Genomic DNA, 71,262 nt, shown 5'->3' on the forward strand with positions numbered 1-71,262 from the left:
TGAAAGTGACATCCACCAATACAAATGACATGACAAAACTTTAAACATTTTCCCCAAATGATAGCAGGGCAGATTCTACGCACTATGTACATTTGTCTGATAAAAACAAGCTTTCAATTCCCCAATTTTCTGTTTTCTCAGAGGTCAGTGCTTTGGTATACACAGGAGTATGCTTTTAGAATGGATTCAGTGAAGAGTGTTTGATTGGTATGCACACTAACAGAGTGATGAAAGGAACTGTGTGTAGTCTTTCTTATTTCCAAAAAAGCCTTATTGTTATTGTAACATTATGAAACATTAATGTTGTATTATGATGACTATTGTTATTTTACTTTACATAGCTGACTTTTATTTTAGTTTTTGTTTAGTTTTTTAACAGAGATATTGTATTGCATTTTTTAAATTAGCAGCAAAAAACAAATGCTTATTTGTTCATATTATGTTAAAAGACATTCTATTTTTTCACTGTAGAAATGTTAAGTATAACATGTGTTTGTGTGTGTGTGTGTGTGTGTGTGTGTGTGTGTGTGTGTGTGTGTGTGTATATATATATATATACATATATATATACATATATATATATATATATATATATATATATATATATATATATATATATATATATATATATATATATATATATATACATATATACATATATATACATATACATATATATATATATATATATATATATATACAGTTAGGTCCGGAAATATTTGGATAGTGACACAATTTTTATAATTTTGCCTCTGTACGCCACTACAATGGATTTGAAATGAAACTATCGAGATGCAATTGAAGGGCAGACTTTCAGCTTTAATTCAAGGGGTTGAACAAAAATATCGTATGAAACGTTTAGGAATTGCAACCATTTTTATACACAGTCCCCCATTTTCAGCGGCTCAAAAGTAATTGGACAAATTAACATAATCATAAATAAAATGTTCATTTTTAATACTTTGTCGAGAATCCTTTGCAGGCAATGACTGCCTGAAGTCTGGAACCCAATGCTGGGTTTCCTCCTTTGTGATGCTTTGCCAGGCCTTTACTGCAGCTGTCTTCAGTTTGTTCGTGGGTCTTTCTGCCTTTAGTTTTGTCTTCAGCAAGTGAAATGCATGCTTGATCGGGTTGAGATCAGGTGATTGACTGTACTGTGAAGCGCCGTTCAATCAACTTTGCTGAATTTGGCTGAATCTGAGCGGACAGTATATCCCTAAACACTTCAGAATTCATCCGGCTGTTTCTGTCTTCTGTCACATAGTGACCCAGTGCCATTGGAAGCCATGCATGCCCATGCCATCACACTGCCTCCACCATGTTTTATAGATTATGTGGGATGCTTCGGATCATGAGCAGTTCCAAGCCTTCTCCATACTTTTTTCTTCCCTTCATTCTGGTACAGGTTGATCTTAGTTTCATCTGTCCAAAGAATGCTGTTCCAGAACTGGGCTGGCTTTTTTAGATGTTTTTTGGCAAAGTCTAATCTGGCCTTTCTATTCTTGAGGCTTATGAATGGTTTGCACCTTGTGGTGAACCCTCTGTATTTGCTCTTGTGAAGTCTTCTCTTTATGGTAGACTTGGATAATGATATGCCTACTTCCTGGAGAGTGTTCTTCACTTGGCTAGATGTTGTGATGGGGTTTTTCTTTACCATGTGAAGGATTCTGCGATCATCCACCACTGTTGTCTTCTGTGGACGTCCAGGCCTTTTTGTGTTGCAGAGCTCACCAGTGCGTTCTTTTTTTCTCAGAATGTACCAAACTGTTGATTTTGCCACTCCTAATGTTGCCGCTATGTCTCTGATGGATTTTTTTTTGTTTTTGCAGCCTAAGGATGGCCTGTTTCACTTGCATTGAGAGCTCCTTTGACCGCATGTGCGTTCACAGCAACAGCTTCCAAATGGCACACTTGGAATCAACTCAGACCTTTTACCTGCTTAATTGATCAAGAAATAACAAAGGAATAGCCCACACCTGTCCATGAAACAGCTTTTGAGTCAATTGTCCAATTACTTTTGGTCCCTTGAAAAAGAGGGGGCTACATATAAAAGAGCTGTAATTCCTAAACCCTTCCTCCAATTTGGATGTGAATACCCTCAAATTAAAGCTGAGAGTCTGCACTTTAAGCCCATATATTATATAACTGTAAGTTAAGTTATATATATTATATAACTGTAACTTGAATATGTTTTGGTAAACAGCTAAAATAACAAAAATTGTCCAAATATATATGGACCTAACTGTATATATATATATCATACATTCACACATACATATATATTTAAATGCAGAATATAAAGATATATCCAAACTAGTATGAATTTCTTTTTTTTTCCTTTTTTTCTTTTTTTGTACCACCAATAAACTTTGAAAAGCTCATGTAAAATTATTATGGATTTTTTTTCTTTATTGTTGTTTTTTGTAACCGTAACCTTAACCTTGGGAAATAATGTGTTTCTTTGGAAACAGTGAGGAAAGGTGTGTGGTCAAGTGCCACTCCTGCAGCCCTTTTTAATTCCTACCACTTGGTAGACCTGTGCCGATAAGGAGATGGTGTTTTTAATTGTTGTTGAAATTCTTATTATCATTAACAAGTAGTCATTAGTATTCGTTTGAGTATTATTTTTTTAAGTAGTAGATTAACTGGTCTACAAAGCATAACGTTTTAGGAAAATTGACATTATTACCCATTTTCTCTTAATTTGCTACGATCTCCCTCTGTCTGAAAAGTCCCTCTCATTTCGTTACTCCTTTTTATTTTATTTTTATTTTCAGAAATACTGTGATCATTCATTTGTTAGATATCAACTATGATCCAGAATATAATACCTGTAAATAAACAAATATATAGATTATATGTATTTGTGTAATTTGACCCTCAAGCTCTCTTACTTCAAATCAAGACTGAATTACAAAGATAGGGTTCTGCTAATTTCCTGGTGTTTATAAAACTTTTCTCCGTTTATAACATTCTTTCTCCAATCTGCTCCCTGCTCTGAAGTCCCATCTTATGTCCCATCTTTCTTTACCTAAACAAATATTCCACCCCCCACCTCCCAAAGAGTAGAAGTGCTAGTTTGTCAACTGCCTTCAAAGCCAAGATGTAGACTGTCCATTGGCAGGGAGACCAAAAGGAGCTTTGCTTCATAGCAACTGACCATAGTTAAATGGCACAGCCAATAAGGGTCACACTTCTTGGTTCCACTGCCCTAAAAATATTACATGATGTAATATGATTGTTGTTGGTTTTTTCCTAGCACATTTTAACCATTGTATAGATCCATACCATGTATTTTTCTTTTTCGCCATGTTTTGTTACGGGATGCAGAATGGATCAGGACTAAATGAAAAGGAGCGGTGCAACGCAAAGACCAATAGAAAGGAATACAAAACAATAAAGACTTGCTGTGAATTCACATTTCCAGCACATCCTTTTGAACAGTGGGAATCTTGACATGTTTCATATGAACAAAATCTTGAAATGTGGACATTTTTGGACAGAACTCAAAGACTAGTTAAGGGCCCATGCCAAAACCAAGACCATGGAAGTCTTTGGAAGCTTGTGCAACGTGTTACTCTTTGACTTCATGTAAAGATGCCAGACTTTTGACAACAGCAGCCAAATTACTGGAATATTCCACCAAGGGGGAAAATTAACAAAAGAGAAAATTACTACAAAAGAATAGAACGTATACATACAACAGCCAACAAAAATACAAAATAACCCAAACTCAAGCAAAATAGTTTTTCTTTGTATGAGGAGTGCTATCGCTTTCAAACTGTTACTTCTAACTGAAACAATAATTGGTTTAAAACCACTGTGTATGTAGATATGTTGACTTTGTATTAAAGAAATGTTGTCTGAAAACATGTTTTTTTGTGTTATTTTATTTGCCAGTATAATCTCTGCCTGTGTCTTTTTATCCAGATTACCCAGGCCAAAGTGAAGTAAGCCAGCGAGAATGGTAGAGGTACACACATTTAGTTCTGAATTTGAGAGTGGCCACATTTCCCTAGCCCCATCTCTCAACCTAATACCAAAACAAGTGGTGGGCTAGCCATTTGGCTGATTATTGTAAATATTGCATCTTTAATTACAGACTATCCAATGTTAAAATTAAAAATGACATACAATGTTACAAGGTCTGATCGTTAATCTGCTTCAACTACTTGTGTGCTTGCACAACTTCTGAGAAACCATATGGATTTTCAAACTTGTGCAGACGTTACACTTGAAAACCCCACTTGGAAAATCTAGAACACCTGATGAACACTAATCTATAAATCCTCCAGATCTTTGAAGTAAGTCTGCAGGGCATGAAAACACAAATTGCACTTGATTGTCATTAAATCTCTTGGTTTTGTGTTTCTCCAATATTTGTTCATTCATCTGATTCATAAACACAAACATTGTTTCCCTGAGCCCTGTCTAGGACTTGATAAATGTCACCAAGACAGCAGGCAGGTCGATCCAGAGGTGGGCATTAACCTTCACCTGTTGCTATTTGCTCTCCCGTATGTCCTTTGGTGTGCCTATCCCATTAATCTGTTCCATCATTGGCCTATCCACCGATCTGTTGTCCCCAAAGTATATAGGTCAGCTCATTGTGATGTGTCAATGCATTGACAAAATGTTAAATCTACATAGTGTTGTAATCTGTTATAAAATTGTTTATAAAAAAACAAGACAGCTTATGACAGCATTCATACAGAACCTAATGACATAACCTTCTGAAAACTTTAGTCAGTAAAGAAAACTGCTAGTCTAGACTGTCAAGGCTCAAATGTTTTACTTCTCCATGATTCATAACAGATTTAAATATGATGCCAACACCTGCTTGTCACCAGAAACGGCAATCTGTTCCAACATGTGGCCATTCTATGAGAGAAGTATCTTTCAGTTAGAGCATTATAACACACCACTGCATGTGTTATGTTCTTAATTGTGTGCTTCAACAGAAGTGTCTGGTGAGGTATGCCCTGTTTTTAATGACAAGCAGTCAGAGAGGCAGCGATTATGCAGTGATTCAAACAGCAGCTCGTTAGGACCCAGCTAAGCAAGCAATCAAAGAATCGATGTGACATTGGACCCAAAAGCCACAGAAATGTGTAATAAATGGCAAAGCGATAAATTGGATTATCCACAGCCCCGTGGCCAAACTCTCTGTTGCAAATGACAAATCAATCAAATCAAGCCTTTGAAAAACTAATAACCGGAAAAGGCCTTGTGTCGGGCCACTTTTGGGCCGCCCATCTATTTGCAATGTTGCCTTTTGTTCAATGGCTTTCTATAGAAGGTTTGATGTTCTGAGTTGTAAGATATCCATGACCTTTATTGTCAAGATATACAGATTTAGACAATGTATAAAGGATGTTCCATCTTTTTAACATGTTTTCCTGGTTTGGCACTGACCTTGGCTGTAGTTGATTAGCCTAGACAGTTTTTAGTTACATATGTTGCTTCCTTGGATATTAAGTAATCACATTTTTGGCCCTTTATGGGGTCAGGGCCAATTCAGGAAATGTTGTTTAAAGAAGTGGAACATCTCTTTAAGGATATTATTAGAGGGGTCCTCATACAGATTCACCAATGAAAAGACACAGCTTCGTGCTAAATCTTATTTCCATGTGAAAGGGCTAGATGTGATATCAATATCAATTGTTTCATACTATACTGTAGTAGATGGTGTCAAACAGTTCCATGAAATCATATTACTAGCATCACATAGACTGGGCTGTGGAGAAATAAAGGTAAGACTGAAATGCTCTCCACAATTCAATCATATGCAATCAACATTCGTATTAACCTGTCCGTTTTGAGCATGGAGTTAAGTGATTTACATATATAAGCAAAAGATCTGCGTTCTCTCACGTCTCCGAAATCTAAAGTTCGGCAGCTGCCTGAAGCATGATGATGACGAGCTCTCTCATGGGGCTATGCTGCCCTCTCCTGGATACCCTGTGGCATTTATCATTTTGACAGCCCGACTGAAGTGCAATTTCCATTTAATTAAATCGGAGATTAACATAGATGATGTATTGAAATGTGTTCTGTTTCTCTGGTGGCACTGTTACACTCTATGTAATAATTACTTCATCACTCAATACCTTGGCTAATGTTATTTTGCAAAGGCTTCAAGACATGCTTTTACAATGTGCACATTAATGACATTACTGCTACAATAAATTATGATTGACCATTTCCATATCATGAATTGATTAAAATAAAAATGTATGTTATGTATGGCTGTATGTCTATTTTGTATATATTGTTGTTGTAATATGTATTTCTCCTGGAGATACTGCAGAGCTAAGCGTGTCTGTGTCAGTGTCTGTGTGCATCTCCCAGCAGTGAAAGGGGACATTATAAATCTGCATCTCTACGAAAGTACTGTTTATGCCCCCCCCCCCCCCCCCCCCCACTGCTTCCCTCATCAATATGTCTCTCTCTCTCTCTCTCTCTCTCTCTCTCTCTCTCTCTCTCTCTCATCCCTCCTTCTCTCATCCCTCCTTCTTCTGACTGTGTCCAGGCCGAGCGACGCCATTGACTGATCACTCCCATTAAAGCTGGATCAAGTTATAGAGAGGGGGCCATCGGTAACTCCCTGTCTCTCTCTCCCTCTCACTTTCTCTACCTCCTCCAGTTATTATTATTTCCACTGTCCTCTTATGCTCTTCCTAGTCCTCTTTCTCCTTCCCTCCACCTTCATTTCTCACTCTCCTGCTCTTTCTGTGTGAGAATAATAGAAGTGTATATCTGCCGTTGTCTTGAGTGTCTGTGTATATCTTCATATTGTTTAATGACCTACTCCTGCAGTAGTTGCAGCTGCCAAACCGTACGCTGTTTTCTCCCTAATGCACACAGAACCAAACATGATGTACTTTGTTAAAGGTTGTTTGAAAAGTATCCTGTGTAATGGAATGTATTTGGCCAAGTGGTTAAGCAGAAATTGTTGTGCTCTATATAATCCTGTAAGGCCTTGATAAATGTCCATATAAGGGCATGATATGTTTTGGGGAGGAATTCCTGCTGAGATGACGAACGTGAAGATTATCTTTTGACTTGAACCTCCATTTAACAGTCATTGCCTTGGTTGGTCACCATCTCTCAGATTTTGTTTATAACTGTCATGAACCAAATTTGAAGAAATAGTGGTAGTGCAATCTTTGGGACATCTTCATCTTTCAGTCCTTCTTGCTTTCTCCTCAAACAACCTTTCTAGTTTTCTTTCTTAGGCCTCATATGCCTTTCATTAAGTGCTAGAATTACCCCAAGCAATGTCATGATCTTCAACAACACACAAGGATACGTATGTCCATTTAAACATGAGTGAATCTTATCCATGAAGATTCAGAGGGAAATTGAATCTCATCCCAGCCTACCTGAAACTTCGTACCTTAATACTAAAACAACTTTATAGAAGAGAATTGAGCAGCAGGAAAACCTGCATTATGTATTACCTCCATCCGCATAGAGCTGTGGTATGCAGATTTAAAAATAGCCTATTTTAGAACCTCCAACTCCTCACGCAATCCTTCAGCATTTTATAAAACATAGGCATATGCAGATACTACCATGGGATCTGGCTAGCTTGTGTGCTTGTTTGTTTTTTTTACGTCGCACTGGGAATATCCCTAACAATTAACTTTTCCAATTAAGCACATTTTAGTTGGACTCTGGGATACGCTGTGTGGTTCTCTCTACTTTTTAAGTGCAGTCAAACTATTTCCTTCAGAAAACAGAAGGAGCTAACAACCTCTTCCATTTAAGCATTCACACAACCCCTTGTGACATACTTATCACTGTGGCACTTATGTAGCTTTAATTTATGGGTGCATCCCATAATTCTAAGACCATGGGGACATGATAAATCATTTCCTGCTGCAGAGGAGAGGTTCCTTACCTTTAAAATGACATTATCAGTATAGCAGGGAGTGGAAATTAAGTAGCTGCATTACATCCATTACATAAATGAAAGTTCAACGCTGTCTTTGAAGGTTTTTTCACCCAAATGGGTGTCTTTGTCTGTGGGCTATATTGGAATGCTGTGTTTCTAGTGGGCCCTATTGAAATACACCCTTGTCACAGTAGCAAATAATGACTCATGCCTCTCAACTTGGAGTAATAATTGGCCTCTTCAGGTTTGAACACGTCTCTGGCAGAAGTGAGACTCTGCAGTGCAGACATTTTACAGTGGCTTCTCTTTCATGTAGGGAGGTGCATTGCACATTTCTGTCTCAAGGACGCTAGTAAGTAATTAGTTTATACTTTTCTATTGTTTCCTAGTTGTTTATCTGCACAGAGAGACATGGAATGTATGGTCCCATTGCTTGAATGCGCTTGGTATCATAACATAAACACGTCTGTTTTGTCTGTGCAATTAATGAGAGAGTTTCCCACAGGTACCTGATGGGAAGGTTCACACAGAGTTCATGAATTCACCTCTGTGGCAGAGAAGCACACCTCTGGGCTCCTGTTTGTTTCTGCTCTGCAAGTCTATAGCCCCTCATTTGGCAGAGAACAAAACAATGTGCTAGACGTGTTGATTTGACTTGAGTGCATGCACAGGTATGTGACTGGATATTAAAGGGATAGTTCACCATTTTATAAAAACAATGGGAGTGACAGGCGAACAAAAAAAAGTTCAGCATTCACTCCTCCACTCAGGTAGGGGCAGGTCTCGCTTGAACTTTGACCTCTCAGCTCTAGCCTCTCACTCCTACCATCAAGGATTGTTTTCTGTGCCTCAGGTAATCTGTTGGCTGCCAGTGAAGGGGTGGGGGGTTGACATACAAGCCTGTGGGCATTGACCTTAATGCAATTAGCTGCAGTATAGGCCCAAGGACATCCTCCAGGAATGCTCATTCAACTGTAAATAAGTGTTCCAGGCTGAGAGAGATTTGATTACCATTGACAATACAAGATCAAACAGCACAACACTGTCATTGTATCAGCCACATGTAAACACATGTAAATAGTAAGATAGTGGTAAAAAGTTTGCTTCCCACACAAGCATATCGTGTCTCCTGTCTCCAAAATACTCTACACTGGTGCCTAAAAAGGTACTCTTGTAAAAAGGTACCCACTCTTTCAGGCATGAAGTTATTTAACGGTAGCTACTTTTAGGATTTGGGGCCTAGTCATTCTCCAAAAATGTTTAATGTTGAAAGAAATGTAAAAATAGCAGTATATACACTAGAACATTCTGAACATTCTATATCCCTGTTGTAGGAACAGCAAAACATTTTTAAGTGATGAAAGATGAGTGATTGGCTCACTCAGCTCAGTGCCACTCTGTACCAGTGAGATTTAACAGTACTGGCCACTTTGTAGCAACATCTTACATCCCAGCTTAATCTTCATACTTTGGGTTTCCCCCCTGTATTAACGGTTATTGCGCTTAAATTAAGTACTTCTGAGGTAAGCAGCACACTAAGACATATGATGTGATGTAACAACTTTCAACTGCATTTAGTCATAGCATATTAGTAGCAGGCAAGCAAATACTAACTACTGAGGTTTCTGGTTTCTTTTCATCTTTGGGGGGGATAAAAGATAAGCCTTAAAACGTAGCTGGAGTCTCTCCCATTAAGCCTCATCAGATAACATACCTTTAAAGAGGACATACAGTATCTTAATATTATATAAAAGGCAGACTATTTAAAAGTGCAGTACCGACAACATCAATATGGCAATGATCTTGATCTAAAAAAGTTGCCACTGTGTATCTGTCAATTGCTTCCATCCATCATCATCCATCATTTGAAAATAGTGTCTTAGGATGTAGTTTGCCCCTGGAAGATGACCTTTTTCAAAAAAAGGCTGCTCAAGCATTCTTCAAAAGAAGGCTTTGGAAGTACGGTAGATACCTTTTAAATGGATCCAGCTGTTACACTTCAACTGGAAGCTTAATAGTTAATCTGCTAGTGAATCATCAAGATTCTGGCTGTGTCTGGTACCTCAGGCCATCCCTGTCTCTTCCAAAGGCATCACCCTTCTGTTATCATAAGAGTGTTTTAATTCACTGACAGTTAGGATGAATTGCTGCCGTGTGCCAATCCCCTAGCTCCCTGACCCTGACTGGGAGCAGTACTAAACACTACTGCAGGAATACTGCTCAAATGGAGCAATGCTGTAGTGTACAGTATCTGCTGACACTAAAATGATGGCTGTTGTAGGCTATAGGCTCATTGAATGGAGAAATAGGTTACTGCTGAGGTGGAGAAGTCCACTGATGCTTTTTGGGATTTGATTTCCATTTGTGTGCGTGTGTGTGTGTGTGTGTGTGTGTGTGTGTGTGTGTGTGTGTGTGTGTGTGTGTGTGTGTGTGTGTGTGTGTGTGTGTGTGTGTGTGTGTGTGTGTGTTTAAACATTTAAATATACTTTTCACACCTAAAATGCACATGAAATTTCAGAAAAAAACATTTAGCATCCCTCGCGGCCTGGAGTTCTGCCCAGAATATATGCTTGGATATGTTCACCGAGAGCCCTTCCCCCTTCTCTTCCGGGGACGGAGTTTATTTTCTTTTTTAAACCGTAGCGCCTATGGGGATAGTTTAGAGCGGTCGCTGCATAGCGTGCGGAGGATAGCGGTCGTTTCAAAGCGTAGGGAGGATATCGAAATGTATTTTGTGATATGGTCTCACTCGTAGGCCCCGCTACTACAAATAGATGGGACCCCAATTTACACTTGCAACTATTTATCTTGGGACACCAGTGGATAATACTAAACCCACCGGCTGTGGTGCGCGCACCGTTGTTGTGGAGGAGGATTTTTTGCATTCAACTTTGCCCTGAGTAGCTTGAGGTTTGACAACGACAGTCTTCTGAAAGGTAGGCAATATATCAACCTTATTAGGCCAAATGTTTAGGTATTTTAATCCTATTTTATTTCCAAAATAAGAACACATTTTCCACACTTGGGTGTTAAGGATATGAATGTAAAAAAAAAACATGTTTTAGCTGATTCCGCTTTTGAGAAAATACTTCAAAGGTTGCAATTAATATACAGTTTACAGTATTTTAGTTGGCATATGATAAGTGGATGCTATATCCATTTATCCAGGCCATTTGTATTTGAGTAAGTTAAACCCATTCTCGATGTATAGGTTATGCTTCAAGACTGTTTTGATTGACTCATGATTTCATTGTACATAAAGTGTTTTTGACAGTGGGAAACCATCCAATGACAAGCTATATAAATGAGGCTTAATTTTAAACAGCTGACTATTCTTTAAATTATGCTTTAAAATTATTTTACATTGACTGTATGAGTTGTATGGCATTGTTGTTGGCATGAAGATAGATTGTAACACATGAGTTGAGGGATTGCGTTGATACTAATAGATGTAAATGTGTTAAACATTCAAAAATCTCAACACATTTTCAAATGGTTGATCAAAACACACAACTCACTAAACCTACTCTTTCACACACAAATACATCTTCAGGTCTACAGTAAGTGTCTGCATTTCACAATGAAATAATCACATAACTAGCACTTTGACTGCTTTGTCATCAGCCACAATACATTTAATCCTACTGCTCTAAACAGATTACTGAATCATTTGAGATGGTTTATGAGAATTGATGAGTGTTTGATATCTTAAAAGATTAAACAACTGCAGTACACAAAACGCACATTGTAGGAGCATGGTTGTACAGTAAAACTACAACTGTCAATCAGCTATAACTATCCAGGTTAAATATATATATATTCTTTTTAATATCACTTGAAATGATGCTGTAGTGCACAACAAAATGTCACAATGTACAGGTTACAATAAAGTAGATACAATAAAGTACCATGATAGCTTTTTGGCACCGGTCACATATTGCAATAGGTGGCCTTGCAAAAAATGGCAGGGGTATAAATTAAAAATAAAAAGCTGATATTTCTCACCTAAATGCTCTCAGGCAGAAATTGAAGGAAATAGGAAGGAAGATCGATACACATGAGACACGTGATGCCATAATGACACAAAGTCATTTGGCCCTTTTAGAGGTGGAAGATCAGTCTATATGTATGCTATTGCCCTTGTTGTAATGATGAATAATTGAGAGAGAGCCACTTATCACTAACTGTTATTATTATAATAGAGTTATACAGTTTTATGCTTTGCAGTTACAGTATAAGCAATGAACAACATCTTCTTCCCCCTCTGCTGAACTTGCATCTTTTTCTCTTGTCTTCTCTTCTTTCCTCTAGCACAATTTGTATCCTGTGGTTTCTAATTAGTTAATAAAACATAAAACTAAATTGAATGAGTGTATTAGAAGCACTTATGACTATGATATCGATTGAGTGCTTGAATGTAATTAGACTCTACAAACTAACTGTGCACTCAAATGGTGGTTTGGAGCAGACGGTGAGGAGGACTGGAGTCTGTACACTTATCCCCAGGCCACATTCCTCCCAGGAAAAGTGGAAATGTGGCCTGATAACGACAGTGTCTAGCCATAGCTGGATAACTGGGTGGGAGATGCAAGGGTCTCTCTTTCTATGATCTATTAGAGCAAAACATATTGTGGCTTCAATCACTTTAGTTCATATTTTATTTACATGATTGTAGCACAAGTTCCTCAGTGATAACATCATAGGATGTCCATTGGTAGAATCAATCCGTTTCCTGTTTATTCCATTGGCATATTTCAGGTTTATGCAAGAACATAAATTGTGAATTGTTGTGCTGGGTTGTAATAACAGCCACTTTAAACGTCTGCCTACACTCTCCAAAGGTTATTGCATCTATTTCTACATCCTTATTTTCTCCTTTCTTTTCTGTCATGTGATCTCCAATTAGCTTGAGGACAGAGGTGCATGAGCAGATCAGATGGTTAGTATGATTATTTAGATATTGATATGGGACTGACTGAATTTCAAGATAGTTTAGGAGCAGCATCATATTTAGTCATATTTAGACTTGATTTCCTGTTTTGCGCTTGATGAACAGTAACTGCATTTCCTGCCCAGAGTGTCATCACAATCTTCTACTGTACACAATACAGAATCCAAGAGATAAATATCTTCATCCAGCATGTGAACTGGATTTGCTGTCTGAACTTTGTCAGGCTACTATGACCACCACAAACAAACAAACATTACTCACATTTTTAGTCACTTTAAATCATGTGTTTGTCATTGGAAACTGCTGTTAGTTATGAATGTCTGAAAGCTGTAAATATTTATTGTAAGAGTAAGCTTTCCACCTTTGTCAACTTATAAATGGTTTTGGCACTATATTAAAAGTCCCAAGACATAAACAAAACATTTATGAAAATCATGACTGAAATATGTCCATGACGAATGACACAGTTATATTTACTTTTTGCCAGGGTGAAGCAAGAAGACAACCAAAATCTTCATAATGGACTTGTTTTTCCAAGGTCTTTTCTGAAACATAAAGAAAATTACCTCTAGTCACCATGAATACCTCACACCACCTCACCAATGAGACGATCCCCCTGTGCTTCTCCATCAACAGTCCACCCTTCAACTACAACCCCACCATCGCCTCTGCCTATTTCTCAGCAGTATTCAGCACCCTGGGCCTCACCTCCAACCTCATTGCCTTTGTGGTTCTCCTGAAGTCCTTCCAGCGTACCCACAGCCGCTCTCGCTCCTCCTTCCTCATCTTTCTCTGTGGCCTGGTGGTCACCGACTTTATGGGTCTCCTGGTCACCGGCTCCATCGTGGTCTCTTTCCACATCACGCACTTTAACTGGCGCCACTTGGACCCGCACTGCCACTTCTGCAACTTCATGGGCATGTCAATGGTCTTCTACAGCCTGTGTCCGCTGTTGCTGGGCGCCGCCATGGCTATCGAGCGCTTCTTTGGCATAAACCGGCCATTCGCCCGCTCAGCCAGCATGCCCAAGAGCCGGGCTGTGTCCATGGTGCTGATGGTGTGGGCGTTCGCTGGCTGTGTGGCGCTGTTGCCCCTAGTGGGTGTGGGGCGCTACCACATGCAGATCCCAGGCTCCTGGTGCTTCTTTAACATTAGTTCAAAAGCTAGTGACCTAGCCTTTTGCCTACTCTTCTCGCTGGTGGGGCTGCTGTCCATAGTGGTGTCCTTCCTACTCAACACGGTGAGCGTGGTGACGCTGATCAAGGTGTGCTGCGGCCAGGACGTTACACAGCGTCGCCGGGACTACGAGGTGGAAATGATGGTGCAGCTCATCTTGATCATGGTGATTGCCTCCATCTCCTGGTGCCCCTTACTGGTGAGTATGCATGCAAGATGAAATGAATAGATGCAAGACATCACACTCACACACACACACACACACACACACACACACACATACACACAAACATATACTGTATACTACACACCATCATACTGTAGCATAAAGGTATCTCAACCCCATGCAATTAGGCCACCCTGCAGCAGCAGGTGTTATTTGTTGTATTGAAAACTAAGTAAAAACAATACTTAACAATACTCCACCTGTAGCTATTTGGATGGTTACTACACAAGAAAAGAAAGAAACTTCTTGAAGTGAAAAGAACTCCAAAAAAGAACAAATATACGTAGCTAGCTTGTTGGTAAGCTGTGTGCATGGACTCTCCAGGAAGTGTCATTGGCCTTGTCTCTTACTAGGGAGTGTGGCTGTGTGTAGCCTGGTGATAAGGCCTGTTGGAGAGGGCCATCTCCGGCTGGAGACAGAGGGGGATATCCGGTCCGACCCCCCCGCCTAGATTTTTCTGCAGTACCTCTCTTTCTCTTTTCAGAGAATTGAGAATACATTGAATAACTCCACACGATAACAGTGACAAATACCCAATACAGAAATGTTTGATTGTGTGGCCTAACACACACACATATCTCTTTTTTTCTCCACCCTCTCCGTCTCTTGCTTTCTCTCTGTTATCAGCTCTTTCATTTTGATGGCCCAGAGCAAAATATGGCTTAGCTTGGCTTTAAGCTACCAGTTCCCACTTTACAGTATGCCTCATTTCTCCTTAGCAATGCAGGCTAAATTAGTTGACCTCAAAGCCCGGTAATGACTTAGCTAGTGAAAAAGCCTCTGCACCATTGCCATTTAAGGCCTCCAGGTGCCAGTCTGTTCTACTGAGGGTGTAAGAAAAAGCCAAGCCCCCCAATGCTGATCTATGTGTTCAATAACACTTTTAACAGTTACTAATAAACGTAAAAAAGAAATACAGTAGTTTATGGAAAGAGTGTTGAGCATCCGTGGATGCATATTAAGCATGTCCAACTCTAACCATGTGTGCTTGTCCTGCACAGATTTATAGTCTGATGAGTGCTGTGTCAGCTGAGGATGTAGACCCCAGTGTCATTTTATTCTTCCTTCGGTTGGCCACCTGCAATCAGATATGTGACCCCTGGATTTACATCCTTTGTCAAGAGTCCAGACTAAGGCGAGTAAAATAAAATAAAAAAGATGTATATAGCGCCCCCTATCACTACTCACTTCTCATTGCTTTGGGCTGTCGCTGTCCAGGTTCATGGTCTTCATCCCAGCCCAATCATCCAAATGCCTTGGACAAACTTGGACTCATCCACTTTGGACACCTATCAATGTTCACTGACAGCTTTAAACTACATTTCCCATAATCACAACCCATGTGATGCATGCTCAGTTCAAAGGCATGGGCGGCTTAATCATACCCCTCAGATGGTTCTTAATATTCCATTCTATACATAGCAGCTGCTAACCCATTCACTTGAGCAATTTCAGCTTTTGCCATGTTCCCCCCTCCCCCATACGCCTGCTTCCATATTGCAATTATACCTCTGGATCAACAATGCAACCTTTTATCAAAACAATCATTCCACATCAATAGCTATGTCGCAAGCAATGTTTTGAATAAATATGGTCATTTTGTATGTGGTTGTGTATTATGCAATTATGCATGTGTCCGTTTGTTGTTTGACCAACACTGGCTGCCAGCTGCATGCTGAGATGTTAGTCTCAGGAACTGTTACCATTTTGACATATTATTTGCTTAATATTAGCACATAGAGTATATCATTCAGGAGAAGAGCTTGTTAGCATCCTTACCTCCCATAGGAGAGTGTTGCGCTTGTGCTAATGGGACTGCAATGAGGTTTGTGGCATGCCTTACACGTGTCTGACTAGGAGAGAGGGATAGCTCTGCACTCTAGGTCGCAGAATACTAGGGCCTGTACTTCAGAGGCCCAGTCCAAATTAGCCTAGCCATGTACTCCCTGGGTGGACGGAGACTCAGACATCTGTTTGTGTTTGTGTGTATGTGTGTGTTTCTCACATTTTTCCTCTCCTCAATTTCTCCTCCTTTTTCTTTCTGTCTCTCCATCACTCTCTCTCTCTCTCTCCCTCTCTCTCTCTCTCTCTCTCTCTCTCTCTTTCTCCTCCATCTCTCCTTCCCTCCTTCTCCCCTCTACAGGTGTTTATTGCACAGACTGTGCTGTCGGGGAGTCGACTCCGGATCCGCTACCTGCTGCTCTGGATTCGCTTCGCCACGTGGAACCAGATCCTTGACCCCTGGGTCTACATCCTGTTCCGCCGGGCCGTGCTCAAGCGCATCTACCCCCGCATGGACTGGTCCCGGGGCTCCATCATGACCCTGTACCCCTCCTTTGGTGGCACCATCCGCAGGCTGACCCGTGCCTCCCTGGGGGGCAGAACGGCACCCGGGGAAGAAGGAGGGCCCACCAAAGAGGAAGACACCCCCCCTCCCTTGAAGGCTCCGGCACCGCTCTCTCCATGACTGATTTTATTGTACTTCTTCACACCATTCTGTCTGGCTTTGTTAACTTCAGGTGACCTCTTCTATTTTTGGTTCGCAAGTTTGTTTGCAAGGTGTTGTTTATATGCAAATCTAAAAAGAGATTATTTAGGATGAATTGGAGATGAGGTTAAGCTCTTTGCTATGCACATTGGGTATTCTTGTACCCTAAGTATTCATGACAATTCTGCACGACTGATGTGCCGATATCATTCTGTCAGCAGGTTTAGGACAGAATCAAGAGATGTAAGCAGTGGCTGACAGCAGCATCTGGGTTGGATCAGGCACCACTTTGTGAGGTATTGCTGTGCTCACCATCAGTGAAAAAGCGCCAAGCAGCTGGACCGAGTTCTGTGCTTTTACAATACACAGTTCTGTCAGCTACCATTCCAAAGACAACAAACGTGTGTGTGCGTGTGTGTGTGTGTGTGTGTGTGTGTGTGTGTGTGTGTGTGTGTGTGTGTGTGTGCATGCACGCGCGTCTTGTGTTTGTATGTAGGCTCAGTATTAAAAACTATCATATCATCTCTAGTTTGGTACATGTCCTCCACTGGCACAGTGCCCCTTGTAGATTGGTTGGTTGGTTAGCTGACTGCCCTTTAGACAGTATTCCTTGCTAAGCCTGTAGGAACGCAGCATCTTTATCTACCTTATTGACTCCTGGATGCAACTCCTGATTTTATCCCCTTGTTGAACTCTGGCTGACCCTCATACATGGATGAGAGGGTAACTTCCCATAAGGAGATGAAAGCTGATCCCAATGATTGGATGTCTCAGTGTTTATATGTTGTTGTTTTTGTTATTATTAATATTTACTCTTCAGTGTCCACATTGACAGTCAAAAAAGATTTCAATTCAAATTGATGGACTCAGTAAGTGTGAAAATAGTATTTATTTGAATTAAATATTATGTGACATATCCTGCATGTTAGTTCACAATATGTATATTGCGGCTGTTGCACAGCTTTCTAAGAGAATTGCTTTTGTTTAGAAGAAATAGATGTGAATATATAGTGTCTGACTGTGTATGGAGAACATAATGTATAGGAATTGATGCACAGTATGTCGTGCAGATGTAATGTTGAAGCATATGCAGTGCAGATGTTAAGTTTATGTTGGCATACACTCTGGCATGTGTTTTTTTCCAAAGGAAATTAAATATAAAGTCAATAAGAATAAAAATCTATTTAGTTTTTTTGTTATACGGAGACTAGTGTCCTCACCCAAACACTTAAATCTAGTGTCTAGACATGAAGCAAAAAAAGATCACTGTTTTTGTTTTAAAGGTTGATGTTGAAATATTTTACAGGGCTTGGTTTAATTAGCGATTGATGTGGTTTCCATAGAACAAAATATGTCACTGATTATTTCATTAGTAATTAAACAGTATGTGCTTTAGTAGTACACAAGGACATGGGAATTGGTTATAACCTTTTTATTACTAATTGTACAGATACACATGAATTGTGCCTTATATTTCAGGTCTCCATAGAGTGATATTACAATATACATCTGACATTGAAACAAATTATATAGTAACTTGTTCTGCCTAAGTACAGTGAGATTATATTAGGTAATTTTGACAAAGAAACACTCAACAAACCAACAAGTTTATACATTCATGAAAGCTCCATCAAATGAGTACTTTTCTATTATTTTTTCCACACAAATTTGACATGTAACTATTATATACATTCTGTTTCTACAACAAACCACCGTAAAAGATAATATAAAAGTCTTATGATGAAGAAATTCCTTTATGATAAATACTTGAAATCAAAAGCCTATGACTAAAAAGCAATCTGTGAGCACATGACAGATAATGCACAAACTGAAGAATATGAAGACCTTCATTTTTCAGGCAAAGAATGAGGTAAAGGAAAATTAATGGGTCAAAATGTGTTTCAGATTTTCTTTACCACTTACTTCAACACAAAAGTGATCTTAATCTCTTAATCAACAGTATTATTTGTGGTTCCCATTAAAGCATGTAAGGGCAAGGTATGTATTTCCTGGAGGTGATGAGCCTTTGCTCTCCCATTATTTTTATTTAGAGATTATTCACTATGGGAAAATTGGGGGTTGTATTTCCCATTTCACAATTGTGATGAGTAACAGTCATGCTGGAATGGTTGGTATTGCCATAGACATGACAGAGGAAGTTATAATTATATCAATTGAATGTCTATGTTTACTCTCACGGGACAGTATTAGATTTATATCTCTCTCCAGGGGGTCATTTCTGGAAAGGAAATAGTTGAACTTCAAAAACTCACCAATGTCAAATCCCCAGTCATTTGACTTGGTGAGGATTTAGTATGTTAGTTGTGGCTAGAGAGACATTATGGATGGGTCTGTCCATGGCACTCACCTCTTTGGATCAAATATTCCAATATTGCTGTGCTGTTATGGGGTGACTGTGTCCTTAAAATGGGACATTAAACTTAGGTCTTGACTCACTATGGTAATTTCAGATGCCACTGAAACTGTTATTTAAAGGGTAGATCTTGGTGCTTTGGCCAAATTCCCAGTCTTGTAAATATGGCTCAACAAATCTTCACCCCTTCATTACACTAACTGATGTATATGGGGTGCTTAAAGCAAAAGAGCCCTCATGATGGTTGCTACATATTGGTGGTGGATGGGGTTGGGATATTGAAATGCTGCACTAGTAGAATGTCCTAAGGGTGTCCTCCCTCCTCGCTGATGTTTGTCCTTGTCCCTCTGCGTCTGGAATAAACAACCTCTTATCTCACTTCCTGGTTTCAGAGGAAGAGCTATTGTTTTCATTCATACATCCTTGTGTACATGGAAAAAAGCCATTGGGTTCTACACTGATACATTATATTGCACTGTAGTGTTCAGCATGTCAAAGCAAAAGTGCATGCCACTACCTACAGTATAATCAATCAATCTCTAAAATCTTTAAATGTTTCAAATAAAGATGTTCATATGAGGCATTGAAATAAGGGCTTGTGTGTCCACTTTGCTACCAACCTAAATTCGTAAACATATTCTTTAGAAATTAATCATTACTATGGTACAAAGGTATATATACCATCAAGAGATATTTGGACTATTTTGTAGAACTATGCCTGGATAGACTTGCTTTAACCACCTAATACATTTAAATGACTGTTATAAAGGGGAAATGCAAGGTATGAATTGAAAGGTATGTATTATGGAAATTATAACCAGTGTTGTCATAGAGAGGGAGTCTTCTGGGGTAGACACCTCTACACTCTGCCATTCTTCACATCTCCAATGGCGCCCCAAACATCAAACAAGAACACATCGGGGAACGCAAAGTCCCCCAACACTGAATCTAGAGCCTCGGCAAAGTCATCTGGGTTCTTCTTGTCTTTGCCTGCCTCCACTATGGTGGTCGCTGCAAGAGAGAATGTCCTCATGAATGGAAAATATAGATCATAGATCATATCCTTTTGCCTTTTAACTGTTATTACATATAACTGTCTTGAAAAATATATAACAAACACCTGTACACTTAGGACAATTGACATTGGTACAAAGTACTACACTATATGACAAAAAAAATTAACAGAAGTTTCGACTCTAAGAGAAAACCAAGTACAAAGACAGTGTTTCAAAGATGTCTGGTTAATGTTTCCTGAGCCATAATTAGAAGCAGGTGTACTTCTTCCAGAAGCATTCAAACTTAAAATGATTTCTTTTAAAACTTCAATGCCAAAAGGAGAAAAGAGCAACAAGTAAAATATACTAATGTATAGGATAAAAAAGCACTGCAGCACTTCTATTACATTTACTAAGATTTAAATAGGCTATTGGTCTTCCTAGTTTCTTAAGCCATGGGAAAAGGCTGACTCATGTCGCCGGTATGTGAGCTTAAGATGTGGAGCAACTGTGTAGTGTCACACTCAAACTGATGACTCGCATCAAGGCCTTGTGTAGTATAGCCCCCTGCTAATCTGAAGTATTACAGGGATACCTGAAAATGCTGTGCTGGGATCAGCTTTTATACCCCATCCCTATACTTAATTGTTAGGATTCAAAAGCTAAAACTAAAAGTTTTTCTTTTACTAAGATGAAATTAAGTTAGTGAGTATAGCTTGTGAGCAGCCATCTTACCCAGCTCTAAGTCTCTGATGCCCATGTAGCTTTCCAGTAGATCATCCACTTTCTTGGTTGCTCTCTCTTCAAACTCATTCGGCTGATGAGAAGAGAAGGGCAAATATGTTTGGGTTATGGGAAAAGCACTGGCATCAAAACATTAAATACTGACATGAAACGTAAACAGTTATCCTGCATTAATTGAGCTGTAACTCTTATTAAGGGTCTTAATCTCATGGTTAGTCACCCACCACAGACCCTGACAGCTTGTTGGCTGTGTTATGTAAATAATGGCCACTGATGAAGACTGATGAACAGTCACAGATCATTAACAGAGAGTGGGATCAGCAAAGAGTGTGGGAGATGTGTGTGTGTGTGGGTGGGTGGGAGGGTGTGGGGAACTGACACTGTGTGTGTGGGAGTTGACTGTATGTGTGGGAGGTGACACTGTGTGTGTGTGTGTGTGTGTGTGTGTGTGTGTGTGTGTGTGTGTGTGTGTGTGTGTGTGTGTGTGTGTGTGTGTGGTCATTGGCCAGTGGAGCTTGTGAAACTCACTACTTCCTGTACAGTAGCTGTTCCCTTGGATCGCAGACGTAGGGTCTCCTTCCCATTCACCATCTTGCCTTCGCTAGACTTGGGGGCTCTGGTCCTCATGCCGATCATGTCTGACACACACACACACACACACACACACACACTAAAAGCTGGACCTCACACGTCCCATTCATTTGAAAGCCAAGTGACATATCAGACAAATGGCTCCTCTCTAATCAGTGTGTGAAAGGTGGCGAAAGATCAGGCTCTTTATGAGAAATTCTGTAATAAATATAATAAGTGAGTAACCTCTTCCAGTAAAGTGAATGGAAGTGGAAGTGAATGCAACATGACCTCACTTTAGGGGAGAACAAGTGACTCAGAGTTTCTTGTTTTGCCTTTGTCTGTTTTCCTCAAGTCAGCCAAACAAATGTGTTACTTCTGTACTAAATCTGTTGTGTTACTGTTGCTATTGAGGAACTACAGAGAAATTTAGAGGGTTGAGTGAAAGGGCAAAAGAGATATGATAGGTGAACAAACTCATATTTCAAGGAAATATGCTATTTCAAGCCATTCCAACCCATTGCTCTCTGGTGTCTACACGGTGGCTAAGGAAGTTCAAGGTCCCTCAATACTTCATGCCTTCAAGTCAACTAATTCAACTACATTCCAGTAAGTCAAGTAACCACATAGACTACTATTCTATATCTGCAGTCAACTAACCACTTAAATCCAGCATAACGGTCCAGGGCCTTTTCTTTTCTATTACTAGAGGCAGGTCATCACAGAGTTTATATCTCAAAATATTGACATCTATTCAACATCAATCAATAAGGATCACGTAGAGTCAATCATAGATAGAACACTGTTCTATTCTCAATGGATTTGATGCCCAGAGGTAGTTACTGTAATACATCTCTGTGGATAAGGAGGACATGGCTTTTCAACTGGAACCCTGAGCATCAACTACCCTGACCGGAGAGTGGCCAGTTTCCTGTAAAATATGGCAGCCATTTTCTGCCATTGTAAGAAGGCTCTGGTCTGTTTTTCCGATACACTCTCTGTGACCTTTTGTGTGCATTCATCAGTGTAATTAAGCATTTTTGAGCATGAAACTTAATCCATCATATTCAAACATCCACTAAGCTAATTATATAACGATAATCAAAGGCTTTTCAATTATTAACAGCCCTTATTTTCTGGCATAGACAAAGGAAAGATTTTGACAGGCTGGCACACTGCGTATAGACAGTTTTCACCAAATTGGATCTCCGCAACTCCTACAACCTGGTCCGCGTCCATGAGGGAGACGAGTGGAAAACAGCTTTCAACACGCCCACCAGTCAGGACAGTACTTGTTAATGCCCTTCAGATTGGCCAATGTCCCAGCTGTGTTTCAAGTGCTCATCAACGACGTCCTCAGGGATATGCTTAATCGCTTTGTCTTCGTCTACCGGGATGACATTCATATCTTCTCTAAGACACTCCACGAACACGTCCAGCACATCAGGCAACTCCTGCAGCACCTCCTGGACAACCACCTGTTCGTCAAGGTCGAGAAGAGCGAGTTCCATGTCAACAAGGTTTCCTTCCTGGGGTTTATCATCTCTAGAGGCAACATCCAGATGGACCCCGGCAAGACCCAGGCTGTCAGAGACTGGCCTACACCCACCTCTGTCAAACAGCTTCTGCGTTTCCGGGGTTCTGCCAACTTCTATCTGAGATTCATCCAGAATTTCAGCTCCATCGCCACACCTCTCACTGCTCCCACCAAAGGCATGTCCACTCAGTTCGGTTGGTCCTCCGAGGCTAAGAAAGCTGTCAACAACCTCAAGCAGCGGTTCACATCGGTCCCTGTCCTAGTTTTCCCAGATCCTGCACTTCCCTTCGTCGTCGAGGTGGACGCGTCTGACATGGGGGTTGGAAGTGTTCTGTCCTAGCATTCCAGTGACAACAAGCTGCATCCCTGTGTCTTCTTCTCCCATCGTCTGACCCCTGCTGAACGAAATTATGATATTGGGAATAGGGAACTGTTAACAGTCAAACTGGCTCTGGAGGAGTGGAGGCACTGGCTGGAGGGCTCCCAGCATCCTTTCATCATCTGGACGGACCACAAGAATCTGGCATACATCCAGGACTCCAAACGCCTCAACTCCAGTCAATCTCGGTGGGCACTCTTCTTTAATCACTTTGACTTTGTCCTCTCTTATCCTCCAGGGTCCAAGAACCAGAAGCCTGATGCCCTGTCCAGGCATTTTGACCCACCGAAACTAGAGGAGTCTCCCGAACCCATTCTCTCGGGCTCCAGGATTGTGGCACCAGTTCACTGGGGAATTGAGACCGTCGTCACCAGAGTGCAACAGAGGGAGGAGGATCCAGGCAGCGGTGTGCCGGGCCACCTCTTTGTTCCCACTGCGGTTCACTCCCAAGTCTGGCATTCATCTCTTCTTCTGAAGAAGGTTTTGGTGGCCCACCATGGAGAAGGATGTCCGGTCCTTCGTTGCTGCCTGTTCTACCTGTGTGCAGAACATGAATCCCCAGTCATGTCCTCGGGGCCTCTTCCCATTCCTAACCGCCCCTGGTCTCACATCTCCATGGACTTGGTCTCCCACCTTCACAAGGTCACACAGCAATAGTTGATCAAAATCCTGTCGTTTTGTGCCTCTCCCCAAACTTCCTACAGCCTGAGAGACTGCCGAGCTCATGGTCCAGCACGTTTCCGATCGGGGTCACTGCCTGGTTCTGGAGGGCCTTTTGCGCTCTCATTGAGACAACGATCAGTCTCTCCTCGGGTTACCACCCTCAGTCCAATGGCCAGACGGAGAGGGTCAATCAAAACCTGGAGACGACCCTGAGGTGTGTGTATTCCTCCAACCCTGCTGGCTGGAACAGTAATCTCATCTGTGCCGGCCTCCACTATTCCTGGAGCAGGATGCACCCCCAAGATGGGGGTGCAGGCCGCGGAGAGGTTCATTGAGCGCTGCAGTAGGACCTGAGGGAGAGCCAGTCAGGATCGAGGGAAAGATGAACAGAGCAAAGTATAGGGAGGTCCTTGATGAAAACCTGCTCCAGAGCGCTCAGGACCTCAGACTGGGGCGAAGGTTCACCTTCCAACAGGACAATGACCCTAAGCACACAGCCAAGACAACCCAGGAGTGGCTTCGGGACAAGTCTCTGAATGTCCTTGAGTGGCCCAGCCAGAGCCTGGACTTGAACCCGATCGAACATCTCTGGAGAGACCTGAAAATAGCTGTGTACCGACGCTCCCCATCCAACCTGACAGAGCTTGAGAGGATCTGCAGAGAAGAATGGGAGAAACTCCCCAAGTACAGGTGTGCCAAGCTTGTAGAGTCATACCCAAGAAAACTTGAGGCTGTAATCGCTGCCAAAGGTGCTTCAACAAAGTACTGAGTAAAGGGTCTGAATGCTTATGTAAATGTGATATCAGTTTTTTATTTTTAATAAATTAGCAAACATTTCTAAAAACCTGTTTTGTCTTTGTCATTATGGGGTATTGTGTGTAGACTGATGAGGCAACAAAATGAATTTAATCCATTTTAGAATAAGGCTGTAACATAACAAAATGTGGAAAAAGTGAAGGGGTCTGAATACTTTCCGAATGCACTGTATATACAGAGAGCTGTGCAGTATGGTATGTGCTATAATGTCTGCATCTACAGTGCAGCTGAGTGATACAGATTATTCACAGGAAGGCAGTACATGAGCTGCAAGGCTAGTTTCCTGTCTGAGTAGGAGTTGATAAGGAAGAGACAATTTAGTACAATCAGGTGTTGGCTCCAGCCCACCTCAGGTCTCATATTGATCTGAAAATGTTATTTCCTACACACGAGTTTGGCATTTTGCTCCCTTCCTTCCTTAGATTGAGATATCATAAATATGGCCTTATTCACCAGTAAACTATTTGTTATAAGGTGAAGTATGTGTTTTACAAATTCCCAAAGGAACATTTTGTTCAGTCTTTACAACCCCATAGACACTTTGTGTTTTATCCTTTAAATATACAGTCTATGGTCGGATGAGTGGGTTTGGGTGGGACATGGAGGGCTTCCTGTCTGTAGGTGTCCACAAATATAAGGGGGAAAAAGCTTAGGATAGAGATATATAAATGATAAACCATTGATTGAACAGATTATGCAGGCCTTGTTCCAGCCAAGCAATGATACACTTGAAAAAACTAAATCCTGTTGCTCTGCACACCTGTAGCTCTCCCGGGCCAGATATGCATATAGATCAGTGGCCAGTACCCTGCTTTAGACAGAGGTCAGAGGAACTCTAAAGGATTGTAATTCTGCTCTCTGACCAGAAGAGGAGGCTATATCCATATAGTTTAATGAAGGGTCACAGCCCTAGACCAATCACTTCCATCATACCAGTGTAGCCAATATGATAGCAAAGTTATATGCTATTAGTTACAGTATATACACATTACACATCTTTCAATTAAGTGTGTGTGTAGACACATACTGTAGTGCAGATGTTCAGTAAAACTTATGATCAAACATCAATTAACCCTTATATTAATATTCAGGGAAAATATAAAAATGTCAAAAAAATGAATATGGCGGTAAATACCATAATAATCTACCCTAAAAGGTAGACCTACTGTTACTCACCGAATGCTTTCTTGGGCACCACCAGTCGAAGTGTGAAGGGCATTCCCCTTGGTTGTTCTTTTAGCATCTTAGCCACCTCGTAGTGTCGACACCCAACAATGCTCTGGTCATTTATGGCCTCAATGTGGTCACCCACACATACAGTCTTTAGCTGGTCAATAGTGCTACCTTCCTTTATCCTCTGTAAACAAGCAAAAGTATGGTCAAGACAGGGGGTAGCTCATCTACTTTATCTACTTAAAGTATATCTATAGCAATCTACAGTATATCTATTATTTATTAATTATTACTATTGAATATTGAATATTATACTGATGTGTACTGTTGTTTGTTTTCCTTTCTTGTTTAGAACCATTGCCTACTTGTCATTGGAACCCTAATAAATCGGGTGATTTTTTAATCAGCCTCCTGTGGATTTGTGAACTCTATCAGAACCACATTATAATCCTATATCCCCTCTCCTATAATGACATGTTAAATAGGTTGGAATTAGATCAATATAATGTTCCTGTATGTTGATGATATTTTGTGTTTTCCGTGTTGATTCCGTCACCTTGATAAAAGCATATCCTGCACCGTTGTCGGTGATGGTCAGGCCAAGAGCGTCCTCTGTCTTGGTGACCTCCACCTCTTTGGTCTCGCCCCTCACATGGGCGAATATGAAGTCCTCCAGGCCTATCTGCCCTCCAAGGAGCTTCTGCATGTCTACCTTGTGGGAGTTCAGTGTGCAAAACAGGATCTGGTGACATAGATCACAGGGAAATAGGTATGGGATGTTATGATTTTTTGTCTGGTTTGTACAGACGTTTGATTTGTACAATATTGCAATGCTGCTCCATCATCATAATTCAGATTATAGAGCTCTATAAATGCAGTAGGCCAACACTTTACAATACAGCATATATTCACATGCCAACAATAGACAGAACAATTAGACAATAGATTATTAGATCATTTAGGTTATTCTTCCTCACTCTACACTCTTTTTCAATCTTTCTATTTTATTTAATTCCATGAAGTGTAGAATTTACCAGTTATATACTGTATGTGCCCCTCTTTTCCCTATCATGCTAGCTACTCATATATCATCAGCAGAGGGCAGTGTTGTGACATAGATTGATTTAATGGATTCTTGTGGCCATTTTGTGATCTGATCAACTGACTGCTACAGGACTGACCCATTGCCTGTCCTGGTGGATTTACTGTTAATTAGTTTTTTCCAATCCAGCACTTACACAGCCAATTCAAATAATCAATTGATCATGGCCCTTGAGCTAGTGCTAGGCTGGAGTAAAAGCCTGCACACATTTCAGCCTTTGGCCACCCCTGTTTTCATACATCTGTTTTCATACCATATCTGCCTCACTTTGAAACATTGGTAACCCTTTTTTTTACAGCCCAGTATTAAGCAGTTACTTACTTAAAAATTACTGGACAGAACTAACCCTATGATAGGGTTATTATTTGATAATTGCATTCCAATACTACACTCACTGTTTCTTTTAGATTCATTGACACAAGCACCACTAAGTGTCATTTGGTACCAGAATGTACCTCTTGTACCACATAGTTTCTTAGTAAATACCAGGTAAATACCATCTGAAACAGGGCTGTAAAAAAAAGCATTGCTGACACATTTATTACATATTGGTCATATAAGCTCTTGTCTCTCTCTCTCGTCTGCACATCTGTCCAAATCAAGGGGATTATGATTGTGTTTCTCTTTTTGATGTTAACTGATTGTCTCTGATGGTGTGATACCATTTAAACTTTTAATGAACTATGAACAATTAACTTAATCAGTATGCATTACTAACACATATTCACATACACAGACAACATCATTATTGGGACTTAGGGTTAGGGTTAGGGTTAGGGTTAGGGTTAGGACAGCCATTAAGATTAACACAACTGTCAACTATATCAAAATAGCTGATTGCTCCCTTCGTTATAATTGTGTATTTAAGATAGCGTCTAGCTGTCAGCAGTGGTGGCATTGAAACAGCAGCAGGTTTTAGCTGTGACCTACTAAAGGCTCATTAGGCTAGATCAGTAGATCTCTCAAGGATGCCTCTTCTTGCTGACATTTGTGATGTTACTAGAAGGACACATTCACATTGATTTATATCAAAAGCACATCCACAGTTGTTATGGAAAGGAAATAATCCACAAACTTTGTCATTTGAATATGCTGAATATGTGAACATGTCACATAAAAAACAGAAAATGTGTCATAATCATAGATGATTCTCAAACACTGACTCTGTGTTTCAACAATGAATCAACAATAAAAAGTTAAAAAGATTAAAGTAATGCAAAGTCCAATGGAAAACATCAAGTCAAATGATCGTAATACATCATGGAAACAGATCTCATTTGAAACTTAACACCTTTTCCAAATGGTCAGTTTAACTAAGGAAATGAATCAGATCATATTCATAATATCATAGAATGTCTACATAAACTATAGATACTACATCCTCATGATCTGGTCATAATAACATAATAGCAACCGTACCTCTGAAGGGGAGATGTGAAACACCTCAGCAATCTTGGCGTACAGCTCCTTGACATTGGTGAAGCCGTGGATGCGGCCCGTGGGGCTACCGTGGGCCAACTGGGTGTGGAAAACCAGCCTGGGTCTCGGGTACTCTGGCGGCCCAGGTGGAGGTGGCGTCTCGGGGGGCAGTGGAGGGGCCGAGGGCATTACACCCCCCTGGGTCTGGGTCTTGTCCTCCTCCATGGCTCCCGCCGCCCCTGCTGCCTTGGAATCCTGCGCTTGCGGGCTCATAGCTTCCCCGTTCTGCATCGGCCTCAGCTCTGGTGTCCTTCTCCGGGAGCCCTGGTGCATGCTACCCTGGCTGGCCAGAGAGAGAGAGAGTCTTCCCTCCCTCCCCAATCCACCCGACCTGAGCTGGGGGATCGGGGGCTGCTGAATTAGTGATGAGGGGTAGCCAGGTAACGGCTGCCCAAGGAGACCTGCTTGGCCCTGCCAGGTGGAAACCCAACACTCCTAAGCGGAGTATCGTATGTGTGACACCGGAGAACCAGGCCACAAAGGGAGAGAACAACAAACTTATCTCACCAGGTAAGCTACCGGTACCTTCATAAAGAGAGCACTGCTACTAAGACCCCCAAGTCAGTCTGGGCAGTTTAGAGACTCATCACACATGACCCTGAAAGGATGGCACAACATTTGCCACTTACAAGGGTGAATAAAAGGACCATGTCCATCATACAACTCCCAAAGGGTGCCACCTAGTAGTTGGGGGACAGACAATGACCCAGTGTTGGAAGTAAGAAGATACTCTAGACTGAGTGAACATCCCCCCAGTCCTCATTAATGAAGATACAGTATATTCTAGTCAGGGTGGACCCTCCTCCACACGGTGACCTTTTTGACCCCACAGACAGCCCACTGATATACAAGAAGCCTTACTTAGTGTGATAAATGGTTGTTTAATTCAAGCCAATGCTTTAGTGTTTGTGTGTACCGACAAGCATTTACAACGCAAGCAATATAATACCCAACAATGCTATTCGGTGAAAATAGATGTACAGTAAGGGAGGCTGGTGGAGGTAGAAATCGGAGGACTGCTCACTGTAATGCATGGAATGAAATGAGGAATGGTATCAAACATGTGTTATTCAGTAATATATACAGTATAACAACACCTGGCTTTGAAATATATGTCTGCAATTCAGATTTCTTACTGTCTAAACGCTTTACCAATTTTGCAAAATGATGTGCCTAAAGCACAGTACCAGTGGTCCTATTTGTATAATTGCTGAGCAGTTGTTGATCAGCAGTTATGGTATATCAAAATTACTTAGTAATGCCTCTCCAATGATATCATGTCAGATGTTTTGTAAAGAATATGGATAAAGCCACAGAAAGTCCCCTATCCCAGCGCTGAATTTTCCTGGCTCCTGATATCTGTACTCTCATAGTCATGCAATCCTGTCTAGCCTGCCTCGCTGCAATATATCTGGATGTCCGTTCATGAATATGAGGAGAACAGCTGATTCAATTAATGTCTGAATGCATAATGACAATGATAGCCATTGAAAATGGGCATATAACGATCTGGAGCCAGGATAGCAAAGAATCTGGAAATTCCCCAGAAAATTATTCTTAGTTATGTAATGTGATGCAATGACGTCTTTTGAATCACAAGACCACCTGAAAAGTGATTGACATTGAAAGCAGTATTATATCAAGAAGAATAGACTGATTAACTGTTAACTGTAACTGCTAATATATCTACAGTATACTACATATATTATATTGGTTTCCAAAGTAATTCCAGTCAGTACATAGAATAATATGCATGAAAAAACTATTATAATCACGTTCAGCTAACAAATTCCTATCAAAATCAGATGCATGCAACTACTTGCAGTCCCTTTATTTAATGCTTTATGTGTAAAAAAAGTAGTAATGTTGTACCTTGCATTTCTGCAGCTGCGGCTTCACTGCGTCATTTCAGGCCAAGGTGACTCTTATCTCAAGGTTGAATTACTCAAAAGTCAGATAATGAGGAATGTTCTGACAAAACAGACATTTAACAACAGCTGATATAACTACCTAAGTAAACCCTATGATTTGTCTTTTCCTGTATAGATACTTACCACCCCAACCCACTACCATTGAGAAAAAAACAGACAGACCTAGCTTTTTGAACATTTGAAATCTAATCTCTAATCTCTTATTGCATTATTATGTCTGTGTGTATAAAGTACTGTGTATATGTTTAAAAGGCTATAACACTTCACAAGCAGGTCCTTAAAGTACATTGATTAGAAAAGTTGTATACTTCCTTGTTTATTTTGTTCCTTAAGAATTGGCTCCTAAGATTTGGGTCTTTTTCCTGGACCAGTATTGCATAAGTCAGTATCTACCATAGGCTAGATCAATGCAATGTGCGCAATACATCACATGATCATGGTGTGGCTATGATTCGGATAGTCAATATTAGTAGATTATATAGCCTCCTCTATTCTAATAATCTAGACTAATGGACTAAAGCAATGCAGGCTGAAAAGGGGCACTGAGAGGGGATAGTTGGTTTTGGAAAGGTGGTAGAACAGTCCCCAGGACATTTGTCACCTTTCCATCCTTATCATTCATCCTTATCCACACCTATTCAATTCCCATTGTGTGGTGTTATTGTTGCCTTTTAGAATTAAACTGATTGGGACTGGTGCAGGAGTAAATAGGTCCCAACCTCTAATGCTCTTTAAACATAAGTAAGCCAAAAAACACTGAGCATGCACATTTCTTTGATACAAAGTGAATTTTGTTGTTATTGTACAGTGTGGCATATTGGATAAAAGCCTCAATAGAACCTACTAGAATGAGTAATAAACATGACTAATGAAAAATGACCAAGCCTGTGTGAAAGGTGATCTGTACATTTACACTAATTTCATCAACCTCCTTCAGCTCTATTATAAGCCTTTGTTTCATGTTCAGCCTTGGGGGATGTACTGGAGGCTGGCTGTCCAGATTGTGAGAGGGTGGCATGTTTGCTGTGTCGTGTGGACTTACAGTGCTTCCTCTGTTCCTTATGTGGAGAGGCGGTTCCTAAATACAGTCATATCAGCTGGTCTGCCAAAAAAGCCTACGACTTCCCCAAAACGTACCACAAAAGTGAGTCATTCTAGCATTTTGTATTAATCCTACCACCATGTTATGGACTTTCCTGAAAACTAATGGGAAAGCCTTATTGGATCAGTTATTTTGAATTAGAATGAAGGGGAAAGTAATGTGACTATCCTGGGACACGTGGCTAGGGTCAGGCAGAGCTGTGTCATGACCATTTGGTGCAGCAGTTGCTGTATCTCTCACAGTCACAGCATGGGAGGAGGGGAGAGATGGAAACCCAGTGACCACTGGCCACAGCCCAGTACAGGCAGAAAACATCCTGTGGTCTAAAGACAAAAGTTACCAACTGGGTTATTCACTGTCTTGGTAGTCTCATGTGATTCACTAGTCTTTGGTCCATACAAATTAGGTGTGAATGTGGTGTAATTGACTTCTGAGTTGATTATTCATGAAAGGCGAGGCACAATGCTCTCTTTCCTTTAACCACATTTATCAGTATTGCAGTATGAGTTGTTTTATGTTAAACTAGCCTATGTGTGGATAGTTTTATTCTCAAATAAGTGCATTTTGGGTTTGTGAAAATACAGTAAAAAATCAACAAGTCTGGAGCGCTAGGTCTATGGAATGTGCATACATTCTCCAATATTTTCCAATACAGCCTAATTTCTATCCACAAATCTATATGCTTTCAAATTGGCTGTATTAATGTGATGTAGCATTGTTGATAAGAGACTATGCTTATGTTGTCAAATGAAGGCTACACATCATCTGTAAATCATTCACTGTAGCTCCCTCGGCGGTACAATCTATGGACCCCACCCTCTCGTTTTCATAGCACAAGGACGCGGGCTTCGTGTCCCATATTAGGTGATGGGCGGACGCAAGGAGTCAAGTACCGTGCTCTGATTGGAAGCCTGTCTGACATGACTGTTTTTTTCTAACTTGTCGCCGTCTACCATTGGTCCATAGACTTGGTCCGATTTAAGCTCATTTTCTTAATCAGCATAGATGGAGTCGAAGAAAAAAGCCAGAAGATAAACAAATCCAAGTCGGCGTGGAGCGGTGTTTAGAGGCAAAACTGAACACCGGTTGGAGGAAGAATGCTTGAAAACAAGAGAGAAAGGTTGAAAACCTTTTTGAGGAAGATTGATGAAAAGACAATTTTCAGAATCAAGCACTTCATGAAAGAAAGGTAAAGATAACTGTTCAGTCTGAAACGCTATCTCGACGTCAGCCAGTCGGCGAGTCACCGGCTGTGCATTTCTGTGTGGATGTGCTAGCAAGCAACCAGCTATTCACTTCTGTACTAGCTGGTAAACATGTTTTTGTCTCTACTAATGTAACTCAACAGTTCGAATGCCTGGCCGTGTGAATGACTAGAATAACACCCGTTTGGGTTCAATGGAGGCTAGCCGTCTGTGCATTTCTATTTCCAATTTAACTAGCAAAGAAGTCCTAACGGTGTTAGCTGATACTTGGCTCGGCAAGACGTGTCCATGTTTAGATACATTTTAAGCAGACAGGTCTTTTCAGTCCACTGTGTATTAAAAGTTGGACGTCATGAGAGTCGATGTTGAAGTGCATCTTCATTGTTGATGTGTTGCGTTGAATGTTGTTGTAGTCTGTTGTACAATGTCACGGTGGAAAAGATACACACAACGAGTTTTCTAACTACTCAGTTTCAGATCTATTTTCCCTTCACCTTAGGGGATGCTCTATGGTCTAGAGTCTGCATCTAGTCTCAGACTCTAGTGTCATGATGCAGAGAAGAATACATCAGGATATTCAGCTGTGTAGCTGCCTAGTAGTGACTTTGAGAGTAGAAATGTGAATAGTGTTACTTTCCTTGAGTCAATTAATTAAGGTAAACACCATCTGCTTTAAACTCAGCTCTAAACTCAGCTTTGAATGAGCCCTCAAGGTGTGTCATGTCACCATCATATGAAGATATTAGCCCCACCGGCAAGAAAAAAATATTTAGCAAGACAGGTACACAATATTGACCACACAATATTGGCCAAAGGGCCCAGGGTGTGGCAGTCTTTATAAAAACTGACAGGCTACGCTGCTCTGTTATTGCATGGTCAAACGTTCATGTTCTGGTCAGTTGTTCTCATCCAGAACACGTTACCTCAACTACTTCTCTATGTGGGTCAGATTTACACTACTATTAATTTCTCCCGATTATTACAGGGATGATCCTGCTCTGAGAATATTCAGTGTGGGTCAGTGTTACAGCAGGGACACACACGAGATGTGCAGGGCCATGTTGTCTTCAAAACTCTATTTTTAGCTGCCATGGCTCAGCCGCAGGTGGTCTTTCCTGTTATATAAAGGCCGTAACATATCAGTTACTGTTACTGCTCTATCCAGTAGGAATCGCATTACACACTCACTGCAAGACCCTGGAAAACAAGTGAGCCCATATTAGACTTGGCCCGCTATCTCTTCCGCTGTTAACTGGCATGGTATGTGACACTGACGGAGGGTCATATCTGAGTCCTTGAGTATGTAGGCCTATTCATCATACGAATAATGTGAAATGACTTGTAAAGGGTAGAAGCCTTGTTATGTTGGAGCTGGGATTAGACAGGGAGGGGCCACAGTGTGTGATACAAAAAAAAACAATTAATGATAATTAGTACCTAATGGATTGTAGGAAAGGTTAACTGTATTGTCACTGAAGTGTTGAACTGCTGTAATTTTCCATTATATGCAGAGGCGTGCTGAATGCAAAAGTTGTGTGCAAAAGAGGGTTTTTGAAGTGCTTACTATCCAACTGTAGTGAAGGCGTCCATGAGGCTCCATGAAGACGCTTTCAGGAGAGCATACAACCAGCAGTGGGTAGGGAAGGCTTAAATTATGGGCTGTATTGCAGGCTAAGGGGAGTAACCTAAGTAAAAGGGAGAACCACATCTGCAAGCCTGAATGCAGTCTATCATGAAACTAGGGGTTACCATCAAACCAGGGTAATGGTTAAAGGGGCATGTGGGTGTTGCCTCCCAGGATGGTGCTAATGAGCACTCTTGCATTGGTCACAAAGTCAAGAAAAAGTTCAAGTTATTTTCTTTTTAACTGTGGGACCTTTGCCCTTCACAGAGGGCTGGAGAATTCCAAATAGAACTATGTATTTCTCCAAACACCACACAAATGTCTCTGCACATGAACAGGAATCATTCCTATATGAATGGTCTGATAATGCTCCACCCAGCTGAGTAAAGGCACTAGCCAGTGTCTGTCATTTGGTTTCAATGATGAAGGCCAACTCTTCTACTTTACATTGACAACCGTTTTCAGCATGGGTCTCTTGTATTGGCACCGTTTGTGTCAGGTGGGAATTTCCAGGCAGCCCCTGGTGTGTGACCACTGTTGGGAGTTTCCGGAGGCTCTGTGAAGAAAGGCCCTCTCTGTCTCGGTCGAGTTAACATGGTGGAAGTGGAGACTACAGCTCTGAATGTATAGGCCACATGACTCTCACAAACACACACTTTGTTGCACAACACACACTCTGTTCCACCCAGCTGGATCTGGCCGGCCGCCACAAGCTGCACGTTATTGTTTGACCACAGCCACTAGCGCCCTGCCCTGCCCTGCTTGACCACTCTGCTGCAAAGAAGCACACACACTCTTAACAGTCCACATCACTCGCACTGGCTGCCTGTGTTTCACCCTGTGCTGGGTTCATAGTTTCTTCTGCGATGCGTGTAAAGTTGTCTTTGATTCCACTTTGAATCAAATGTTCTAGGTTTTCAGTGTGTTTAAGTCATTAGTCTACGATGGCTGTAATAGTCTACTGTAATAGTCTACTATTACAGCCATTCCGTTTTGCATTCAAATGAAAGAAAAATAGCATTGCATCACGCTGTTGGTGTGAAATCTTCAGAATCTGTACTTTTCCTTTGAGCACTGAAACATCTTTATTTGAGAAAATCAGGAAACCACAGCTGCTGTCATTTGATCTTTGGGTATGACCAAACCAATTTGATTGGATGATAGAAAGGGGAGCAGTTCACATGACTGGATAATATCTTCAGCTGTCCTAGATGGTGCATCCATGCTGCCTTTTCTTCATTGAACTGTTATTAGCACTCCATATTGTTTAGGCCTGGTCCTTGCATGCAAATCTAATGGACTAACATATGAAAACAGCTCTCAGCTGGAGGGTCTGAAATGCAACCGGGAACACCACTCAGACACTTTTGCGGACATGAGATGTACACCAGGCCCCATGCTGATTCTGGGAACAACATCTGCTGTCAGTACAAACTGACATTAATAGTTTTTTAGGCAAGCACCCATACATCTCGAAGCCTGGTCTTATCAGAAGGCAGGGGTGTTAGTTTGATACCAGGAATTGTATTTTAGGTGTTGGGATTCTTTCAGTGATGTCAACCAGGGTTATCAGCCCTCACACCACCTTCTGTGACTATAGCAGGCGTCGTATCAATCTTATCTGGTTATTGAACTGAGGCAAACAAAGGCATAGATGAAGTGGATACTAGGGAGGTGCTGTTGGTCTAAGCTTGTATGATGTGAGCACAGGTAAAATGGTGCATGCTTAAGTAATAGTGTGTGATTTTTTTTTAAAAAGTTGAATAGCAGCCACCTCTTGCCTACTTGGCAGCAATAGTAAACACTTGCCTAGATGTTTAAATTGGATTTTGTTGATATCATGTTGCCAAAGCAAAGCAGTTGCCTTTTGCCTTGAATTTGAAGAGTTACTCAGCGACTTTTTAAATGTCAGTAAACAGACATGGTCAGTGAGCAAAAGGACATGATAATTAGGGAGACCCTTTCTGAGCCTCTTGCGTTCCAGGAGGCAATTTTATGTAGCTTTACCGTAAGTGGCAAATTTAAGACGGCCAGGCATTGCGTAAGGTTGATATTGTGGAATCTTTGTCTGATCAGGAATTTAGCATGTCACCCCAGTGGCCCTGGGGTCAAAAGATGGATAAGAAGTCAGTAGGTGGATGGAACAGTGACGCATGACACTGGCCCACAGCCCCACTCACCTCCACGTAGACAGGAGACACCTGAGGGGCCATCTCAACTGTCTTCCTGGTCTATTCTCCCTCAACTGCTCTGATGTGAAATCACTGGGTGGATGAAGGTGAGCTCCAGAATATTGTAAATGAGACCACTAGCTATAGCGTACAAGTATTAAATGTTTGAATAAAAGTTACCTACAGCATTCAGCCAGGTATAATTGGACAAATTAATTGTAACTCTTGTCCCAACTAGTTTTTGTCTTCCTCTTGAACAGGCACCATTGTGTCATTTCGTTCTCTTTACGAAAGAGGATGAGGCGACCATCGGCATGGTCATTGTACTGGCAGCTTTTGTAGCCTTTTCCCTTTAGTCATTTTGATTCAGCTTCTATTCACTAAGGCCATTTTGAATCCATTTCAATCTGTGAGAATAGAGGGTGACATTATTCTTCCCACTGTTACCACTGTCAGCTGTTTCCACGGTAACGCCAGCTGACACCATCTCTGAGGAGGACGAAGCTTTAGGGACAGTGAGGTTTGGAACCCAGCCCTCTTTTTCCACACACCTCCCACACTCACCTCCCACTCTCTCTCTCCCGCTATCTTTGTGGACTGCTGTTCCAACCCTTCGTGTTGTTTTAAAACGCAGCTGTAAAAGAGAGAGACCTTTACACTCTTTTGACTGCCTGCCTTCGCTCTGGGTCTAGATGCAAGGGCAAAAACCTAATCCTAGCGCACAAACTGTATTTTTATACACACGGTCTTGACATGCATGTTACGAAGGAGTGTTCAGGACAACGCTGATCATGGAGAGAGGAAAGAGCTCTTGGTACGATCAGGAAGTTGCAGACCCTCCACGCACAGGAAATAGGGAGAGGTAGGGTAATGCACCTTTCAAATTACTCCATTTAAATATATAACATACTCAACCTCATACTGAATGTGTGTTATAACCCAATGCTGAGTCATTAACTTAGATTTACTGTTAATAAGCAACCGCTTACTCTCTGCTAGCAATTGTTACGTTACTGCTTGTCTCCAAAAATGCATTGTCTCCAGTTATGTTTACATTCTGCAGTTTGACATGGATTTTCATAGCATATTGAACAATGTATTACTTTTCACCAGATGCCATTGTTAAATTTGGCCACATAACTTATTTGCGTCTGTGACACCCAACATGTCGTGTTCTCCATGTATAACTACAACATGTGTGGGCCATCTTCAGAAAATTACAGAACAGCAGGCTCACCCTGGTAGGATCTCACTGTTTGTACAGTTCACCAGCATTCACTGACAATGGTACACTGTGACCAACACAGATTAAACAGATTGCATGACCACATAGGCTACTCATCTGTTACTATTTGCAATACACTATCGTGAAGAAAACCAATAGACCACAGATGCGCCGGCATTGTATCTCTTTGTATTGTTGTCTTTAGAATCTGTGCTCAGCACTGGCTGAGTCAGTTGGAAAGAATCGGCCCCTCTTTCCCAGCACAGGGGATGTGGGCCAAAGTTCAAGGCCTCTGCTCCGCCAGCAGATATGCCAGATAAATAATTAGGGCACTTCCTTGTTTGTGTAAGTGGGGAGATTGCAACAGCCACAATTGTTTGTTCAGAACTCAGGGATGTACATGTGAATACTTTTCAACTAGATATTGGCATGGTCCTAGAGAACTAGCTAGATAGATAGATAGTCCTAGATATTGGTATAAGTTTTGACCAGGCCACACACAGCCTACGTTTTACCTGTATGTTTCCATCTGTAGAATAGACCCTAGCAAATTAAAAACACTCCTATGTAATTGATGCTGGTCAACCAAGACAAGTAGATTCAGGAGTTGAGGTGGTTGAGGTGGAAGTTGAATCAGATGGCTTTAGCTGTGATTTATTGATGGAACTGAGGCCCAATCCTATGTCTGGTTCCACTGAAGGGCCAATAGTGCAGCTAGAATGTTGTAGCCACCAGTGTCACTTGCTTTTGGATATTGTTTGCTGTTTTCTTGCACTGTCTGAACAGTTTACCTGTGGTCAGAGTTGGCACTGAGATGGCAATAACCAGTTTCACCTGGCCTTGAACAATGTTATATGACCATGTTAATTACTTTAGTAGATTGACCTTGCTCAGCTATCAAAGGCCCCCAGCAAACAGTTTTCTGTCACAGTAAAATAATAATCAGGTGGTGTTTGTGTGCGTCATGGTAATCTACTCATATGAGTAGGGGGGGGACCATGACTGTCTACCATGAGTCTGTACTTCTGTAGCAGCCTGAAGTTTGTCATGGACTGCCCTTAGTCTTGACTGCAAGAAGTCATCATTAGCATACTTTGAATTTGCTTTGTGAATTCTTTTTGGGCTCCTAGTAGTACCCATGATTTTCTCCTGGCATTTTCATGACTAGTCCCCAGATCCATAGCCTGGGGTTAAAGGGTTAGTTCAATATTGTCACCTTGAAAGTAGTCTATGGGCCTGGAGAAACTGTAATCCATGGTTCAGGCCACTGCTTACAAGTTCAACATGTGTGGCCAAATCACCAAAGTAAGTTCATTTGAGGTGATTTTGGTTAAAATGTTTTTTAAACAACTCTGAACCATGGATTACAGTCTCCTACTTTCAAGGTAGGGCACCATCTGACTATAAGTTTAAAAATATTGAACTTACTCTTTAATGCTCCGCTCTCAGACAGGGGCAAGGCTTGACGAGCCGGTTTGAGCAGCTGTTTGGTATGAGACACACACACACACACACACACACACACACACACACACACACACACCTGGTTTTCTTAGACCTTTCCTGCATTATAATTATTATGCATCCACAAACAAGAAAAGAGAACGTTTTAATTTCAGAGGCACCGATTTTTTTCTTTTCTTTTTGCGTGTCTGCACCTGTGCATTGCTCCACTGACTGTGTGTACACTGCTTAAGTTGCACCATGACTGTTGGAGGCGTGGGCCTGTACGTCACCCACTACGAAGTGTCACACCATTTCAACACAATGCCACTTCCTTTAGGTAATAGCATGCATATTCGCTTTCACTGGAAGGATGTAGCTAGGCTGAACTCGTTCATAACTCACTTGAGGAGCATATCATTAAGCTGTACCAAGTTTTTAAGACTACTCTTCTCTTTGTTCAACTGTTTTGAGAGTAGAAGTTATGGCTTAATGCCAATGGTTCTACATTGCATTGTTATTTTAAAAAAGAAGCTCCTGCTATGAATAGGTACATGAGTTTTCGGTCATCTAAGAGACTGCATCTTGACAGGTAAGGCCTCAAGATCACTCAGGGAAAGACAGTAGTTTGTCATTTCCTTGTTAAATGTCTTTCAGGCAAATTCTTTGGACTGCTGTATCGACATCTGCCAACTGCTTTGTTTTATAGGCCTTGTGTTTGTACACCATGTCTGTACGAATTGTGACTATTTGGTCTAAAATGTCAACCAAGTCGATTACTTTGCTACAATGTAATTGTTCGATTAGACCTACATTTTGAAATTTAGTAAAATGGGATTGTTTGTTGCTTTACATGTATGACACACACACACACACACACACACACACAGAGCGTGTAAAGAAGTGTGAAAGTGTGTGGTTTACAGACTTGTCACAGGATGAGCATTGATGCAATTTTCAGTAACGATAAGGCTCGGAAAAATAGTCACCTTTTCCACTCATCATAAAGATAAGCCGTTGGGCTTTAAACTATCCGTTCATCATGGATCCTTTATGGGAGTCAGTTGTGGGATGAGGAAACACTCAACTCACTATAATTAAGCCTACATATTGCCTGGATACTTCCTGTTGGTCAATACTACAGTGTTCCACTCATGAGACCTCTATCCATCATCCATGGTGACAGTGAGAGTATGAGTGGCTTTTCTTGTATCACAGTGGTATGAAATGTGATGTGGGAAGCCCTCTCACGTTACTAGTGTGTGCACTTTGGAAAGCAGTAGTGCAGTTAATTGTATTATATTCATTTTTGCAACTCCATGTATGTATGTTCGTATGCTGGTTGAGGGTCTGTAATTAAATGGTAAACAATGCAAGTAAGTCTACATATTGGCTAAATGTTTAACCTAAGATTCTGATTATATGTTCATTTCCTCAATCTGAGGCTATGAAGGCCCTTGTGGCAGATCTCTTTTTGAAGCCAATTTCAGTTGGTTTTCTAACAGTAAGTCATCTGGGTGATTGCTGAATGCATATAGGTAAGAGAAATGGTCATGGATGGACTTGTTTCTGAACCTTGGCTCATCTCTCTTTCAGCTACCCAGTAGAGAGTGGGGGATTGTCTGTGAAAGTAAAGAAAGGGAGTAAGAAGAAGGTGGAAACCAGGAAAGCCCTGAGTCTGGAAGATGCCCAACTGGAAATCCAACAGCAGCACAAGACCCTCACCAGACAAGCCCCTGTCAGGTAACAAAAACTCATACACACACACACTTCTAATATTCTGCATAGCACCCGAGTGGGGAAGCTACGACCTCCGTGTTTGTCTTTGGTGTTTGTCTGCTCACTCTCAGATAAACTTGCTTAAGGCACCAAATTCATGTGACCTCACAGTTGTGCTATTTGTGACCACAGGTCTCAGACGTTCGATGCAGACAGAAGTTTTGAGAGGACAGAGAGCACTGGCACACAAAGTGTAAGTTCAAGTTCTTTCCAGTAATATCTTAGAGCAGCTAACGGTGTAAAATACTCTCTAAAATTAGTTGACTTGACAATGTTTATGGTTGATATTGACAGAATTTGTTAATATTGGTCTCAAATGTTGCTCTCTGTATAACAAACTGGTCATTTTCTTGATGCATTTTGTCATTTTTCTGTTCCACAGAGTTTTATAAAGCACAACAAAACATTCCACAAGCTGTTTCCAGACATTACGGAGAATGAAGACTTGCTACATGGTAGGTTAAGTCTGGAATAACATCTGTGGCCATGTGTATAGCTTTCCTATCTGAACATCTTATATTATGGACTTAAACAGATCGATGAACCAAGGAGATGCCCCTGCCTTTTAATTCAGCCTAAATTCTGGGCTTCTATAGATCGACAATATTTGCACAAGACTTTTCACTAAGTCATTTAAAGCTGAGGGATGGGGCTGGAGAAAATAAATATAACCACTCTCAAATACATAGACACACTTTACAATTACATACACAAGTTAATGAGGCATTTAGAAGTTATATTCTTCAATTGCTATATATCATTAATTTAAAAGTCAAAAAATGGATGGCCCCTTTTAAGCGAATCATTTGAACAATAGTATGGGCAACGCTGTAGCAACTGACAATGGAGCCATGTTATCAAGTAGTAGTAGTAGTAGTGGTGGTGGTGGTGGTGGTGGTTACCCTCTGACCTGGTAATGCTGCATATTGGGTCATGTCACTTGGCCTTATTGAACTAACGCTCCCCCATTGTCCTCTCCTCCCCCCAGCGTATATCTGCGCCCTACAGAAGGAGGTGCCCTACCACGGCAGGCTCTATGTCACAGACACCCACGCCTGCTTCCACTCCTCGGTGCTGCTCAAGGACACCAAGGTAAACCACCATGACCCTTGCCGTGTGTGTGGTAGAAGTAGGACACTCTGTATGCAATAAACCATTGAAAGTTTAAACCATTTGTTATGTCTTATTTGCAAATTGATAGTTTGGCAGCAATCTGAATTCCATATGTAATGGAAAAGGGTATTTTCTGGACATTCATATTGTATGAACTAGCTTTCTGCTTAGTTTTGTGCTGAGATCTTCTTTATTATTATTATTTGGCGCACACACAAACAACTACTTTATGGTGGTTTGAGTATATGTCTTTTGTCTCTCTGTGTTTGTTTGTGTAGGTGGTGATCCCAGTGAGCAGCGTGCACATCTTGAAAAAGCAGAACACAGCGCTGCTGGTGCCTAATGCCCTGTCCATTCGGACCACTGAGGGAGAGAAGGTCAGTGCAGTCCACCATCTTTAATCTGCCATGTTAATAAAATGACTTGCATTGATGATGACTCACAGACATCTTTGACAGACTGTTAACACATTATATGATGTAAATTGACCTGATAAAAGATTTAATATGATTAATGTTTGGCTTGTTTGAAGGTGAAGGCTTGGAACCTTGTCCCTCCAGGTTGGTTAAAGGTCACCAAGCTAAAATGTCTCTCTCTATCCCTCATGCATTTACAGTTCCTGTTTGTGTCTTTGCGGAACCGAGAGGCGTGCTACAAGCTCCTGCGATCTGTGTGTCCTCTGCTAGAAGTGGGTGAAGGACATAACATTGTATTGATCTCTGCCTCAGTCAATTCCCAGCATTAAAATAACTAGCCTGGTTTTTAGGTTTCCTTATCATGTAGGTTGTCCTGCCAGTATCTAATTTACTTCACAAACCCACAGGCAATATTTATTAAGCAAAATGTTATGACTACATTTAACAGGAATATACATACATAATATACATACTGTTTTTTTTATTTATATATATATAACAGTGAATATAGTTTTTGGAACAAGGATTTATATTTGAGATGTTTCCTTGAATCATGGCAGATCTATCTGCTTGAATAGGTAGATCTAAATACCCATCTGCTATCTCTCTCTCTCTCCCTGTAGGATGGAAGTACCAACAGCAGCCCTCTGTTCTCCTCTGCAGAGAATAGCATTGATCAAGGCAAGCTTGTTGTAAGCTACCATTCTTTTTTTAAGACTTCACTTCAGTTGTGATTTTGTATCTCTGTTATGAAGTTGGTTCTAACTGTCTCTCTCTCTTCCTCTCCCTCTCCACAGAACTCCAGTCAGTCCAGTCTAGAGGACAGCTTTGACCAGCTTGATGGCTCAGACCCCAGGCTGCTGCTTGACCCACCCTCACCTAGACCACACAGAGGTGAGGCCAAAGTCTAGAACCACACCTAGACCACACTTCAACCACACTTTAATACATGCAAGATGGCGGCGCATGTACAACACGAGGCCCCTTGTCTCACCAGATTATGCAATTTAGTAGGCAATTTAATTATTTGCCTACTAGTTTCAAGTCTGTTCACTCAGTACAGCCTTGCATACACTTCATACAGCTGACAAACACTACTGGATATTGAATCTCGATGCACAAACTGTGTATTCAACAACCTTCAGCTTCCCCAAGAGATCACCAAAACACTGCGGCCCAGCACTCCAACTGACCCGGAGGGAGTTGCCCATCGGCGTGATGGTAAACATCAACGCGGGGGTCTCCAGGCTAGGCTGCAGCAAAATCCCCATCTGCTATCACTACCTAGCATCTTTCTCGCCAATATACGCTCCCTAGCGAACAAAATGGATGAGCTACAACTTCGGATCACTCACAGATAGTGATACGGTTTATGGGCTGCAGCATCATGATTTTTTCACAGAAACATGGCTCAACAACAGTATCCCCGACAGCGTGATTGAGCTAGAGGGACGCAACGTCTTCAGGGCGGACAGGACGGCAAAGGCCTCAGGTAAAACAAGAGGCGGAGGACTGTGCATTTATGTCAACAAAACTTGGTGTACAGACACTGCTATTAGTGAGAGTCACTGCTCTGCCAATCTGGAGTACCTGATGATCAAGTGTAGGCTGTTTTACCAGCCTAGAGAGTTTACAGCTATTGTTGTTACTGCAGCCTATATCCCTCTGGATGCTTATGCTAAGCTAGCAATGAAAGAACTCCATGCTGCTATTAGCAAACAACAAACTGCACACCTGGGTGGAGCCTTTATTGTTGGAGGGGATTTCAACCACCAACCTAAGAACTGTACTCCCAAAATTCCACCAACATGTCTCCTGCCCCACTAGAGGTGACAACACTCTAGATCATGTGTATACAAACATTGCTGAGGCTTACAAAGCCATTCCCCTCCCCCACCTGGGACAGTCTGATCACCTCTCATTGTTCCTATTCCCCAAGTACACACCACTCATCAAACGTGTGAAACCAAAGTCTGTCCAGAGGGAGCGGACTCTACACTACAGCACCAGTTTCAACACACTGACTGGAGTATGTTGGCCACTCAGGCCACCCTGGACTCCCACACGGACATTGATTCATATGCTTCTTCTGTTCTGGATTACATCAATACATGTGTCAACAGTGTCACCACCCATAAACAGATAAGAACTTTCCCCAACCAGAAGCCTTGGATGAGCAGTGAGGTCCGCTTACTGCTGAAGGCATGCAACGTCGCTTTTAGATCTGGAGATGCAGAGGCCTACAGCACATCCAGGGCTAACCTGAAGCATCAGGAAGACCAAACACAACCACAAACTGCAGATTGAGGAGCACTTTCAGAACAACTCTGATCCCCGACGCATGTGGCAGGGCATCCAGGCCATCATGGACTCCAAGCCCAAAAACACAGCTTCCCCAACCAGCACTGCCTCCCTCCCCGACGAGCTCAACCACTTCTACGCTTGCTTCGACCAGGACAACAAGGAACCAACCATCAAAGCTGAGCCCCCCCCGGACAACCAGCCCCTCACACTCTCCACCACTGATGTGTGCTGCGCACAGAGCAAGGTGAATGCATGCAAGGCTGCTGGCCCTGATGGCATCCCTGGTCGTGTGCTCAGGGTCTTCACTGACATTTTTAACCTGTCACTGGCCCAGGCAGTTGTCCCCAAGTGCCTCAAGTCAGCAACCATTGTGCCGGTGCCAAAGCATTCTGCTGCAGCGGGCCTGAATGACTTCCGCCCCGTTGCACTCACCCCCATCATCATCATGAAGTGCTTCGAGAGGTTGGTCCTGGCTCACCTTAAAGACCACCTACCCCCCACACTGGATCCCCACCAGTTTGCCTACCGCCCGAACAGGTCAACGGAGGATGCCATCTCCACGGCACTACACTCCGCCCTGACCCGCCTGGATAACAACAACACCTACGCAAGGATACTGTTAATTGACTTTCAGCTCAGCATTCAACACCATCATCCCAAGCTGGTCATCAAACTCAATGACCTTGACATCAGCACCTCCTACCCAACAGACCCCAGTTTGTTAGGTTAGACAACCACACCTCATCCACCCTGTCCCTGAACACCAGTGTCCCACAGGGCTGTGTGCTGAGCCCTCTCCTCTACTCCCTCTTCACCCACGACTGCGTGCTTCTGCATGGCTCTAACACCATCAAGTTCGCAGACGACACCACGGTGGTAGGCCTGATCAGTAACAACGACAAGTCGGCCTACAGGGAGGAGGTCCAGCACCTGGCGGTGGGTGTGCCAACAACAACCTGACCCTCAACACCAAGAAGACCAAGGAGCTCATTGTGGACTACAGGAAAGCTGGGGGCTGCAGACACACCCTCATCTACATCAATGGGATGGAGGTGGAGCGTGTCTCCACCTTCAAGTTCCTGGGTGTCCACATCTCAGAGGACCTCTTTTGGACTCTCAACTCCTCCACCCTGGTCAAAAAGGCGCAGCAGTGTCTATACTTCCTGAGGAGACTGAAGAAAGCCCATCTGTCTCCTTGGATCCTGGTCAACTTCTATCATTGCACCTTCGAGAGCATTCTGACAAACTGCATCACAGTGTGGTATGGCAGCTGCTCTGTCTCCGACCGGAAGGCCCTGCAATGGGTGGTGAAAACCGGCCAGTACATCACCGGTGCCCAACTCCCTGCCATCGAGGTCCTCCAGTGCAGGCGGTGTCTGCGGAGGACGCGAGGCATCAGTAGGGACACCGCTCACCCCAGCTACGGACTCTCCCATCCGGGAGGTGGTACAGGAGTCTCTGTTCCCGCACCAACAGGCTCAGGAACAGCTTCTTCCATGCAGCTGTTACTCTGCTGAACTCAGATCCCGGCTGTAGCCCAGTCCCCCTCCACCCCCGAACAAGAGGAACATTGGTATCTGTGTACCCTTCCCCCATACCTCTACTGGCTGCACACTCAGGACTTCAATTTAGCTTTTGCACTACTGCTTGTTTCCACATCATATTTATTATATTGGTCTCTAATTATACATCTTTCATATATGTAACATACCTCGAGACCTATTGCCCTTGTTCAACTGTACATATCATATTGATATTCATCTCATGTGTATTCACTTATTATATACATTTATTTTACTTGCTGTAATACCTTATACTGTAATTACATTTACATTACATTTATGGCATTTAGCAGATGCCTTTTATCCAAAGCGACTTACAACAAATACATGCCAAACTACATTTCATTGTCTCAGTACTTGTACTCTGCAATGACAATAAAGTTGAATCTAATATAACCTAACCTAGCCTAGCCTAGACCAGACCTACAATGTTGTTAGTCTAGATATCATGGGTACCATGACATTGATACCCTCTGACATCTATTTAATAAGAAGACTTACTTTCCTGTAGGGTAATTTTAACTTTTTTGTAAGGATTACAAATGTTTCCAGTGTTAAGCCTCCCTAAAAATACCCATGTGGAGATTGATAAAGTTTTTCATGTTTGTTTTAGTACCACAATCAGGCTGGACTGTGAGCGTTATCTAGCGTTGTGTTCCCATCGCAGTTCCTGACAGCCACATGCAAAGTCCAAGATAATGTTGTGTTGAGGTGGACTAACGTGGGTGTTTTTTCCTCTTGTCCCTAGACCCTGTGCCTCATGTCAGCAGCTCCGCCCTAAGGAGCGCACACACACCGCAGAATGACAGCTCTTCAGAGGAGCTCTCAGGTAACACACACACCAGCTCAACTCAGACTTGGAAAATCAGCTTTCACGTAGCTAGCCATCAAAGATTTGAATGATTCACAGATGCCGTCTTTTTAGTATGTTAAACACACATTCCTCTTTTTCTTGGTCAGGTGGATCGTGGGTCTGGAGTGTGACTGAGAAGGCCACATCCCTCCTCACCCAAAGAGAGTCCAGCAGCCTTAACACTCTCCTCTTCATCTACCTAATACTGTAAGTGTCTGACTCACTAAGCTCTGTTTACTCAATTCTGTGAGGCCATATCCTTGAAGGCTTCTCATTGGAGGATACCTTTCTGGGCCCATATATCATGCATGATGATCTGTTTCTAACAGCAAGTTCGTTCTTGTCTTGATCTTGACACAATTAAGTGAGCTTATGAAAAGCCCAGCAACAACAGATATATAGTATTACCCCATCAGTAAGTCTAGGTCTAAAGATAATAGTAATAATCTAAAGTAATGTGCCCTTGAAAAGAGATTTCCAGGAAATATCTTTTGTTTGGTCTATGATGAGTACTTTGAATGAAGGCTAGGTGTTCTGTGTAGGAATGCAGCTGTGTAAAATGATGTGTGTGAGACTTAGCATTCTGTGTGTGTTTGTTTGTGTGTGTGTAGGGTTGTACTTCTCCTATTGTCCTCGGGCTACATTGGCCTTCGCATCGTGGCTCTGGAAGAACAGCTGACCTCTCTTGGCGCTCTCCCCGAATTCTCTCTACAGAGCGGGTAAGACCCTAACTCTATTTCCCCTTAAAACATGACCACACAGTAACCATGGCACAACCCTAACACAACCCTCACAACCACATTGACACAAGTAACAAGACTCCTTCCTTGACCACAGATTTATTAAAAACACGAATATGAATCTAAGCATGATAACTACCTTTTTAAAGGTTATATGAACATTTATAAGCTCTACAGTCAACACAGAAGATCAGGCAATCTGACTAATAAATTCTAGTAAAAGGTGCAGCTCTGCACTCCTCCCATGCGGAACCAAATCCTTTTGTATTGCATGGGGTGTATTGTGTGTGTTTGTTGGCATAGTCATCATATCCTCATTTCTCTTTTTCTTAGGTACAAAGACACATAACCCCATTAGCAAAAGGAGAGATTCGATGACTCATGATTAGAGGACATGACCGTATGGTGCCATCTGAAGATCTACCAAAGAAAAGATCTACTAGAAACAGAAGTTGTCATCTTCAGAGAGAATCCAAGTGGAAGAACTAAACCCCATTTTGACTGTTCCAAGAATGGCCAATGTCGTTGCTTAAAGGCCTTATAGGAGCACCTCCCTGTGCAATTTCAAAGACACAGGTTGAAGGGCTATACTTACAAGAGCCAGCCAGCCAGCCAGCCATGACTCGCAGCCAAGCCAACACACGCACCAGCGTTGTGTTTCTGTGGTAAAAACCAAAGCCAACTGGCTCAACCTGACAACAAACCGTGGAGGCCCTAATATGATAGCAGATCCAATTTAACTTGTAGATTGAAAAACGCTGTCAGATTTCCGAAAACGTTAGGGTATAATCCTACTCCGTCTTCAATCCTAACATTTTTCTTTCTTGAGCATGTGATCTACAGCATGCAGACTACACCGATCTAGTATAGTCTTAAATTATTTCCCTTTCCATCACAACACTTGGTAAGGTACAGTGCTATGCAGTGCCAAAGACGCACTGGGTGCAAGTCTTTTGCATGAGTGCATGGAGATGAGTTCAAAGGCTTAATCTCTTCCTGCATCTTATCGGGTCTATCTCTATTTGATCTTTCACCAAGCCACTCATGGGCACCCTTCTTGAATGATTCTTCTGCAAATCAGCTGAGGGTGAAAATGATAACCAATATCTAATTTTCATCAGCCAGCGGAGCGGCCATTTTGAGCTCCTCTTCTGACGGTCTCTTTGTCTCTCTCCTAATCGTAAAAAAGATAGCAGTATTAATCCTTGCATTCGCGTGATTTAAACCTGTTTAATGATCAATGCTTGGAGGCCATTCCCTCCAGTCTTACTGGATGCATCTTCAATGCAGAGTAACAAGTATGATCAGGTTTAAAGGAGCATTTTGTAGCCGTTCATTTTCTACGTACGGTTTTTCTATTACTTTGGTCATCAAAGTCGTTTTGATATACGAATACTATTGTCTTGTTTCGATTAATATCTGTTATTATTGATTCATGTACTGTATACAAGAAAATGACATTGTTGTGGAGAAAAAAAGACACCTCTCTTGTCCCTAACAGACCTGTTGAGAACAAACAGTTTCAAAGGACTGTTCGGTTGAGATTAGGTAGCACCAACACTGTATTGTATGTTCATGCAAGAGTCTAGAAAAGGGACAGAAACTTTTTATGCTGGTGGGGGCGGAATTAATGATGGACAATGGGCACACACAAGCAACACTTGGATCGAACTTGAATGAATTCTGATAGTTAAAGCTGATCTATCCGAAAATGTATCTGGCCGCCAGTTGCCCATCCCTAGTCTAGAACATATGATACTTGACTGATGCATGCACTCTCATCCGAGTCCCCTTAAGAGAAAAACCTTGAAAGCTAGGAACTATCAAGCCATGTTGTTACTGGGGTCCTATTTTCAACTGCCACAAAACAGTGGTCCAAAAATAATTTTCAATATGCAACAATGATTATGCATGGAAAAAAATTGCAACATGTATTTTTTGTTTTGTTTTCTTATGTTCGGGGAGGAAATTGTTTGTTTAAAAAAAAAAAAGAAGAAAGAAAGAAAAAGTGAGGGCAAAAAGAATGGCTCAATCGAGCGAGCGCACTTTAAAGATGTGTTGTACCTGTCACAATCCAAAGACAACACATTTGGGTGAGATGAGAGGGGAAAGCAGGACAGGTGTTATGTTCTGTAGTATTTGATGGTGCTAAGACCTTTATTTTGTTTCTCTCAGGGGTGGGCTCAACCTGCCACAGTTCAGGTTCACTGCTTTTCCTTCACCATTTCAAGTCTGGGGTTCTCATGTCTTACAGAGAAAATGCTCTTTTCATTGAGAACTCCTAAGTTTACGTTGTCTGTCATTGATAATTGTATCTAGCTTCTGCTTTTTCTTTTCTCATTACCTTTTTGACCGACAAAATGAAACGTATCAACAATTTCTGTTTCATGGAGCTAAATTATGGATACCCTCCCCATCGGTTTTGACAAGGCATAAAGAATGTCAATGTAACATCTGTTATGTTTGATGTTATGGTTGGGGAACGGTACTCAGATGTTGAGCTAAGGTTTTTTGCCAACATGCCAAACAGCAGTACTCTCAGTTGATGTCTTTCCCCACTAGGGGGAAGCGCACACAAATCCTCAGATTATCTTCAAATGGATGCAATGCAAAAATCTCAATGAAGAGCGCAGTATTTGTGTGGTTTTGCACTATTGAAGTGTTGTAAATAATTTTTGTATCAATTGTAATGTCCTTAATTCTACTATGGTCATATTTATTGCATTGTGTAATTCTCAAAGAAGTCTCTGTGAGATTGGCTTTGATATTGTTTGAAAATAAATCAAATGTTGCAAGAATTGCACTATGTATTGTTTCTTTCTTTATGTCTGTAAAGCCTGCAAATATGACATGAAGGCTCAAGTTGAGTGAACGTTTAGGTGGGGTTTAGGTCATTTTATAAGACTTTAGAGCTATCTCAAGTATCCACTTAATGTTGCCATTACTCAACACGAGCACCACCCAGAGGTGAATAGAGGAGAAGAACTGCAGTGAACTCATTCTCTTTTTTTGCTCATTTATGGCATGAGACAAAGTAGAGATGCAATAAATGGCCTCAATGTAACCTCTGGAAGGTGCTGTCTTTGTTTGTTAACAGCACCCCTGTATACTTAATTATCTACCATTGTATGTCTTTACTTTGAGATTAATACTGCTGTTTTGTTCTCATGTACAAGTCACTTATGAATGAAACAGTTGGCTACTGTTAGACAAGCAAAGATGTAAAGAGACCAGACAAGTCAAATATTCACATTTATTTTGCCACAGGACATGAGCTTTTCTGACCTATTCCACTGGTGTCAAATTGTTATTATGGAAAATGATGATATCCAAGGCTAAAGGTCGGTAGCTATGTTTGTGGCAGTGTGCATCTTGTTTAGCTGTCTGCAATATTTGGAGGGGGCGGTTCTGCTATGTTCTTCTGGTAAGCACAAAGTTGAAACACACCTAAACGCACAAATGAAAAAGACATGGATGGTTCAGTAATATGATGAAACAATGTAAAACTCCTGGCGCTCAAAGCCCACAACAGCCACTGTTTTGTATTATTATTATTATTATTATTATTATTATAGTCAGTCCAGAAGCTATCCATAACCATAAGGAGACCTTGATGCAACTGCCACAACCCACAAATTAGTAACGTTGGTGGTAGAAGTGGGATCATGGCCGTAGGAGACGTGTCTTTGAAGTTGCATGAAGGATGCTTGAGACGAGAGGGACTAAGGCACACTTGCTTGCTTACGGAGGTAGTTGGTGAACTCAGTTTACTGTAATCCAATTCTCCACCCTTCTGCATGACAATTAGAGTAAGATTTTGAATTCAGATGCTACCAACCTCAACCACAATACTAACAATACAGACAACATGCAGATGTACAAGACATTTGATATTACGTACATAACATCTAAAACACGTGAGAGACTAGAGGAGAGATTTTAGAAGGAGTTTACCAGCAGCAAAGGATAAGATGATGGCCACCCAGCCTAAGATGTAGGACCAGGAGAACCGCCAATCAAGGAAGCGCTTGCCAAAGAAATTGACAGTAACCCCGGTATAGATGGCCAGAGCTAACAGAGCAAGGAAACCTGAGGGATGAAATAAACAAAATATGGATGAGAAAACAAGAGAAAGGGTTGATATTTCCTACATGAGTTCATAGAATAGAATTTCATAGAATTTATCGGAGTACTAACTTAATCCTCTTCATCCCCTATGGGACATTAGCCAATGCAATCCTCATTATCTATGAGTAGCTGCATTGAATTGTTGATCATCTGATCCACAATCAAATGTTTTACTCCCCTATTCCTTCAGTTTACCCCTTTCCTATAATTCCCGTTAGTCTTCACTTCCACTTCGCAGTATTCTCTACATTGGGTGTATCTCAACATTCTAAAGTGCCTGTCTCTCCTTCATCTGCACAGGTAGAACTCGACAGATTAAAGAAAATTATCTGCACGAGCCTCCCCCCCAATGATTATATGTATCATGACTTTTCTGATCTGTACAGATGTAGGAGAGGAGACAAGGAGACCACTTGAGATGTATCCTCTCTGTGACTGTCAATTCCAAGTTCATAGTGTCCTCTCTTTGCCCCCTGAGTCTCTCTTAGTTGTTTACCTGAAAGGAGCAGTGCGATGCCCCCTGTGCGGACCCTCCTGCTCTTGGTGCCATTAGCAAAGGCACTGAGGCCCAGAACCACACCAGCGAAGCAGCTCAGCACTGCCAGCAGCATGAAGGCCCGCGTCGCATCCCAGAAGGCTGGGCACAAAGAGGGAGTGCACCAAAGATTAGGGAGTGTCTGTGGGGTGAGGTTGTTCCTCCGTTTTCCAGCTTAGTGTGCTCTTGTGTCCTGGCATGTGAACTGTGTGTTGCCTTTGTTATATGTAGCAATGCTGAAATGTGTTTAACATTTAACAATTTGGAAGTGCTAGCATGTTTCCCCACACAGTATGCTCTTCACTGGTCAGGGGTCAATTTCCATAGTAGTATGGCCAAGGTTAAAGGGATAGGTCACCTAAAATACAAAATGAGTTATGAATTTCCTTACCTTGAGTCTATGGGCAAAGAGGGATCCATATCTAAACTCCGGGTTTGTGTACATTAACACAGCCACTATTTGCTAAAATTAGCATTGCTAACCAAAAACCACTGAGAATGAATGGACCCAATGTAGCATTTTCTTATTAGCATAGCTTGCACCAACCACTTCATAGCAAAACAGGTAGAAGAAGGGCAGATGCTAAACCAGTTGTTATGTGTAGATTGTAACTGGCACTTTACTCACCCACAGTGATTGTGTGGGCATGGCACTTGTGATTGATGCAAAACCTCCAGAGCCCCTGATTGGCCGAGGCGCCCGAGTATCGGTACTGCATCCAAAAGTCAGTGGCCGTGGAGACGATGAGGAGCACAAGGGAGGCCACACCACAGAGTGTGCCCCCTCCTGCTAAAGTGTACAGCATCAAGGAGAAGCCTAGGATAGCACAGTCCTCCTAAATGCACTGCAACTACAGGGGATAGTAAAGGATGATAGAGGGATAGACAAAAAAGACAAAGATTTATCATTGTAACAATATTGTGCTTCCAGTGCAGGTGAAAGGCTAAAATAGCTCTGTCTTGAATTAGAGAATACGTTTCAACTGACCATTAAAACATTACTTGTGTGTTAAGTTTACCACCTGTTTTTTGTTTGTGTTAAGGGGTCAGAAGGTGGAAGCTGGCTTCATTCTCAGGACATTATTCATTCTTTTACTGTGCATAGCATAAACGGGGTAGTAATCAATTAGCATGTATTGGATAAAGTACTGTAGCTTTATGCCAATATAAGCTTTCTCTAACTGATTCAAAGGTCTCTAATTATGTCATGCCATAGTCAAATGTACACTGATCACACTGAACAAATCAGCACAAATCACATAATAATGAGTGCAAGTTGAAGCTAATCTTCGACCCAAAAGCAGAACTAGGATTCCCGAAAATGTACATTGTGTTACTTCAGATTATCTCCTTTGTTCTCTCCTAGGACAAGACGGTCATGAATGTGAAACTGTCCACACAGCACAGCCCAGGTCAGCACATTGTTAACACTAAGCTATCCACGATCCTCTTTACTTCACCCTCCCCCATGCAAGTCAGACCTCAAATATGTCAAATACTTGAGCTGTGCATGATTTTGTTTGCCTGGTACAGCAACTATGATAGTATTGCACATTGTTCTAATCTCAAATACAGGGAATTTTAACGTGAGAAATAAAGTACACAGAGAAGTTTTAAACAAAGTTGATGCTGTAGGAAATCTAGGGCTACATCTTAGTTTAATGTCAATGTCAATGTGCTGGCAATTTCTACCAGTGATAGTCCAGTTGTGTGTATTAAGGTCACCGAACTTGTCTAGACACCAAACTAATTATCTGCAATCATATGCTTAAATTACAAACCATTTCTGATTGAGAGAACAGTGCGATGTGATTGAGTGATTGAGAGAACACATGTTCCCTTCCATCAGATTAGAAATAGAGAGCAATTTGTTCATGAACAAGCTTGTAAGGAAACTAACAAATTAGCTAAACCAAATAAAGCACTTAACTAAAATGACTGCATGTCAATGAGAGTGCTGAACCAGCAATTCAAGGCCATTGTTTTGAGCTAATTCCCCCGGCACATCACAACTAATCTTCTAACGCTGAGCAATAGATCTGTCAGCACGTTGCTCTCTGACCAGCGTGATGGAGTACAGGCAATGATTCCCTAGTTTAATAATGCCGTTTCAGTTCCTGATGCAATGATTCTTGCAACGACCAACCAAAATCTCTTAAAATGTCAACATTTGGTTTAACTGTCAATTTATACTGCAAAATAAGTACTTTTACTTACAAATATAGTATAATATCAAAAATAAATTTCATAAAAACCTAGTAATAGTAAGGGGCCCCAAGTCCATGTTCTAAGCTGCAAGTTATCTTCAATCCAGACACCAATTCTTTGTCTTCTTGATGCTACAGTATTATTATAGGTATTTTTGTATGTAGTCCATTTGTATGCATGTCAAAAAGAGGAAAGTTTTAGATACCTCTCTGTTGGTTGCTGTCTCTCTCTCTCCAGGGTGATTCGCTGTCTGCGTGCGTCTATCCTTTTTAAGCCCTTTACCCATGGCCCTCATTGTCTATGTTACAATAGAGGGAATGATCGAGCGCAACATGTGAATGATGGTAATCCCTCTCTCTCTCTCATTCCCCGCTTTCGATCCCTCTATCGCACACCATCACCCGCATGCGCTGCCTCCCCCACCTCACTCCCCCTCTAACATGTACGCACTCTAACATCCACTCACTCATTCCTTCTCTCTCCATCCTTCCTTCGCTCTCAGAAAGTGGCTGATCAGCCCTGGCAGCGCTCGGCATCATGGGACTCTTTTGTGGCGAGGGGCACAACCCCCCCTCGGATATGGCCATGCCAGCGGTGGGTTCACCATGCTCACCATGGTGGGTACAGTAGGTGCCATCCAGCCCTTAACCGCAGATCTAGGGTCAGGTTACCGTAGCCGCCAATCCAAACAGGAGGAAATCATATTTGATTCAAGGCTCTTCCTCTTCCCAGTGCCAGCTGAGCAGACTGCATGTGGTTTAAAGCCTCGCTGCCCTAAGAGGCCATGAAGAGATCATCCCATGCCAAGTTTTACACTGAGTAGTTATGAGGCAATTGGAGTGAAATTCTCCCATGCATACCAAGGTAGTGTGCTAGGGATGCACAGTTCAGGGCATGGCAGATAGAAATGTAATGCATAGAACTAAAATATGCTATTTGTATGTGACAGAGAAGTGTATGCTTTATACTGCATTTCTATATGGGCCCTGTCCAGAAACAACCACTAGCCCCGACACCAGAAAGAAACAACTGTGTTCCTCCTCCTATCTCAAGATGAAACTTAGGGAGAGATGACAGTTGTTGGGGTGCAATGCAAATAATCCTCAATACTCAAGTCACTTCATGAAAACTGACATTTATTATTTTAGGTGTGAAATCAGTATTTACATAATTCATAGGAAACTCTGGAAAGTACATGCATATGTATCATACAATAATCTGTCATCAATATGTATGATCCTACTTATCAAACTAATTTATAACAGAAGTCAATGGTGTACAGTGAGACATTCAAGACTGGGAGTTAGGAAAGTGTTACTATCCTCTAATGTACACAATCCTAACTTGAGTTTTGAGAGCTTCACTCAGACTTATGTACTTAAGTACATTATGCATTATGTATGTGTCAATGGTAAATTTGTACAAAAGTCAAGTTACTAGATCTCAAGTTTGGCCAATAATGACTCTTCATTTACACAAAGATTTACCATTGTTGTTCAGTGGTAGGGTAAAGGGCACTTAAGTCGACCAGGGTGGTGCTTTCTGTTCCCCTCAATTGTACCAGAATCACCTGTGACACCCAGCTACAAAAACAGCTGAGCAACAAGATGGCGGAGAGCATTAATTTGACCATACTCAGTAAAAATAAAAAATAAAAAAAGAAGGGATAGAGGTAGAGTTCTATTCATTTTCTGTTTGAGCGTCCTTTACCCCCCTTCATACCACCTTTTCCGCCCTTCATACCCCCTTTCCCACCTCTGCCCTTTCCTTTGCCTCCTTTTCCTTTCCCTCCTTTCTTGCCACCGTTGTCACGCTGGTCTTTCCTCTGCATGCCCCTCATGTCTTTCTTCAGACGGGCGTCCACCACTTTGAACACGCCCTTGACCCCCGCGGGCCGTCGTGCCTTCCTGCCTGCGCCCTTCTTGGCCACCACGTATGTCACTTCCCTCTTCTCCTTGCCCACACCCGCCTTCTTATAGATGCTGAAGGAGGGAAGAGAGAAATGGGGCATGAATTACAAAAGAATACAACAAGGGTTTTAGTCATGACATGAAATGATGCACAAGACAGAGTGTGATTGTCCGCACTAGGCAGTGTGATGGTGTAAAATGGAAGTACATGCATCTGCAGTGGTTCTGGTGGTGTAAAATAGTCACTGTACCCCTTGAGTGCAGCCATCTTCTCCCTCTCTGAGATGTCCACTGTGTTGACCACTGCCTCCGCCTTTTTCTTGGCCGACTCCATCTTCTTCAGCATCTGTCAGACAGACCATACAACCACAGGTCAAGTATGCACAACTATCCTCTACTTCCTTTCTCTCTTCCATTTGCTCCCTTTCTATCAACCTCCTCTTCAACGGGGACACTATCCTATATTTGCTAGCAATCAAGTCAGGTCTTTGCAACTAGAAATGCAATTAAACTATTTAAACTATCATATTTCTATCTTGAAGCTCTGAATAATGACTGAATACGCAATTGGACTGATGACTAGGCCTAATGTGTGGTCACTGACTATCATTTCCAACACTTTGGCCCCCTCTCAACCTCTCTCTCTCTCTCTCTCTCTCTCACCCTCCTCTTCTTCCTGGCCTTGGCCTCAGCTACTCGTTTGATGGGCCTGGCATTGATCTCCTTCCAGCGCTCCTTGTACTCCTCCACCATCTCTCTGGTGACGGGCACAGGCTTCTTCCTGTGCTTCTTCTCGTCGTCCACGAACCACTCGGGCACCTCACACTGGTCCTCCGAGTTGGCATACCTAAACACACACAGACACACACCAGCATGGTGTCAGTATATACTAGGGCCGCCAAATATTACCATCTTCAGTGAGTGACCATGACCATGTAACTGACAGTCGCCATGTAATGTTACAGCTCTCAAGAAACTTCAGTGCTGTACGCGGTGGTATGCTGGGGGGCAGCATTAAGGAAGGTGACACCAAGAGGCTGAACAAGCTTATTAGGAAAGCTGGTTCTGTCCTCGGTGTACCTGGACACTGTGGAGGTGGCCAATAGGAGGATGAGGACCAAACTCCTGGCCATCATGGACAATCCCTCCCATCCCCTACATGACACTGTGGCAGAGCAGAGAAGCTCCGTTAGCAACAGATTATTACAACCACGTTGCACTAAGGAGCGCTATAGGAGATCTTTTCTGCCTGCCGCAAAGCGACTGTACAACTCCTCCTCCGGCTGGCTCGATCAGGGTGATCAGTCAGGCTGGGGGATGTTAAATCATATTGGACTGCTCTACTGTATATAATGTTTCAGATGTCTATTATATTTTTATTCTATGATTCTATTCTATAGTCACTTTATTTTGTTGTTTGTGATGTGAGCTGCTGTAACGCCTTAATTTCCCCTCGTGGATCAATAAAGTACCTAACTATCTAAACTCAATTTCTTTGTAGTTTGTTACTAAATGTACATTTTGGGGACTACTGTTCATACTGTAGTAAACACCCATCAATTATGCTTTCAAAATCACTGATTATCAGGGCATGGAAAAATATCACCACAGGGTCATTTTGATGTTCTTCTGAGAGAGCTAAGATCATAGTATCAAGACTTATTGATTCAAGAAATGTCAGCTTTTCATTTTTAATTAATTAGAAAAAGTTTAAAAAAAATCCACTTTGACATTATAGGATATTTTGCATAGATCAGTGACAAAAAAAAACATAAATTAAATTAAATCTATTTTAAAGTCAGGTTGTAACAACAAAATGTGGAAAAAGTCCAGGGGGGGGTGAATACTTACTGAAGCCACTGTATATACCAAGGTATTTTGCCAGGAAGGTATTAAAATCTGGATATCACCCAACCCTAACACATTTAAAATGGATCAATTAGTCTTGCCTGTGGAAGGATCCATCCACCAGGTCTCTCTCTCTCCTTTTGGATGTAGCGATCTGACATCCCAGGGCCAAACCCTCTGGGTCCAGGATCCTAGCACGCTTACCTGGGGACAATACACGTGCCGTAACGCGCGCACACACACACACACACACACACACACACACACACACAGACATTAGAAAAGATTCCCCACAACCCCTGCAGCATTCAGTCTTCTCATTGGTTCAGACACATGGTAGTCAATCTTGTAGGGTCCTTGTTTGTACTCACTGGTGCTCTCGATAGGGACCACCTGGAAGTCGTCATCGTCTACGTTTGCCAGGATACCGCCAGACCCCTTGGCATTCTTCATCTGAGCAATGTCCCTACAGAAGACAAATACAATCACTCATCGAGATGTAAATGATATCTGCATGTTTACTTATATATTCAATAGATCCGAGTAGGAAATGTGTTCATCTTGTAAAGCAAAATGATATTAATTACACTAGTAATGACCATATCAGTGCTTGTTACAAAAAAGTGATATCTCAAATAAAATATAAGGTACTTAGTCAACTTACTATCAAGCAACTTCTTAATGTAGCAGTTATAAATAAATTCTGAATCTGCATAGTGATAATTTAAGCCTTGATGTCAATATTCTATTGATACTATACGTTAATATTATTGTCATTATCGATTGATATCACCACTGACCTCTCATCATCAGTGCTACTGTCATCGTCAGAATCACTGCCACTCTCCCCCTCTGCTTCCTTTGAAGTCCCCGCCTCTTCCTCCTCTGGCTGGGCTGTCTCAAGCTTCTCTTCAGCCTTTCTCTTCTTACCTTTTCCCTTTTCTTAGAGAAGGAAAAGGGTGAGTAAAAGGTCCGCCAACACTCGTCTTTATATATCACTCTTTAGCTCAGGCTAAAATGTCCCCTTTTCCCCCTACGCCTAGATACTTTTAAGCCACTGTATGTAGAACATATGGCTGGAATTCACATTCACAATCTCATATTGTACCTTCCTTTTAGATCACCTAATACCCTCTGTGTGTGTGAGTATTGGAAACAACTGTGCATGTACAGTCCATGTACATTATTTCTACATAAGAGGCCAGGAGAGCTCTCTCTGAGGGGCATCTGTATCTAAACAGAAAAAAAAAAAGCCCCAACAACCACCCTTAATTGCTCCTCCACCCTTGAGTGGTGGCCCATGTGAATGTCAGTCAGTGCGGCAACAGAGGAGCTTCCCTTTACGTCACACTATTGTATTGTTAAAAGCCCTCTTTTTGGTGTTTGTGTGTGTGCCTGTATGGACGAAATGACCTCACTACCATTGTTCAACACTCAACAGCCATATGCGATTGGAGTCTATTACAGTTTGATGGGTTACAGTTCCACTGAGACTCAGGCTGGGCCGCGTCCCAAGCTCTCTTAAAATGCCTCCCCTTGTGTCATTTACCTAATGACTTCTGATTTAGCAATATGGTTATAGCTTCAGCTCCATCTTTCCCTCTGATGGGCTTGGCGGAGTTTCCATCATATTGCTTACACCCATCCAATCCTATCAGATCTTCAACAAGTGTCTGGTGTAGGGGAAACGGGTTGATTTTGTGGACAGGACAATTCCTGCCTACTCTCTTGTGCAGGATGGTCTTACCTGTGGGCTCTTTATTCTGGAGTCTCTGTGTCTGCTTCAGCTCGCTCTCTGCATCTCCATCCAGATTCAGCTCAGAGAAGATGCCCTGTGGAAGAGACAAGACAAGAAGTCAGCTTCGTCAGGTCAGAGGTCTATTTGTGTCTCAGTCCGTGTACAATGCTGTGCGTGTGTGTATGCATATATATATATATATATATATATATATATATACACATATATACACACACATACATATATATGTGTACACAGACCTTGCTGAACCACAGACTGGTCTCACGATCTTGCTTCTCCTCCTTTCCCTCCAGCTCAACCAGCAGTCCAGTGCCCTCTTCCTCATCCTCTTCCTCATTGCTAGCACTGAAGGACACTCTGCAACAAATACAGAGGAGCAAACTCAGTGGAATATCTCAAAAATCGTTCAATGTGTCGCAGGTACAACATTGAGAAAGAGGGAAATATAAAGAGAGAAAGAGCATGACAGGCACTTACTTCTTTGGAGACTTCTTCTCCTCTATCTCCTTCTCTCTCTCCTCAACCTCATCCATGTCGACAGAGTCCAGGTCAGAGGCCAGAGATAGTCTGTCATCATCATCCTCGTCGTCAGAGAAGTATAGGTCCTCCTCCCCCTCCAACATCCCATCTGCTCCCTTCATGTCCCCCTTGGTGATCTCACACAGAGCCTGTGTGTGTGGGTGGGTGGGGGGGGGGGTCAGAGGGAGCAATGTAATACTGCACTCAAATATGGGTTTCTGCTCTTGTTCAAAATTATATTGCTGATAATTCAGCAGATAAAATACAGCCGCCAAAAATACAGCTAACCCTAACCCAAGTGACAGCCAAGATCAAAACTTAAATTTCACTAAGATGTTACAAAAGGCATGTATCACAACTTGGTCCTCAGTATGTGTGTTACCTTGGCTTTGTTGATGGTGCTGAGGGAGAACATAGAGGAGTCATTGCCATCGGCAATGGAGACCCCCGGCAGGTCCATCTTTAGCTCCACCCTCTCCCTCTGCTTCCTCTTCTCCTTCAGCAGCTTCTTCTTCTTACTGGTCACAGAAAAGAACGACACTTACATTTTAACACCTGCATTTAGGACATACAGTTATTCTGTGACAGATACATATCAATTTACATTTAACACAAGTAATTTAGAAAAAAGTATATTTGCCTAAAGTAAGTAATATAACCACAATCATCGCTAATAGCCACTGTGCTAGAGAAAGGGAAGCAAACAATTCTTAGGTTTTCTTTTATGTCCATTTCATGCCATTATGACTACATGCACTACAGAGAGTAGGTGACAGAAGGTAAGTGGGTATCTGACACTATGGGTCAGTTTCTCAGACACAGATTAAGCCTACTCCAAGACTAAAAAGCCATTTCAATGGACATTCCTCATTGTAGTTGTGATTTGGTCCAGGAAAAAAACACCCCAGACTTACCGCCTCAGTTCAGCTACCTCCTGAGCTTTCAGCTCTGCCAGTTTCTTCTCCATCTCTTCCTCATCATTCTCTTCCTCCTTTTCAGCCTTCTTTTTCTTGTCAGGCTTCTCCTCTGTATCGCTCTCTTCCTCACCTGAACTTAGGCTGCAAATAATCGTTAAGAGCAACGTTGATGTGATGTTTAGTCCATAGCCTCTTCATGGCATGTCAGTAGAAATGTTGAATTGTGTTGAATTATATTTATTTTCTATATGGATATGAAAATACCTGATGTCCTGGTTCAATTGCTTAGCCTCAACCTTCTGGTCCAATTGCTTAGCTTCATCCTTCAGCTTCTTGGCCACGTATCTCCTCAGCTTGGACCTCCAGTTCAGCAGTAGGCTGGGGGGGACAGACGCGCACACACACACCTCAATTATAATAGGTTCACCACACAACCCTTATGGTCTTTTCATTGGTTTATCTTTATTTCCTATGGTCAAGTTCATAGAAGAAAGCCCAACAGGAAGGCAAAGATTCAAATAACAGCGTGTTCATTTGCTTACCGGAGCTCCTTGCGGCCCAGGACCTTGATGTCACGGCAACACTCTCTGATCTCGTCTGAGGTGGCCTCGTGAGACTCCAACTCAGGGTTGTCAAAGGTAATCTAGAGGGACCGAAGGTAATATGGGTCAGCTCAGGGACATTTAAGGTTGTACTGGTGACTAGGGGTGGGCGATATGGCCTAAATTTCATATCACAATATTTTCCAGACTTGATGATAACGATATTATGATATACATATATTTTTTCCTGAACCTCATTTTATGAGCCCTGCAAAGTTTATAGATGATAAAACCAGAGAAAGTGAGACATGGGACAGAATTCGGCATATAATCTTGCAAATAATTTAACTTTTTGACCGTCTCAACAAATAAACTGCAGGATAGAAGTGCAAAAATGCAGGATAAACAGTTTGTTTTATATATGACCTTTTTCCTGCATAAGTTTTACAATCTTTTTTCAAGTCAGCCAGGAACAACATTAAAACAAATAAAAATGCAAAAATGCAGGATAGATAAATAATAAAAGCTGAATTAAACAACAAAATGAAAATGGGTAGTTCCACTTTAGGGACGCTTACTCCCACATGTTTCAATAACAAAAAAACGTATCACTCAGTCATGTGTGCATACTAGTTCCATCTCTCACAGGTTATGGGCCAGAAAAACTAGTCTATCAACAGTCTCTGGTGCTGCCCTGTGGCATGTGACGTTGCCACCAGCGCTAAACTATAGCACTAGTTGTCTCTCTATCGACATAGCTTGCAGACAATAGCGTCTTGGTTGAGGTCAGATATTTTGAATCCCTTTTTTTGGAACTAATAATTCATCCTCATCATCAGCAGCCCCAATTGCACAAGCACCTTCCACGTTTTCACTCATTTTAAATGCTTCTCATTCACGGTTAGTTCATACAACTAGTTTTTTGATAGCCAAGCTAGCAACCCTTGGCATAGGCACATGGCTGTTGAGGTGCGTGGGAGCATAGGATAGAGGCGCACATAGAGTTCCACAATAGAATTTAGCGTCTATTACAGATAATAAAACAATATAATTTCAAAGTTGTAATCTATAGTTTTGGGGATTAAAACACTTATTGTAGAACTACCAAACAAGTCTAGACATCAAAAATTAGGAAAATTTGCTATATCATGATATCTGTGATATGCCAAAATCCATATCATGGCACAACGTGACACTGGTATTCACTTTCATACTGGTATATCGCACACCGCTGCAGGTGATGCCTGCATCTCACATTTAGATTTGGCTAGCTAGTAGTCACAAGCGACTTCTGCTTGTAGTTAGTAATGCTTATACAGTATTTGATGTGTTTGTGAACTCATTTCTGTATAGACATGTATGACCAGGATTAATGTTCTTATGCTGTACAATGTTTTGTTTTGTGCAGTACAATTAGATTTTTTATATTTTTTTATTATTTGTAACGCTGTTTTTAGTTTAACTGTTTAAAAAAAAAGGAAAACCTAATAAAAACAACATATTACAAAAACAACATATTACAACTTATACAGTTATGAACTGCTGATACATGCATCTCACCTCATTGGCTTTCCCAAGGAAGTCAACAGGGTTCTCTGCTTTCAGGAAGGCAGTCATCGAGAAGGTATGGTACAGGGTCAGATCACCATCAACATATCCCTCCGCCTGGAGAGGAAGTGGAGTATGTAGAATCACTGACAGACAACAGAACTAGAGTCCTTTCTAACATTAACTGAGCACAACAAATATATAAAGCAAGCGCACACGCACGCGCGCACGCGCACACACACACACACACACACACACACACACACACACACACACACACACACACACACACACAAATAAACAAACCTTGGGCTTTTTCACAGGGACCAGCTCTTTCACAGTCTTGGCTTGAACCTCCACCTCTTTGAACGCATGTTTTGGGTCGAAGAACTTATTGTCGATTTTGTCTGGGGCCAGGAAACCTGAAATGGAAAAAGTCACATCCTTGTGTTACTCAACTATTGCAAAAATAAGTCCAACGTACATTTCTCCCTTCTATTCTGTGGACAGGTCATTCACCCTGGCAGATGACGAAGATCTCGGCAGACTCGTTACGGGAGGCCTGGGGCTTGGTGGCCTGCACCTTCTTGAAGAACTGCTGGAAGATCCAGAACAGGGGCTGGTAGTCTTTGGAGCGGAACACCTTAGTGACAAATGTTCCCCCTTTGGCCAGGAAGTCACAGGCCAACTTCAGAGCCATAAGGGTCAGGTGAGCTGGGGGGGAAGGAGCGAAAGGGGCAATAGGGTAAGATTCATGCATTCATTTTTGATCTAATGAACAGCACCTATGAGAATGTTATGAGAGAAAACAATCTTGCGCCTAATCCCAAAATCCTATGCACTTCTGGAGATCTGAGAGGCGTGAATAGGTAATATGTCTCCTCCAATCAGAGGGCAAAGTAGAGGCATTAGCATATTGCTTACACCCGTCTTGTCACTACCTACCCTGAGAGAAGGCATCATGCTGCCAGTTAGCGCCCACATTTGGAGCTCCGTCGTTTAGGACTACATCCACCTTCCATGTTTGTAACTCCTTTCTGAGAGCCTGATGACAGCAAAAGATAGTCAAGCATATCAAACAGTCCTTTTTATGCAAATGGTATGTACATTTAGTTACATCGACTAACTTACCTGTCGGCATTTGTCTGTGGTGATGTCCTCCTGCAGACACACCACATTGGGAATGGACTTAATGGGGACCAGGTCAACACCTAAGAGAGAGAGGATGGCCATGGCACCACAAGCGGTATGAGAGCACGTTTAACAGTGTATGGGATATTCTAAATGGCAAAACATTTGAGTAGGGATGTGTCCCTTGTGAGAGGTTCCACTCACCAATAATGAGACTGGAGACAGGCATAAACTTGGAGGCCACCTGTAACCTGAGGTGTAAGAGAGAAAGATGAAATGCAGCACTTGAGCAAGAGATGATTGTAGCTACCATAAAATCAAAACAATCATGAATACATAATCAAAAGTATAAGTAACGCTGAGGTAATGCATTTAAAAGTACATTTGTCTAAAGTAAGTGAATCATCTATACATCTGTCATCATAAGAAAAGAAAAAAATCTATGCTAGGACCAGAGGCCATTGGCAGTCACATGCCACTTTGGGATATGTGACTGGTGGTGTAGCAAGCTAACCGTTACTCACCATCCACCTGGGGCAGCACACAAGTCCACCAGAGCCCTGGCTTTCTGTAGGAACTGGAATTTTCGGTTTAGCTGAATGAGCTTGAAGGAGGAACGAGAACGATATCCTGAAGGGGGAAGAGAAACACGTTTAAAGCCTTGCGGTATCTTGCTGATGGCTCTTTTTTACCAGATAACTAATTCTAATGAAACATTGAAATGTATCATTTAGATAATTCCCATTTCAATAGGATCATTTATATTTCCTCTACTGTGACACTATCACATCTTACACTTAAAATTACACATTTTAGTGAAAACTACGGCTAACAAATTCGCTAGTGAGTCTCGTCATAGTATTCTGATTTCGTTACCTGTTTCCTTGGCTAAGTGGTAGAACTTGTCTTTCCTGGTCTTTCCAACTTTAAGTTTCTTGCCCATTTTTGCTGTTGTGGTGGATCACTTATGAATTTAATATGTGTTTCCTTTTAAATATTACGATTCACAAGTTACAGATCTCTAGCCATCCCCTCCATGAAAACACAACACGTGTGGCTGGACTGCGCAGACATTCTACGTCACAATTCACTTTGAAGCTAGGAAACTTTATTGAACCTAGTTTGAGAACAGTTCTGTCATAGCCCCTCACTTGCTACACTTTTTGGCATGGGTTATTTATTCATCTAAGCTACAAAATGTATAGTAGGCTATAGTATGGTGTAACTGTGTTTACAGCATTAAAACAACCGGCAACCAAGTTAGTTGTTCATTATATTATGATGATTCATTCAAATAATAACAAACATCAGGATTACAAATGTTGATAATTCCATTTCTTTATTACTGTGATAATTTCCATTTCAACCATGTTTTAGTGCACTTGATCTTAACCAAAAAGGAGATATCCGATGTGTATTCTAGACCTGCAGGACAGGACAGTGCTGCTATTGTTGGAGGTCTCAGAAGGGTCTGTTTCTAGAGCGTGTGTTGATCAGTCCCAGCACAGAAAAGGCACTTGCTGCAGCCGTCACCAAACTGATGGCCCCAATGGCCCGTGTGGCCTGAAATATAAGCAAAATTTTAACTTGTGAATACAATGACATCATAAAATGTGAATGAAAGGAATGCGAGTATTGTAATGACCTTGTGTAAGGCCTGTTAGCAGCTCCGCCAAGGGAGTTAACACTCTTGGTGTTGTAGCTAGCGTGGTCGGTTTGTAAGCGGAAAGTCATGAGTTCAATACCTGCTAAATGTAAGCTACTCTAACCCACTGTTCCCTACATTGGTGTGGTGGGATGGTGACCGTGAGGCCATTGGAGAGGCGTGTCCATGTGAGGGACTCTATAGTGAAGTGTGGGGCACACTCTCCTGAATGGTGGGGATAGTGTAACAACCCTGTCTAAGGCCTGTTAGCAGGTCCGCCAAGGGAGTTAACTCTCTTGGTGTTGTAGCTAATGCGGCCAGTTTGAAAGTGAAAGTTTGTGAGTTTGATACCTGCTTAGGGCAAGCTACTCTACCCTGCTGTTCACTACAGTATATTAGATTAGATTAGATTAGATTCAACTTTATTGTCATTGTGCAGAGTACAAGTACAGAGACAACGAAATGCAGTTAGCGTCTAACCAGAAGTGCAAAAAAGCAGAAAGTGCAGTGTGAACAGTATATACAGGTAGTGCAGTATATGAGCAGTAAAGTAGTGCAGTATAGTATAAGTAGTGCAGTGTATGTATATTAATGTTAATAGTTAATGTATATTAAGGAATTTAAACAGTATACAGAGAGAGAAAGAGAAAGAAAGAGCAAGAGACCTGCTCAGATACCCCCTCCCCATAGCGTAGCAGGGTGACAAAGTGTTCGCAGTTACTGCCCAACAGGTCATAAGACACCTCCTGGCCAATGAGGACTTGAGCTCGCTGAATGATTTCACAGACCGGCAAGGGGGTGTGGTTGTCATCGTATTTGTTGTTGACCCGGTACGAGTCACTGCCCACTACTTCTTTTAGCAACTGCATTCGGACCACCGCCTTGCGACTGAAGACTGACTTCACACTGGACATGGCTGCGGCTTGACTCTCATCTAAAAGAAGGAGAGATTATCCAGGAGTCATGAATGAGTAGCACCTCAGTCATACAGAGAGAGGCTGGAATTAAATCAAACTTGTGCTTGTGGAGATCCACACAAATAAGCATTACATTGCTCTTTCAGACAGCCCCTAAATCCCAAATCAACATCTAGCCGATACCCACCAATAAACTTGCATAGGCCTGAGTGGACTGGATAGGTGTATACAAAACGGTGAAAATTCCATCTGGCCGATCAGGGGGCAAGATGGAGCTACCACCATATTCCTTACAATTACATTTACATTTATGGCATTTAGCAGACACCTTTATCCAAAGCGAATTACAACAAATACATTTGTCTAAGTAAGTGAATCATCTATCCATCAGTTATCATAAGAAAAAGTAATCTATGCTAGGACCAGGGGCTATTGGCAGTCACAATGCTAGAAGAAGGAATAATTACTTATTTTTATTATTATTATTTGTTTACAGGAGAGAAACTTGTACAAGGGGGTAGTGGGGATGAAGAGGTCTTTAGGAGGGACAGTTAAGATGTAGCCTGAAGAGATGGGTCTTCAATCTATGGCGGAGGATTAGATACAATTGCAGATCTGAGAGGATTAGATACAGTAAAAGTGTGTAGGGGTTAGGGACTAAAGGTTGATTTTGGAATTAGGGCAAATTTACAGGTTGAAACCAATATCTATGTTGAATCAGTAGATACGATTTAGGACTGATCCTTTCACAATGTTGATAGATTAGTAGAGGGTTAAGCCTGATTTGATATAACTAAGAATTACATGTAAATGTTTGTGTAAAATAGACCATTATCCATGTTGAGTACGGCACATTAAGCATTGGTTTTCACTGACCAACAGGTGTTAAGTTGATGATATAACCGTCTCCCAGGTACATAGCCCAGTGCTGATAGGCCGGTCTGAAGATCTCAATGAGGTCACCAGGCTGGGGGTCCCCAGGGGGGTCAAGAAGGTCAGGGTCATTAGAGGCCATCTACAGGTAGATTAGGCAGACAGGCAGTGAGATGTTTACACTTCACTCACATGATCATCTATGTAGATATATTGTCCATTATCATACTGTTGGCTGTAAATATCTAAAATAGCGGAAATCGTTTACACATCATGAAATCTCTCAACACCATGAAATGTGTGTATTCTATCACATGTTCTCCTATCGCTAACTAGGGGTGATGCCAGTTAAGTTGAATGAAGAGAGTAAACCTACCCTTAATGTTGCTTGAAATAATTAAAGACATTTAGATTATAGTCTAGATTATAGTCATTAGAGGTCATACAAATGGACATGTATGTTAACAAAGGTGATAGACTGATAGCCGACCTAACACTGGAAAATACTTAACTTATTTATAGACTTAATTGAGCATGCCTCTTGAAGAATTGTATAAAGGTGATAGACAAGTTATCAATGTCAACTATGTCCATCGAGGTAATAAATAGGAAATTAAATTGATTATTACAAACATGATGGCCAAGCCAAAACTTTTACAAATGGTGATTCAATTCAGTTCTTGAATCAAAATGATTTGAAATGGAATTCACCACAGTGAGGATGCTTTACTTCAAAGAGGATGCTTTACTTCAAAGGATCAACAGAGGTCATACAGGGTTTTTTGGCACCATAAATACATTAGTTATGCCTTATAATAAAAAAAAATACAGTTCTGTAAGATTATAAAAAGACTTTAGTAGCAGTACTGATGTCTACACACAAACCATTACTCACAGTAGAGGTTGTTCTTTGTCTATCCATCCCACATCATGCTTCCGCAAATTCTGAAAAAAAGACACATTGATGAAACAAAGCGTGTCCCCCACACCCCCATCCAGTCTCTCACTATAGGCTACTCAGTGCTCTTTGTATTGGACACTCATGTTGCTAAACCTGCATGACACTTTATCAACAACCAGTTTCAGGAAGAAGGTTTAATCAATATTAAAGAAAAGAGAGAGAGGGGAAAATAATAATTTACATGAATTTTTGAGGATTTTTGTTACAATGTTCTACTCTTAGGTGAATAATTTCCCAGAGAGAGTGCTGGATAACTGTGTACAATGTAGAGGGCAAGGTCACACACATACACACACAGACAATACACACAAGCTCTTGTGCCACACACACAGCCACAATAGCACCTACATAATGGAGAAACTGACGGAAAAATATTTTAAGCTGAGGTTGTTGCCACTGAACATAATCAGACATAGACACTGAAAACATTTATTTAGAAATTGTTAACACACTGTAAAACTATGATAACAATAAACTATATAACCAATCCAGGTACAGGAATGATAAATGCATTAATTTGTATTCTGCCACTGAGAGACTATTTCTGAATACACCAGGCATGTGATGAAATCTATATCATCCTGGGAGAGAAATAGCGTCTATCCATGTAGTCATTAATTCATGAGACTGAAGCTTTGGTGGAACATTAAACCATACATGTTATTTACTGAATGATCAAACATGGCAATATTTTAGTAATTTAAACAAAATGTTACTGGATATCCTTTAGAGCAATATAATTGTATTTGTTTACATATTCCATACTCTGCTATAGCTTTAAGGAATTACTGCCAAGAGAGTTATACTTACTGAAACACCAACACCCTTTTCTTCCTCTCCATGTTAAGTCTCCATCATATATCCGCACAAAAGTCAGCAGGGGAAAATGAATATATTCAAGTCCTTGAGATGGCCGGGTATGGGATGGCAAATATAATCTATTTGGATTCGAGTCCTTCTGGCTTGGCGAAAAGAGAAGTGAGGCTTGAGGTCCCAGTTGGGGTAGTGTTTCATGGGCATACGTCGTCGTGGTATGGTATCAGCTTTGACACATGACAGCCACCGGAGGGACATGCCATTCACAGGTCAGTGATGCTCAGAAGGCGTTCCCCTATTTAGTGCGTTAGTGACAATGATCTATATACAGTGGTTAGTGCTTGAGGGAAACTGATTCTGTAGCAATTACTTCCAGGATAGGCCTACAATGTAACTGCTACAAATGATCCCCGTGTTGCACCATATACACTTACAATTAAGCCTAGACATACATATTAGATGTAGAAATGTTAGGCCTAAATAATCTGCAGGAGCAATTATTCATTGCTTTCGTGTTCTTTTGTGAATTATAATGATATGGCCTACCACACAACAATCTGAGGTACAGTAATTCTGCGACAGAGGGCAACATGTGTATTTTCTCCCTCGCATTCTAATAATGGGTTTTGTCATGTGTGACAAACTTAGCACAATTAAGAGTGTAAAATAGTGTACTGAATTCTGAGTGGCAGACAGGAGTGCTGTATTTAGGTGTCTGGGCACTGGCTCCGCAAATGTTGATAGAGCATTGAAATGACAAACTAAAATCTTACCTATTAACATAATATGTAAATATGTTTGATTTAGAATAGGATCTTATGAAACTGGCTAACCAGCGTCTGTATTAGTGTAGACCAGTTTGGAATTTCTTGAAGCACAAAAAAACGAATACATTTTATTTAACGTAGTTTCACAAGTCGCTCCATACACATGCAGCATCATGGCCACTGAAATGTCAACATTT

General features: G+C 41.6%; 7 protein-coding genes across 10 annotated transcripts in view; 3 read left to right on the forward strand and 4 right to left on the reverse strand.

Moving 5' to 3' along the window:
- Window positions 1-401, forward strand: part of ptprsa (protein tyrosine phosphatase receptor type Sa) — a 140,193-nt gene extending 139,792 nt beyond the window's left edge. Inside the window, exon 36 of the mRNA XM_083672439.1 lies at window positions 1-401. This exon is cut by the window's left edge and continues 1,851 nt beyond it. The gene's annotated coding sequence lies outside the window, so the exon portion shown is untranslated.
- A 10,253-nt stretch (window positions 402-10,654) lies between these two features.
- On the forward strand, window positions 10,655-18,010 carry tbxa2r (thromboxane A2 receptor; the record flags this gene model as incomplete). 3 transcript variants are annotated; one of them, XR_014554254.1, is made up of 4 exons in its annotated part: window positions 10,655-10,836; window positions 13,339-14,226; window positions 16,397-16,772; window positions 16,963-18,010. XR_014554254.1 is itself a non-coding variant. In XM_083671412.1 (3 exons), the coding sequence occupies exons 2-3, from the start codon at window positions 13,429-13,431 to the stop codon at window positions 16,718-16,720; spliced, it is 1,122 nt and encodes a 373-aa protein (XP_083527538.1). In that variant the 5' UTR covers window positions 10,655-10,836; window positions 13,339-13,428. The 3 variants fall into 3 exon arrangements, 2 of the variants coding, with proteins under 2 accessions (XP_083527538.1, XP_083527539.1); XM_083671412.1 differs by having other exon boundaries at window positions 16,397-18,010; XM_083671413.1 differs by lacking the exons at window positions 16,397-16,772; window positions 16,963-18,010 and adding an exon at window positions 15,255-15,401.
- Window positions 18,011-19,918: 1,908 nt separating this feature from the next.
- Window positions 19,919-28,804, reverse strand: gipc3 (GIPC PDZ domain containing family, member 3; the record flags this gene model as incomplete). The annotated part of the gene is made up of 6 exons (XM_083672266.1): window positions 19,919-20,126; window positions 20,846-20,927; window positions 21,383-21,492; window positions 25,996-26,176; window positions 26,549-26,734; window positions 28,514-28,804. 6 exons carry the CDS (start codon window positions 28,802-28,804, stop codon window positions 19,975-19,977), a joined length of 1,002 nt encoding a protein of 333 aa, XP_083528392.1. The 3' UTR covers window positions 19,919-19,974.
- Window positions 28,805-32,631: 3,827 nt separating this feature from the next.
- LOC310806033 (GRAM domain-containing protein 2B) lies at window positions 32,632-50,818 on the forward strand. 2 transcript variants are annotated; one of them, XM_083671974.1, is made up of 13 exons: window positions 32,632-32,795; window positions 40,871-41,017; window positions 41,186-41,246; window positions 41,436-41,508; window positions 42,042-42,145; window positions 42,445-42,543; window positions 42,783-42,854; window positions 43,206-43,274; window positions 43,380-43,476; window positions 47,197-47,277; window positions 47,409-47,508; window positions 47,913-48,020; window positions 48,375-50,818. In XM_083671974.1, the coding sequence occupies exons 1-13, from the start codon at window positions 32,704-32,706 to the stop codon at window positions 48,388-48,390; spliced, it is 1,119 nt and encodes a 372-aa protein (XP_083528100.1). In that variant the 5' UTR covers window positions 32,632-32,703; the 3' UTR covers window positions 48,391-50,818. The 2 variants fall into 2 exon arrangements, with proteins under 2 accessions (XP_083528100.1, XP_083528101.1); XM_083671975.1 differs by lacking the exon at window positions 32,632-32,795 and adding an exon at window positions 39,764-39,866.
- A 599-nt stretch (window positions 50,819-51,417) lies between these two features.
- lim2.2 (lens intrinsic membrane protein 2.2) lies at window positions 51,418-53,510 on the reverse strand (the record flags this gene model as incomplete). Its single annotated transcript, XM_083671067.1, has 4 exons — window positions 51,418-51,488; window positions 51,996-52,130; window positions 52,666-52,806; window positions 53,333-53,510. The coding sequence occupies 4 exons, from the start codon at window positions 53,508-53,510 to the stop codon at window positions 51,418-51,420; spliced, it is 525 nt and encodes a 174-aa protein (XP_083527193.1).
- A 2,521-nt stretch (window positions 53,511-56,031) lies between these two features.
- On the reverse strand, window positions 56,032-66,138 carry ftsj3 (FtsJ RNA 2'-O-methyltransferase 3). The gene is made up of 21 exons (XM_083672160.1): window positions 65,963-66,138; window positions 65,611-65,716; window positions 65,291-65,337; window positions 65,087-65,166; window positions 64,901-65,000; window positions 64,475-64,669; window positions 64,262-64,377; window positions 63,968-64,072; window positions 62,408-62,508; window positions 62,130-62,243; window positions 61,863-62,006; window positions 61,331-61,466; window positions 60,907-61,097; window positions 60,669-60,786; window positions 60,418-60,502; window positions 59,471-59,612; window positions 59,042-59,136; window positions 58,772-58,874; window positions 57,486-57,669; window positions 57,074-57,168; window positions 56,032-56,894 (listed from the first exon to the last, which is right to left on the reverse strand). Exons 1-21 carry the CDS (start codon window positions 66,027-66,029, stop codon window positions 56,597-56,599), a joined length of 2,622 nt encoding a protein of 873 aa, XP_083528286.1. The 5' UTR covers window positions 66,030-66,138; the 3' UTR covers window positions 56,032-56,596.
- Window positions 66,139-66,547: 409 nt separating this feature from the next.
- Window positions 66,548-70,312, reverse strand: plaat1 (phospholipase A and acyltransferase 1; the record flags this gene model as incomplete). Its single annotated transcript, XM_083672117.1, has 5 exons — window positions 70,293-70,312; window positions 69,417-69,466; window positions 68,525-68,663; window positions 67,397-67,665; window positions 66,548-66,649 (listed from the first exon to the last, which is right to left on the reverse strand). Exons 2-5 carry the CDS (start codon window positions 69,441-69,443, stop codon window positions 66,548-66,550), a joined length of 537 nt encoding a protein of 178 aa, XP_083528243.1. The 5' UTR covers window positions 69,444-69,466; window positions 70,293-70,312.
- Window positions 70,313-71,262: the final 950 nt, after the last annotated feature.

Source organism: Argentina silus (genome assembly GCF_951799395.1).
Source record: "Argentina silus genome assembly, chromosome: 6".
NCBI lineage: Eukaryota > Metazoa > Chordata > Actinopteri > Argentiniformes > Argentinidae > Argentina > Argentina silus.

Coding starts and splice junctions, on each gene's coding strand:
- LOC310806033 (XM_083671974.1), top strand. CDS start 32,704: ATGCTTGAAAACAAGAGAGAAAGGTTGAAAACCTTTTTGAGGAAGATT. Junction 41,018..41,185: donor ACCAGACAAGCCCCTGTCAG/GTAACAAAAACT, acceptor TTGTGACCACAG/GTCTCAGACGTTCGATGCAG. Junction 47,509..47,912: donor CTCTTCATCTACCTAATACT/GTAAGTGTCTGA, acceptor GTGTGTGTGTAG/GGTTGTACTTCTCCTATTGT.
- ftsj3 (XM_083672160.1), bottom strand. CDS start 66,029: ATGGGCAAGAAACTTAAAGTTGGAAAGACCAGGAAAGACAAGTTCTAC. Junction 62,244..62,407: donor CTGGGCCGCAAGGAGCTCCG/GTAAGCAAATGA, acceptor TGTCCCCCCCAG/CCTACTGCTGAACTGGAGGT. Junction 59,137..59,470: donor AGTAGCACTGATGATGAGAG/GTCAGTGGTGAT, acceptor TGTCTTCTGTAG/GGACATTGCTCAGATGAAGA.